The 72,089-nt window shown below is 42.8% G+C and overlaps 1 protein-coding gene across 1 annotated transcript; it reads left to right on the top strand.

Moving 5' to 3' along the window:
• Positions 1 to 47,974: 47,974 nt before the first annotated feature.
• LOC123402812 lies at positions 47,975 to 50,077 on the top strand. Its single transcript, XM_045096771.1, has 2 exons — positions 47,975 to 48,144; positions 49,843 to 50,077. Exons 1-2 carry the CDS (start codon positions 47,975 to 47,977, stop codon positions 50,075 to 50,077), a joined length of 405 nt encoding a protein of 134 aa, XP_044952706.1.
• Positions 50,078 to 72,089: the final 22,012 nt, after the last annotated feature.

The following is a 72,089-nucleotide window of genomic DNA, read 5'->3' as shown; positions in this document are numbered from 1 at the left end:
TACTCAACATTAGTCATGAAGAACTCATATACTTGTTGCAAAAGTTTTATTAGTAATCGAAAGAAAGCATTCAACGCATACTCCTAGGGGAAGGGTTGGTAGGTATAAACCATCGCGCGATCCCGACCGCCACGCAAATGATGAAAATTAATATACTAATCATGCTCAGATTTCATCACATAGCGGTTCACCATACGCGCATGCTACGGGAATCACAAACTTCAACACAAGTATTTCTAGATCCACAACACCTTACTAGCATGACTTCAATATTACCATAACCACAGCTCAAAACTTATTGAGATGAATCAAACTTCTCTAACTATTCAATGCACATGAAGGTGGAAGTTTTCGTATCCCTCTGGATAACTACCCATTTTGAGACTACTTTCAAAGCATAGATAAACTACCAAGCCACGCACCGCTGCGCTCTAAAAGATATAAGTGAAGCACATAGAGCAAAAGTATCTAGCTCAAAAGATATAAGTGAAGCACATGTGAGCTGAATTGTCTACCAAAAGATACAAGTGAAGCTCGACAAAATCATGGTGTGTGCATGTCTCTCTCTCTAGGTGTGCAGCAAGGATGATTGTGACACAACAAAAATAAAAGACTCCTACGATACAAGACGCTCCAAGCAAAAACACATAACATGTGGTGAATAAAAATATAGCCCCAAGTAACGTTACCTATGGATTGAAGACGAGAGAGGGGATGCCTTCCAGGGGCATCCCCAAGCTTAGGCTTTTACAGCATCCTTGAATCTCTTGGGGTGCCTTGGGCATCCACAAGCTTGCGCTCTTGCCACTCTTTCTCTCTTTTTCTCCATAAGAACTTCACCCAAAACTTGAAAACTTCACAACACGAAACTTAAACAGAAACTCGTGATAACATTAGTACAAGAAAGCAAACCACCACTTCTTTAGGTACTGTAGCAAACTTAAATTCTACTTGTGCTGATGTTGGGTTACTGTACTTTCAATCTTCCATGGCTAATACCCCCCGATACTATCCATAGTTTCATCAAAATAAGCTACCAACACAATAAAAAACAGAATCTGTTAACAGTAGACCAGTCTGTAGCAATCTGTATGTTTCGTATACCTTTGGTACTTCAAAAATTCTGAAAACTGACGACAGTCTGAAGAATTTTCGTAGCAATCAGCAGCAAAAAGAATCAACTCAAAAGCTCTTACAGAAAAAAAATGAAAATTCTTTTCGTGAGCAGAAAGTTTCTGTCTTTCCCAGCATGACCAAACGATCATCCTCAAGACTAATCATAACGGTTTTCTTGGCACAAACGCAAAAAGAAACACAAAAAACACAATCATAACAGAATTATGGAAGTGTGGAAAACACTAACAGAAAGAAAAAGGATATATTCGTTGGGTTGCCTCCCAACAAGCGCTTTTGTTTAACGCCCTTAGCTAGGCGTTGAATGATGCTCTCACAAAAGACAATAATTGAAGCACAACGAGAGCATCCTAAAGCATGTGAAAATCACATCTAAGTCTAACATACTTCCTATGCATAGGCATTTTTATAGGAAAACAGATTGTCAAGACAACCAATAGTTGCCATATGCAAGGAAGAAGAAAGAGACAATAGCAATCTCAACATAACGAGAGGTATTTTGGTAACATGAAAGTTTCTACCACAATATTTTTCTCTCTTATAGCAATTACATGTGGGATCATATTCAAATTCAACAATACATCTATCCCATAGGATATTCTTTTCATGATCCACATGCATGCAAAGTTGACGCTCTTAAAAAATAGTGGGATTATCATCAACCAAAGTCATGACGTCTCCAAACCCACTTCCAATATTATTGCAAATATCATATTCATCATGGGGTTTGAACAAATTTTCAAGATCATAAGAAAGATGATCACCCCAATCATGATTATTGTAACAAGTAGTGGTTATAGCAAGACCAGCATCCCCAAGCTTAGGGTTTTGCATAATTATAGCATGATTGTCACTAATAGGATTTATAGTGAAATCATTGCAATCATGCTTTTCATCCAAGGAGCCCTCGTGAATCACTTCATGAATTTCTTCCTCACAATTTTCAGATTCACGCACCTTACGCAAAACTCCAAAGAAATAGTAAATTGCCCTCAACTCACTAGCAATTTGTTCCACACAAGTGGGTCTCTTAAAGATATTAGCTAGTGGATGATGATCCATATCAATGGATTTTTAGCAAGCAAAGATGCAAGCTAAAAGAAGGCACATGGTAACACAAGCAAACAGAAAGCGAGCGGAAGAAGGGCGAACGGAAAAAGGCAAATGAAAACGGCAAATGTGAAGTGGGGGAGAGGAAAACGAGAGGCAACTGACAAGAAAATTAAATGCAAGAGAAGAGTTTTGTGAGACCTACTTGGATAGATCTTGATTTCTCCTCCCCGGCAACGGCGCCAGAAATACTTCTGCTATCTCAAAAAAATTCCCGGCAATGGTGTCGAAAATTCTTCTGATTGTTCTGCTGTGTATCCCTTGCAACGGCGCCAGGAATTAGTTGTGTCGACGGCACCAGGAATCCTTCAGCTACGGCTACGCCTTAAGGGACTTCCCAGGCAAGTATGCAAAGGATTTCCCTCGTGGCCTTGGAGCCTTGCGTTGGTGTTCCCTCGAAACGGAAAGGGTGATGTAGCACAGCGACGTAAGTATTTCCCTCAGTTGAGAACCAAGGTATCAATCCGACGGAAGAGTATCTCAGGATCCTGCACAAACACAAAAGCTTGGACCCAACGCTATGAAGGGGTTGTCAATCCCTTATAGATTGTTTGCCAAGTGAGAACTGAAAGCAACAAAGTAACAAAGCAAAGTAAAAGCGGAGATGTAAACAATGGATGTGAATAGACCCGGGGGCCGTAGTGTTTACTAGTGGCTTCTCTCATGAAAGGAAGTAGACGGTGGGTGAACAAATTACTGTCGAGCAATTGATAGAACTGTGCAGAGTCGTGACCATATCTATGCAATGATTATTTCTATAGGCATCACGTCCGAAACAAGTAGACCGATACTTTCTGCACCTACTACTATTACTCCTAACGTCGACCGCTATCTAGTATGCATCTAGTGTATTAAGTCCATAAGAACAAAGTAAGACCTTAAACAAGATGACATGATGTAGAGGGATAATCTCAAACCAATGATAAAAACCCCATCTTTTTACCCTTGATGGCAACTGCTTGATGTGTGCCTTGCTGCCCCTACAGTCACTGGGAAAGGTCACCACGTGGCAGAACCCAAAACCAACCACTTCTCCCATTGCAAGAATAATAGATCTAGTTGGCCAAACAAAACCCAAGATTCGGAGAGACTTACAAGGATATCAAATCATGCATGTAAGAAATCAGCAAAGACTCAAATATATATCATAGATAATCTGATCACAAGTCCACAATTCATCGGATCTCGACAAACACACCGCCAAAGAAGATTACATCGGGTAGATCTGCATGAAGATCATGCTGAACTTCGTATTGAAGATCCAAGAGAGAGAAGAAGCCATCTAGCTACTAACTACGGACCCGTAGGTCTGAAGTGAACTACTCACGAATCATTGGAGGGGCGATGATGATGATGAAGAAGCCCTCCACCTCCAAAGTCCCCTCCGGCAGGGTGCCGGGAAGGGTCTCCAGATGAGATCTCGCGGAAACGGAAGCTTCCGGCGGTGGAAAATAATTTTCGAGGTTCCCCTGATTTTTTGCGGAATATTTGGGAATATATGGGTGCAAGATCTAGGTCAGCGGGCGGCCAGGGTGGCCACAAGATTTCCCACCGCCGCCTCCCCCCTGGTGGCGTGGTGGGAGCTTGTGGGCTCCCTGGGGCCCACCTGGCTTGGCCCAAAGGCTCCCTGGTCTTCTTTCATTCGGGAAAAATCATTTCGGGGTTTTTATTCCGATTGGACTCCGTTCCAAAATCAGATCTGAAAAGAGTCAAAAACATGGAAAAAACAGGAACTGACACTTGGCACTGAATTAATAAGTAGTCCCAAAAAGATATGAAAAGGTACATAAAACATACAAAGAAGGCAAGATAAAAACGTGAAACCATAAAAAATTATAGATACGTTTGAGACGTATCAGTCACCACAGAAATTATTGTGTTATCATTTATCTACTCGAGGACGAGAGAAATTAAGCGTGGGGATGTTGATACGTGCCAAACGTATCTATAATTTCTTCTTGTTCCATGATCTTTTGGGTGACATTGTTATATGTTTTGCTACACTTTTATATCCTTTTACACATATTTGGACTAACCTACTAACTCAGTGCACCTAGTGCCAGTTTCTGTCTTCTGGTGTCTATTTTGCACGGGCTTTTACCCAATTTTCCAAAGCCACAAAAAATCCAGAAAAAATATATAAAAAATCAGCGAAAAAGAAGCTTCCAGATCACCGAAGGAGGGCCAGAGTGGGGCCAGGGGCCTCCCAAGAGGCATGCTGCCTCAGCCAGGCCCTAGGCCACGCCAGGAGGTCGCCTGGGTGGGTCCCACCTCCTCTGGTGCCCTCCTTTCGCCTATATTTAGAGTACCGAGAGAAAACCCTCGCATACTTTCTGGAATCACGAATTTCTCCATCGTTCTGCCGCCGCAGCGCTTCCGAGATCGGGAGCGTCATGAGACCTCTTCCCGGCACTGTGCTGGAGGGAGGATTAACCTCCGGGATCTTCTCCACCACCATGGACGCTTGCCGGACGTGCCCTGATTACTCCTCCTTGGACCATTAGTCCATGACCAGTAGCTATGTGATGTCTTCTCTCCAGTCTTGTGCTTCAATGGTTAGTCCTTGTGAGCTGCCCTACATGATCAAGGCATCTATGTAGTTCTCTTTCTATTGCTATGCTCGGTTTGTTGGGATCCGATGGATTATGAGATTAGGTTCAGATTGTTATGAGTTATATTTGATTATCCTTTTATATTATGTTCCTTAGTGATTCATGCATGTTCTCCCTTACTATTTATTGCTTTGTCCAAGTAGTAGATTGTAACTCCAAGAGGGAGCGTTATTCATGATTGTGGGTTCATGCCCCTCGATGTCTAGCTTGAGTGACAGAAACATGAGACTAGGGGATGTGCTTGTTGCCACCAGGGAGAAAAGAACAGTGCTTGTGACCATAGTTGCAAGGATTGTATACCTTATGCATAGTTCCTTAATGCAGTTGTTCGTTGCTTTGAGTTTACACTTTGGGTGGGGCTCGCAACTTAATACCGGAGAGATGTTCTGGATAGATATCTCAAGGTGGATGATTAGTAAGAAGATGCTGATGAATAAACAGTCTACTTCTCTTGGAATACTGCCCATTACTATTGAAACTCTAACTATCAATGAGCATAATTAGCATTGCGGTGCGATCATAATTTTGTCAATTTCCCAACTGTGATTTGTTTACCCAAGCATAGGTTTTTATCGTCTTTTGGGAGAGAGACATCACTAGTGAACATCATGTGACTCCGGTCCATATCACCATCATTGTTTACACCTCCATCATTTACCGCTTTCATTTACTTTTCCGTTGCAAACACTATTACCTCCCCGCTTGTGTTTTGAGCCTTTGCAAACTACAAGGCTGGAGAGACTGACAACCGCTCTGTACTCGTTGGGAGCAAAGTTATTTGTTGTGTGTGCAGCTCCACGTCCTCTGCTAGCGCAAATGTGGAAGACACCTACTTGTTGGGCCTCGGAGTCCTCTTGGTTCGATAAACCTTACAGTCTCCATGTAAGGGAAATCTGGTGCTGACTACATCTCCACCTTCCACATGGGGTAGCCAACGAGGGGCGATAAGTATATCCATCAACTCGTCATCAATTACCCAACTGACCTTGACCGTGGACACGGCTATTCGAATAGTTTTACACTTTGTCGAGGTTGTACGCTGTACCCACAAGACTTGCGGAATTTCGTGTCATCCACGACATGCGGTGTATTACATACCCGAGGTAAGCACACCAATGATGCCTTTTCCTTGGCGAGACTAAACAAAGAGTCCACTTGTTGGTACCATCCCTTATGATGTACATTATACGAGCCTCGCTCTAGATCATACCATCCTTGAGGGCACACAATAGTGTGCGCGGTGCCTGTAGAAATAGCTCATGGTCGCGCTACCAGGCCCGACCCCATCTCGAGAGGGTGACTCTGCTCTCCCGCCACTTGTATTGCAAGCTCTCTAGTACCATCGACCAAGGTAATCAATATGCGTGGTCGCACATGTAAGGCTGGGATGGTTAGCAAATCTTAAATCTCTCCTGTTTTCGAAACCACACACACACAAATTTTCTAAGTACACCACTTCTTTCTCAAGTGATCACCCATCTCAACACCATCTCCCTCGGGTATTAGTGGCACCCTACGTGGTTTTAGAAAAGCCTTTGAAATACTTTCCTCTCCATCACCATGCATATTCCCATCCCAATTTACATAGCATCTACATAGAAACCTAACTACTTCCCACCCGCACAACCCCTATAGGAAGGCAGGGTCATGCCCAAGTGCAAGTATCAATGAGGAGTTTTCCGGAGATAACCCCACCAAGGTGGTCACTGATTCAACATGATTCAACACATCAGAATGAAGTGCTATATGACATGTATAAAAGTAGTTTCTTAGACATGGTAAAAGGGATACTTGCGTGGCTCAACAAATTTCTCACGGTCTATGAATTCTTCTGGTACATGTCCCTCGCCAACAAGACAATCTATCATCACAATATTAAAGGGCAAAAATAATAGTATGACAAAAAAAAGAAAATAAAGTATTCTTAAAAATGTCACACCATTTTTGTAAGATAGTAGCATACGTATAAGCTTGGTAAGAATTATTGGATTCTGGTTTCAAAGTGCAAAAGTTTTGAAAACAATTTAAACAGATAGCTAAAATATTTAAAAACTAGGTTTTTAAATAAAACAGTGTGTAAAAGTTTCTTTGAAAATAACACAAGTTATATGATTAAATAGCTTTGGTTTTTAGAAAAAAAATAGGATTTGGAATCAATGCATTTGGACTATTATTTTATCTTGGAGGATTTTTGCAAGTTCTGTTAAACTGGGAAAAAGTAAAAGGTGTTGTACCTTATTGGCCGAAACCGGCACGAGCATAGCCGGCCCAGATGAAATCGGCCCAGGGGCGAAGGTGTGCCCGCGACAGGTTTCAAGTTAAACTTGCACATGGGCCCCTTTTGCCAGCGAGAGATAGAGTTGGGGTAAGACTAACACGCGAGGCCCACCCTGCGGTCGTCTTCTACCTCTCGACAGGGGCGTCGGGGAGCTCACCGATGGTGATCTGGGTAGTGGTTCAGGGTACCATGGGGAAGAGACTGCTCATTGCACCGTCGCCAGCCGAGAGTGGTGAGCTAGGTCGTTGAAGGTGACCAGACTGTCGATGGTGTCTAGCCCGAGCGGCGGCCAAAGTGCTCGAGGAGGACGAGCTCGGCTCCGACTGCAATCATTCCAAGGGATGAGGTGGTTAATGTTGTGGTCCATAGGGGAACACGAAGAAGGCTACGAGAGGGAGAATGGGGCTCTGTTCCTCTCGGACGGCGGCAGCCCGAAGGAGTGGCGACCGGCTCGATTTCGAGTACATAGAGGGGAAAATGGAGAGGGAATGGAACGGGGGTTTGATTTGGGCTACGAGAGGGCGATCAGAGGGGAGAGGGAACCATGGGGTAGCATTAAATACCCCGAATGCGGGTGTACCATGGATCGAAGTCCGATGGTCACTATGGCTGTCCCTAACTTTCTCGGGGTCCGTGTGGCCCGTGGCAGCGGCTCTCGTGGACATGGTCTCGGGCTAGGGAAGGAAAGAGAGGGAGGCAGTGTAGATGTGCCACGCGTGTGGGATTTTTTATTGGAGCTCTCGGCTTGCATGGAGTGCATGTGAGGGAGGGCATAAGAGGGAGAAAGAGGGGGGGGGGGGGGACATGGGCTTTGCATGTCCCTAACATCGAGGGACATTGACTGGCACGCGGGGGAAGTACGAGGTGGCTACGCGAGCGAGGTCAACTCCCAGATGCTCTATGGCGCACTCTAGAGCGCGACAGTTGCCAGCATGATTGCTCGAGTGACGTGCTCTGGCGTGTCCACTTGTGTCCTAAAGCTACATGGCGAGTAAACTACTAGGAGAGGGCCTTGGATGCGCTGGATGCTGGCCAAAAGAGAGGGGAGGCTGAGAGAGAGGAAGAGAGTGGTTGTCGGAGATGCTACAAGTGGGCTTTCACCCATGCAATAATGGAGATAGCTATTGGGGTGGCTACTCGAGATGCCTTGGGCCTCAGGGAAGTTGTGGTAAAAAGTTGGAGTGAAGGAGAATAGCTTTGGGATGCCCTAGCAGTGAATTTGTGATTCTACCAGAAGGTGTTTGATGCTGTTTTGGGCAAGATCCCTTTGCCCAATCATAGCGAAACTTAACACGATGAAACAGTTGGTAAAATAAGTAGGGATCATCAAGTTTGAGCTCATTTGGGAAAATTTGGCAATGTAAACATGAAAATCCATAAAAACAGAAAGAATTAGATTCCTGTGGTGCTAGGTGACCAAATCAACTACCACAAATGCACAACTAGGTGTAGCATCCTTATTTGAAGGCTATATCAAGTTTGCGAAATTTGGGATCAATTGGATAAACTTGGCAATGTAAAGTTGCTCAAGTTTGGTTCTGGACAAAGAGGGTTTTTGGTATTTAGGTGAAACAAATCAACTTGGATTGGGATGAAACTTTGCAGGATCAATCCATATATCATGTGTAACTTGCTAGAATGTTCCTGGGATTTATTCAGAATATTTTCTATGGAAATATTGCAAAAGCTTAAAATAGACAGAAAGGGTTTTGATAGGTTTTGTCCAATATTTTGAACAAGACCATGTGTTGAAATTCTTAAGTATGGAAAATATATGTCCACTAAGTTTCCTAAATTTTATCACATATTTTTGAAGTATTAAAATAAATTTTCCCTATGACATACCATTTCTGGCCTTAGAAAAAGGTATTTAAATAAAATAGGAAATTAATTTGTAAAATAATTATTTTGTGGTTTTAGGAAGTCATTTGAATAATAGGATTCAAATAAAATCTTTGGTGTAAAACATCCCTCCTAAATTGAGGACTTGTAGTACAAATCTTAACTAAGGGGTTTTCGAAAGCTTAAATAAATAAAATGCCTTTTTGTTGAAACAATATCTTATGAAAGTAGTTTCTCGTCCTATACACATGGCATATGATCATTGGGCAATGGTTTGGGGTCAAGGAAAGGAGTTCTTGGGGGGATATTAGTTTTTGTGATTTAAAACACAATCAATCACACACGCAAGTAGCAACGAAATAAATTATCACAAGCAGACAAAAAGTTATAATTGGTTCTAAATTTTGTAAAAACATAATGTGTCAAAGTCGTACAAACACAGGGTGTTACATACCTATCCCCCTTACAAGAATTTCATCCTCGAGATTCCTAGGCTAAGAGCTAAAGAGATAAGGGAACTTGAATCTAAGGTAGTCTTCACACTCCCATGTTTTCTGCTTCGGTGTGGTTGCTCGTGTGGACCTTAAAGTACTTGATGGTGGGGCTTCTGGTGCGGCGCTTGGCTTCATCCAAGATGCGTATTGGTCTCTCACAATAAGTGAGGTCTGCCAGAAGGTCGATGGATTGATGATCGATGTCCTTGTATAGGCTGGGCGGTTGGGAACAAGAAGTCACTTTCGGAGTTGTGACACATGGAAGAAATTGTGCACATCCGAAATCTCGGAAGGTAACTCTAGTTGGTAGTCAAATTCTTCTTGCTTCGCGGTGATCTTCAAGGAGCCAATATACCTTGGTGTGAGCTTTTCTTGACGTGGAAGCGCTTCTTTCCCTTGAGAGGTGTCACCCGTAGGTAGACATGGTCTTCGGCGCAGGAGTTTACTTCTCGACGATGCTATCGGCGTAGCTGCTCTACCTTGACTTGGCACTCTCCAAACGTTCCCTGACAAGTTGGACTTGCTCTTCTACTTCACGGAGAATATTCGTCCAAATATTAGTCCTTCTCCGATTTTCTGACAAGTTGAGGGGAGTCCGACACTTGCGTCCATACAACACCTCAAATGGTGCCATCTGAAAACTGGACTGATAGGTGTTGTTGTAAGAGAACTCGACAAAGGGCAAACGATCTTCCCATTTCGCTCCATATACCAAAAAACAGGCACGAAGCATGTCCTCGAGTATTTTATTTACCCGTTTTGTTTGTCCGCCTATCTGAGGGTCAAAAGCGGTGCTGAAGGATAGCTTGGTCCCCATGGATTCTGGGAACTGCTTTGAAAATCTCGAGGTAAACTGAGTACCTCGATCTGACACGATCTCCTTTGGAACTCCTTGGAGGATCACAATACACTCGATGTAGAGACTGGCTAGCTTGTGCTCGTCATAAGAAGTTTTGATGGGAATGAAGTGGGCTACCTTGGTCAGATGGTTGAGAATGACTCAAATGGAGTCATGTTGTGGGGACCCCGATTTGTAAGTCGTGATCACCGAATGCACGTGTGTAGTGATCCGAGAGATCAATGCTCACTAAACACACAGAAGCTGAAAAACAAGAGTCTTAGATCCATACATACTGTGTGATACAAAATAAGGGCCATTAAGGCCATGTCGTACATAGATGGGGTCTCCAAGGCCGACACACGAAACATAACTAACAACGGTAATCTTGAATGACAGCGTGAACCCGTGCCATCTTCCTTAACCTACAGGCATTTTGACTGGGAAGCATAATAGTTTGCATGTTTGTCACCGACAAAATCTTCTCCAAATTACCGCTCTTCCCCGTGTGGCCAATTAAATAACCAGTGGCAAGCCAATGAGTACTTTGAATACACTCGCAAGCAACCCATGATATGGAACAAGGCAATAACGAACATGCTATAACACTAGTAGGAAAATTTTGCGGAAGGCACATTTTTCCCTGATGCAAGAACATGATCAACTTCTCGCGCGGCATGCATCAGAAGGTAACTCATAGCTATGTGAACAGGTTACAGATGTCAACATCAAATGAGGGCCGAACAACCCATGTTCACCCGTCAGGCCAAGTCATCCGACTTAGCCCAGGTATCATATTACTCACGTACCACCTTTTCCACACACGCACAGTGTTTGTTAAACATGGACATAGCCCAAGAGCGGTCATCCAACTGTCCTTGACCCAGGATGACACGTCCATTTTGCATCATGGTTTTATAACAATATTTATTGCATTATGGGATGTTATTACAAATTATGCTACAATATTTATGCCTTTTCTCTCTTATTTTACAAGATTTCCATGAAGAGGGAGAATGCCGGCAGCTGGAATTCTGGACTGGAAAAGGCGCAAATCTGAGAGACATATTCTGCACAGCTCCAAAAGTCTTGAAAAGTTACAGAGAATTGTTTTGGCATATATAAAAATAATGGGCGAAAGATATACCGGATGGGATCCTGCAAGTTAGTGGGCCCCATAGCTGTCCTCCCGTGCCCATCATCTGCTATATAAAGGGTTTTGACCAGGAAAAAATAATATCGGAGATTTTGAGGCACAACGCCTCCTTCTCGAGACGGAATTTTGACATAACCAATCTAGAGCTCCGGCGGAACTATTCCGCCGGGGAAACTTCCCTCCCGGAGGGGTAAATCAAAGCCCTCGTCATCACCAACGATCCCCTCATCGAGAGGGGGTCAATTTCAATCAACATCTTAATCAGCACCATCTCCTATCCAAACCCTAATTCATATCTTGTATGTGATCTTTGTCTCAAAACCTCAGATTGGTACGTGTGGGTTGCTATTAGTGTTGATTACTCCGTGTAGTTGATGCTAGTTGGTTTATTTGGTGGAAGATTATATGTTCAGATCCTTAATGATAATTAATACTACTCTAATTATGAACATGAATATGCTTTGTGAGTAGTTACTTTTGTTCCTGGGGACATGGGATAAGTCTTGTTATAAGTAATCATGTGAATTTGGTATTCGTTCGATATTTTGATAAGATATGTGTTGTCTCTCCTCTAGTGGTGTCATGTGAAAGTCGACTACATGACATTTCACCATTATTTGGGCCTAGAGGAACTCATTGGTAATTAATAAATAGATGATGGGTTGCTAGAGTGACAGAAGCTGAAACCCTAGTTTATGCGTTGCTTCGTAAGGGGCTGATTTGGATCCATAGGTTTAATGCTATTGTTAGATTTATCTTAATTCTTCTTTTGTAGTTGCACATGCCTGCGAGAGAGGTTAATCATAAGTTTGATGTTTGTCACAGTAAGGGCAGCATCCAAGAACCGATCCACCCACATATCAAATTATCAAAGTAAAGAACGCGAATCATGTGAGCATGATGAAAACTAGCTTGACATAAATTTCCATGTGTCCTCGGGAGAGTTTTTCTTTATATAGGAATTTGTCCAGGCTTGTCCTTTGCTAAAAAAAGGATTGGGCCACCTTTCTACACCACTGTTACATTTTTTACTTCCTACCCATTACGAACTGCCTTATCACAAAACTATCTTTCACCGATAATTTCAGTGCTTGTAGAGAATACCTAACTGAAAACCGCTTGTCATTTCCTTCTCCTCCTCGTTGGGTTTGACGCTCTTACTTATCGAAAGTACTATGATAGATACCCTACACTTGTGGGTCATCGAGACTCTTGTCTGGCACCATTTTCGGGGAGTGAAGCGCCTTTGGTAAGTGGAACTTGGTATGGAAAAATTTATATACTGTGCTGAAATTTACTGTCACTTGTCACTATGGAAAGTAATCCTTTAAGGGGCTTGTTTGTGGTATCTTCACCCTGACCGGAAGAACAAACAGATACTCCTCATCGTTTTGCACCTACTGAAAATATTTATTATGAAATTCCTTCGGGTTTGATAGAAAAATTGCTAGCTAATCCTTATGCAGGAGATGGAACACTACATCCTGATTTGCACCTATTCTATGTAGATGAAGTTTCTGGATTATTTAAATTTGGAGGTCTGCCCGAGGATGATGTCAAGAAGAAGTTCTTTCCTTTATCTTCGAAGGAAAAGGCGTTGACATGGTATAGGCTATGTGTTGATATTGGATCATGGAACTACAACCGATTGAAATTGGAATTTCATCAGAAGTTTTATCCTATGCATCTGTTTCATTGTGATCGGAATTATATTTATAATTTTTGGCCTCGTGAAGGAGAAAGAAGTGCTCAAGCTTGGGGGAGGCTTAAATCAATGTTATATTCATGCCCCAAACATGAGCTCCTGAGAGAAATTATTATTCAGAATCTTTTTGCTCGGCACTCTCGTAATGATCAATCCATGCTCGACACTTCTTGTGTGGGTTCCTTTATGAACAAACATATTGAATTCAAATGGGACTTATTGGAAATAATTAAACGCAACTCTGAAGATTGGTAACTCGACGAAGGTAATGAGTCAGGTATAAGCCTTAAGTTTGATTATGTTAAATCCTTTATAGACACCGATGCTTTTCGTGATTTTAGCAGTAAATATGGACTTGACTCTGAGGTTGTAGCTTCATTCCATGAATCTTTTGCTACGTATGTTGACATACCCAAGGAGAAGTGGTTTAAAGATCATCCTCCCATTGAATTTAAAGTGGTAGAACCTATTAAAGTTGAATAACAAACTACTATTTAGAATGCTGATCTTGTTGTCCTACTCTTATATTGAGAAACCACCCTTTCCTGTTAGGATAAAGAAACATGCTAAAGCTTAGACTGTGGTTTGTAAGAGTTGTGCTAGAAAAGCTATACCTTCCAAAAAATTAATATTGAACCTAATATTGCTATGGCTAAAGATCTCTTGTTGATAATATTGATAGGCATGTCATTCACTTCTGTGATGAAGCCGGTAGAATTGCTAGACCTGATACTAAGGGTAAACATAGACCTATTGTTGGCGTGCCTGTTGTTTCTGTTAAAATAGGAGATCGTTGTTATAATGGCTTATGTGATGTGTGTTCTAGTGTGAGTGCAATTACCTTTAACTTATACCAACAAATTATGAATGATATTGCACCACCGAATTAGAGGAAATTGATGTTACCATCAAGCTTGCTAATAGAGATACTATTTCACCAATTGGGATTGTGAGAGATGTTGAAGTCTTGTGTGGGAAAATAAAGTATCCTACTGATTTTCTTGTTCTTAGTTCCCCACAAGATGATTTTTGTCCCATTATATTGGGTAGACCCTTCTTGAATACTGTTAATGCTAAGATTGATTATGAAAAAGAAACGATTACTGTAAGTTTTCGGGATGCATCTCATGAGTTCAATTTCACTAAATTTCGTAGACAACACCATGACAAATAATTGCCTAGTAAAGATGAAATTATTGGTCTCGCTTCCATCGCTGTGCCTCCTAACGATCCCTTAGAGCAATATTTGCTAGACCATGAAAATGATATCTATATGAATGAAAGGAATGAAATAGATAAGATTTTCTTTGATCAGAAGCCTATTCTAAAACACAACCTGCCTATTGAAATACTCGGGGATCCTCCTCCACCTAAGGGTGGTCCCTTGTTTGAGCTAAAACAATTACCTGCTACCTTTCAAAGATGTATGATGGCTATATTGTCCGACTTTTGTAAAAAGATTGTTCAGGTTTTCATGGATTATTTTTCCGTTTAGGGAACTTCTTTTGATGATTGCTTGACCAACCTTGATCGAGTTTTGGAGAGATGTGAAGAAAATAATCTTCTCTTGAATTGGGAGAAGTGCCACTTTATGGTTAATGAAGGCATCGTCTTGGGACACAAAATCTCTGAAAGAGGTATTGAAGTTGACAAAGCTAAAGTTGATGCTATTAAAAAAATGTCGTGTCCAACATATATTAAAGGTATAAGAAGTTTCCATGATTATGCTGGTTTCTATAGGAGATTTATGAAAGACTTCTCTAAAATTTCTAAGCCTCCCACTAATCTTTTGCAAAAGGATGCTCAATTCGTTCTTGATGATGATTGTGTAGAAGCATTTGAAATTCTTAGAAGAGCCCTAATCACTGCACCTGTTGTTCAACCACCTGATTGGAACCTACCTTTTCAAATTATGTGTGATGCTAGTGATTATGCGGTTGGTGCTGTTCTAGGGAAAAGAGTTGATTAAAAATTAAATGTCATCCATTGCGCTAGTAAAACTCTGTAGAATGCTCAAAGAAACTACACTACCACTTAAAAGGAATTTTTAGTAGTTGTGTTTGCTTGCGATAAGTTTAGACCTTATATTGTTGATTCCAAAGTAATTGTTCACACCGATCACGATGCTATTAAGTACCTTATGGAAAGGAAATATGCTAAACCTTGACTTATTAGATGGGTCCTTCTGCTACAAGAATTTGATTTGCATATTATTGATATAAAGGGCACTGATAACCCCGTAGCAGATAACTTGTTTAGATTAGAGAATGTTCTTGATGAACCACTACCTATTGATGATAGCTTTCCTGATGAATAATTAGCTATCATAAATGCTTCACGCAATGTTCCTTGGTATGTTGATTATGCTAATTACATCGTTGCTAAATTTATACCGCCTAGTTTCACATACCCAAAAAAGAAAAAGTTCTTCTATGATTTAAGACATTACTTTTGGGACGATCCACACGTTTATAAAGAAGGAGTAGATGGTATTATTAGATGTTGTGTACCTGAGCATGAACAGGGACAGATCCTACACAAGTGTCACTCCGAGGCCTACGGAGGACACCACGCTGGAGATAGAACTGCACACAAGGTATTACAATCTGGTTCTTATTAGCCTACTCTCTTCTAGGATGCTCGTAAGTTTGTCTTTTCTTGTGTTGAATGTCAAAGAATTGGTAATATTAGTAGACGTCAAGAAATACCTATGAATTACTCTATAGTAATTGAACCATTTGATGTTTGGCGTTTTGATTATATGGGACCTTTTCCAAAGTCCAATGTGTATACTTATATTCTAGTTGATGTTGATTATGTCACTAAGTGGGTAGAAGCTATTCCAACTAGTAGTGCTGATCATAACACTTCTATTAAAATGCTGAAAGAGATTATTTGCACTAAATTTGGAACCCCTAGATATTTAATGACTGATGGTGGTTCACACTTTATTCATGGTGCTTTCCGTAAATTGCTTAATAAGTATGATGTTAATCATATAATTGCATCTCCTTATCATCCTGAGTCTAGTGGGCAATTAGAATTGAGCAACAGAGAAATTAAATTCATCTTGCAAAAGACCGTTAATTGATCTAGAAAGAATTGGTCTAAGAAACTTGATGATGCATTATGGGCCTATAGAACCGCTTACAAAAATCCTATGGGTATGTCTCCTTATAAAATGGTTTATGGTAAAGCATGCCACTTACCTCTAGAGCTAGAACATAAAGCTTATTGCGCAATTAAAGAGATTCTCTATGATTTAAACTTGCTGGTGAAAAGAGGTTATTTGACATTAGCTCACTTGATGAATGGAGAACCCAGGCCTGTGAGAATGCGAAGTTGTTTAAAGAAAAGGTTAAGAGATGGCATGATAGAAGGATACAAAAGCGTGATTTCAATGTAGGTGATCATGTCTTGCTATACAACTCTCTTTTAAGATTTTTTGCAGGAAAACTTCTCTCTAAATGGGAAGGTCCTTACATTGTTGAGGAAGCATATCGTTCCGGTGCCATCAAGATCAACAACACCGAAGGCACAAATCCGAAGGTGGTAAATGGGCAAATAATCAAACATTATATATCATGTACTCCCATAAATGTTGAAACTAATATTATCAATACCATAAATCTAGAAGAGTACATTAGGGAGACCTATCAGAACGTCTCAGACCCCGAAAAGGAACACATAAGCGCTATGGTAAGCAAACCTACTCCATAATGTTTTCAATGACAATGTTTACTAGTTTTGGAATATTAAAAAAATTAGGAAAACTTAAAGTAGTTCGAAGCGTGCACGAGGAGGAGACAAGCCAGGGGGTGCGACCTACCCCCCTGGCCGCACCCTCTAGGCTTGTGGCACCCCGTGCACCCTGCGGACTCCGTTTTCTTGTGGAATACTCCTTCGGGTCAGCAAAAAATCATTATATAATCTCCTGAAAGTTTTGACCTTCGTATTACTACAATATCTCCTATTTTCGTTTTGAGTTGTTTTTGTAAAAGATTTAGACCAAGTTGAAGTCTTCAAGTTCTCCGAAGGACAAGTTCTTTGATAGGGTCATCAACCCCTACCTTTTGGAGGTGATGCAACACCCTCAAACCATTGAGATGCAATAGGGGGTGCTGCACATCCGTGATGTTAAGGGGCCAAAGAAGACCGGAAGCATGGAGACAAGACTCGAAGCAATGGAGCAACAAGTCTTCAACTGCCAAGGGATGGTGGAATGAGGACATAATGCCAATCACCTGATGATTGCGGAGTTTACCCATAAGCACAAGCTAGACGCCAAGAACCTTTGGGATCACATCTTCAAGATTTACGAGAAAATCGAGCACCTCCAAGCCCAGATCTATGACCTGCAAAACCAAAATTTTGAGTATGAATACAAATTTAAGAAAATGAGTTTGGCTGTAGGCTTGAGGATCCCGGAGACTAGTTCATCTTTTCATCATGGTGAACCCATGCCTTGGAAGACGGAGGATAAGCTTTCAACCTCATCCACAACTCCAACATCACCACCTCCGAAGAAAGACGACTGGACAAATGGGTATGGGAACTCCCCTTAGCTTGTGCCAAGCTTGGCGGAGGTGCCCCCGTATCATATCACCATCACACCTTTTTACTTTTTTTTCTTTGTTCGATCCTTTTAGCTATATCTTGTTCTAGTAGAATAAAGTTTTAGTGTGATCTAGTTTTGAGTTTTCTTTTTGTTCCCCCTAGGTAAGCAAGTCTAAGAGTTACATAATAAAGAGTAGTTTTGAGTCGAGGGCTTTGCTTGGTTGCTATGATCTAGAGAAAAATAAATTGAAAGAAGTATAGAATAAAATAAAATAAAATACATAATGATCTTATGGGGAGTGATGACTTCACATATAAAAAGTATGTCGATTGAAATTTGTTGTGAGTTGACAAACTAAGCTATTGGTCATTGTTGCAATAAAAAGGAAGTAATAAAGAAAGAGAGGTTCACATATAAACATATCATATTAGACATCTTTTATGATTGTGATCACTCATTAAAATATCATATGTTAAGAAGTTGTTGGACAAGGAAGACAATGTAATGAGTTATGTTTGCTTATTTCCGAATAGAAGTTATATTGTTGTACATACGTCAACATGTGTCGCTTGCTTCCACCTCATATTAACCAGAAACTCCTGCACCAAGTAGAGATACTACTTGTGCATCCAAAAACCTTTAACCCACTTTTGCCTTGAGAGTCCACCATACCTACCTATGGATTGAGTAAGAGCCTTCAAGTAAGCTGTCATCGGTGGAAGCAATAAAAATTGCTCTATAAATATGTGCGGTTTACTAGTGCGAGGAAAATTAACTTTATACGAACTTGTGATATAGAAAAAATAAAAATGACAGACTGCATAATAAAGTTCTTTATCACAAGGGGCAGTATAATGTGACGTTCTTTTGCGTTAAGAGATTGTGTATCCAACTATAAAAGCGCATGACAACCTCTGCTTGCCTCTACGAAGGGCCCATTTGTTACTTTTACTTTCTAGTACTTACCTTTATGTAAGAGTCGTGGTGATCTTCAACATTTCATTTATTTTGTCTTTATCTTATGGCAAGCGTCATGTGTTGGGGAATGATCTAGGAAAATATATCCACTCGGATGTGGGTCATCTTGAGTTATTATTGTTGACATTACCCTTGAGTTAAATAGTTGGGGGGCAAAACTATAAGCCCCTATCTTTCTCTGTGTCCGATTGAAGCTTTGACCTCATAGGTACTGCGTGAGTGTTAGTAATTATGAAAAACCATAAGATGATTGAGTATGTGGATTTGCCTTACAAATTCTTATATTGACTCTTTCCTGCGTTGCAATAAATTGGAATTGCTTCAATGACTCAAATCAAAGTTTGTTAGTTTTCAATAGAGTTCTTGATTAATATTTTTCCTTGTGAAAGAATTTTTACTCTAGAATAAGATATTCTATGTGAATTTGTGTTCTTGTTCTAAAGATAATCATGAAGCCTTCATGTCCATATTTTATTTTATCTACACCTCTATCTATAAACATGTGGGCATATTTATTGATCTCGGCTTTCGCCTGAGGACAAGCGAGGTATAAGATTGGGGGAGTTGATACGTCCATTTTGGATCATGCTTTTATATCAATATTTATTGCATTATGGGCTGTTAGTACACATTATGGTATAATAGTTATGCCTTTTCTCTCTTATTTTACAAGATTTACATGAAGAGGGAGAATGCTGGCAGCTGGAATTCTGACTGGAAAAGGAGAAAATTTGAGAGACCTATTCCGCACAGCTCGAGAAGTCCTGAAAAGTTACGGAGAGAGTATATAAAAAATAATGGGCGAAAGAAACCGGAGGGGACCCACCAGGAGGTCACATGCCAAGGGGCGCGACCTACACCCCTGGCCGCGCCCGGAAGGCTTCTGGGCCCCCTGGCTGGCCTCGAGTGCCCATCTTCTACTATATGAAGGTTTTTGACCTGGAAAAAATCATACCAGATCTTTCGGGACACATCGCCTCCGTCTCGAGGCAAACTTTGAAAAACCAATCTAGAGCTGCGCGAAGCTATTTCGCCGGGGAAACTTCCATCCCGGAGGGGGAAATCGAAGCCCTCGTCATCACCAACGATCCTCTCATTGGGAGGGGGTCAATCTCTATCAACATTTTCATCAGCACCATCTCCTCTACAAACGCTAGTTCATCTATTGTATCCGATGTTTGTCTCAAAACCTCAGATTGGTACCTCTGGGTTGCTAGTAGAGTTGATTACTCCTTGTAGTTGATGCTAGTTGGTTTATTTGGTTGAAGATTATATGTTTAGATCCTTAATGATAGTTAATACTCCTCTCATTATGAACATGAATATGTTTTGTGAGTAGTGACGTTTGTTCCTGAGGACATGGGATAAGTCTTGTTATAAGTAATCATGTGAATTTGGTATTCGTTCGATATTTTGATAAGATATATGTTGTCTCTCCTTTAGTGGTGTCATGTGAACGTCGACTACATGACACTTCACCATTATTTGGGCCTAGAGGAAGTCATTGGGAAGTAATAAGTAGATGATGGGTGCTAGAGTGACAGAAGCTTAAACCCTAGTTTATGCGTTGCTTCGTAAGGGGTTGATTTGGATCCATAGGTTTAATGCTATGGTTAGATTTATCTTAATTGTTTTCGTAGTTACGGATGCTTGCGAGAGAGCTTGATCATTAGTGGGATGTTTGTCCAAGTAAGGGCAGCACCCAAGCACCGGTCCACCCACCTATCAAATTATCAAAGTAACGAACGCGGATCTTATGAGCATGATGAAAACTAGCTTGACATAAATTCCCATGTGTCCTCAGGAGCGCTTTTCTTTATATAATAGTTTTTCAAGGCTTTTACTTTTCTACAAAAATGATTGGGCCACCTTGCTGCACCATTGTTACATTCTATACTTGCTACCCGTTACGAATTGCCTTATCACAAAACTATCTCTCACCGATAATTTCGGTGCTTGTAGAGAATACCTTACTAAAAAGCGCTAGTCATGTCCTTCTTCTCCTCGTTGGATTCGACACTCGTACTTAGCAAAAGGACTATGGTTGATCCCCTACACTTGTGGGTCATTAATGGACAGGGCTATTCGAATAATTTTACACTCTGCAGAGCTTGCACACTTTACGCACAAGACTCCGGAAATTTCATGTCATTCCATGACTCGTGGTATTTCTCATAACCTATGTAAGTATCCTAAACATTACCTTTCCCATGATGACACTATCAAGAACTCCACTCGTTGGTGCCAATCCCTTGTGATGTACATCCCGCATGTCATCCACGAGGGCACGCAACGGTGTGCCCGGTGTCTGTGAAAACAGCCCATGGTCGTCCTTTCTTGGCACGACCCCGTCTCGAGAGTGACCACTTCACTCCCGCCACTCGTAATGCCGGATCACTACTTATCACCAACTATGGTAATCAGCAAAGCCCTATCCCGTAAGGGGTATCGTGGTTGTACATGTAAGGTTGGAGTAACGGTCACAACTTAAACCAAACCGTTTTGGAAAACCACACACACTCACTAGCCTCGGTATACCACTTCTTTCTAACTGCCTACCTAGCTCACACCATCTCCCTCGCACATTACTGTCACCCCACGGGGTTTTCGTAAAACCTTTTAAATCACCTTCGTTTACCGTCCCCATGCATGTACTCAATCCCATGCGTAGCACTACTAGCACCTTAACTACACCCCACCCGCACAACCCTCTTAGGTAGATAGGGTCATGCCCATGTGCAAGTGTCAATGAGGAACTGTCAGAAACATCCCACCGAGGTAGTTACCTATTCCACATGATCCCATGCGTCGGAATAAAATGCTAAATATGACATGCGTGAAGGTATTCTCTTACACATGGTCAAGGGGCTGCTTGTCTTGCTCAGCAAAGTCTCCGGATCTTCAACGTCTTCTGGTCCAAGTCCCTCGTCAGCAATGCAATCTATTTTTGCAATATAAACGGGCAAAAATAAGCATTCAACCAAAAAAATCTACTTAGAAAAATGTCACACCATTTTTGTAAAACACGGGTGAGTGTAGGTACTGTAAAAACCATTGGGTTTTAATTTTGGACTGTAAAAAGTTGAAAAAACTATTTTAATAGTGTTCAAAATGCCTAAAACATGGTTTCAAAATAAATCACTGCATGCAACCTATTGTAAAAATTACACAAGTGGCACCCTAAAATACTACACAATATTACAAGATTTTTCGTGGAGAAATATTTAACTTTGGAAAAATGTTTGAACTTGGGGAATTTTTGAAAGATTCTGGAAAGAAACAAAAGAAAAACCTACTATTCCCCATCGTCCTAACCGGCTCGACAGAGCTGGCCTAGTGGGAAACCAGGCGGCCATGTTGAAGGCGCAAACACGTTTTATACCTTCGGCTGACACGGCGCACGTTCGACTGGCGTGTTCAAACTTGACCGCTGGGCCCCAGCGGTCAGCAAAAGAGGGAGGGGAGAGGAGGATGACAGGCGGGCCCGTGCCGGAGTCATCTTCAACCTACCGACAAGAGAGATAGCAAGCTCACCAGCGGCAAGAGGGGGCACGGCTGGGCTTGGCGATGACGGGAATGGGGCCCAGCGTTGTTCCATTGTTCGGTGGGTGGTGGAGGGAGGAGCTGAGGTGCTGCGAGTCGCCGCCGGCGAGGTCCCATGGTGAAGGTGCCTCAGGAAGGTGGTCACCGGGGCTGAATCCTACAGAAAAAGAATGGGGAAGAGGGGGAGAAATGTAAGGAAGTTGCTACATCCCAATGGGGAAGAAAAGAGATCAGGAGCGGCCTTGTACCCGGGGATTGCCGAAATTCCATTGCGGCGGATCCGGAGCTATATTTCGAGCTGGGGAGCCTCTGGCGAGGAGTGGGTGGTTTAGTAGTGCGATTAGGGGTAGCAGGCGGTCAAAGGGTGGGAGAGGGCTGCCCAAGATGGCGTTTCATAGTGGGGGCACGGTCCACCAAGAGCTCGTGCGCCGGGAGACCGTGGCGACGACCCAATGAGGTGAGGGGACCTTGGGACGCGTCTGCGGTCATTGTGGATGCGGTCTAGTGTTGGAAAGAGGATGAGGAGGAGCGAGAGCTCGCTCCTGGTGTGCCGCGGTGGCGGGAGCCATCTGATCGAGTCGGGCGGCCAATGGCACACGTCGTAAGGGGGAGGAGAAGTAGAGCGAGGAGGGGTCCGATGTGGCGCATGGTCTCTATCGTCGAGAAGACCTTGGAAGATAGTCCGAGTCGGCTAGAGCTGGTTAGGGCTAGTCGCCCACAGTGCGGGTGCACAATGTACCATGTCCAAACCGTAGTTTTGGCATGCCACAACATGCTGGCGCACTCTGGCGCGTTCCACCTTGTCTACTAGTGTCTTGGGAAGTGCAGATGCTCCTTGGATGCTTTGGAGCCGAGGAGAGAGGCTCTAGTCGAAGGGGGAGTGATCGAAAGGCTTTGTTAGGATGAATCGGGGGGTAAATTGGGGCCTTTACCCACCCCCAATGTTGAACCAGAGTTGGATCTATTTGCTGAAGATGAAGGGCAACTCTGTGGGCTCGTGGTAAAAATTTGGAGTGAAGGATAATTGTGGAAGGGGTAAAAGAAACAGCTTTACCAAATCACTAGAAGGTGTTTGATGCTAGTTTGAGCAATATAAACTGCACCACTTGCACTGAAATTTAACATGATTATATTATGAGCAAAATCAGTAGGATTCACCAAGTTTGAGCTCATTTTAGCACAGTTGACAATGTAAACATGAAAACCCCTAGAAATGGACCAATCAGATTTTTGTTGACCTAGGTTACCAAATCAATCCCCACAAATTCAAAACTTGGTGTATCATCCTTATTTGGGGTCGGATCACTCGTGTAAATTTTGGGTTCAACTAGATAAACTTGGCAAAGTAAAGTTGCTCAAGTTCGGTTGTGGACAGAAAGGGTTTTGGGGTTATTAGGCGGATCAAATCAACTTGGATTGCGATGAAACATTGCACGAACACCACATTTATCACGTGTGACTTGCTAAAAGTTTCCTGGAATTTATTGAGAATATTTCCTATGAAAATATTTCAAAAGATTGAAATAGGCAGAAAGGGTTTTGAGGGGTTATGTCCAATATTTTGAACATGACCATCTATTGAAATTCTTATGTATGGAAAATATATGTCTATTGAGTTTCCCTAAATTTTCACAAATATTTTTCAGGCAAGAAAATAATTTTTCCATATAAAATAGGAAAATAACTTTTAAAATAATTATTTTGTGGTTTTGGGAATTGTTTTGAATAATAGGATTCAAATAAAATCCTTGGGGTAAAACATGCCTCCTAAATTGGCAACTTGTAGTGCAAATCCCAATCCAGGGGTTTTGGAGGACTTAAAATAAATAAAAGCTTTTTGTTGAAATAATAATTTGCAACAATGGCTTTCTGGTCTTATTCACATGGCATGATGATTGGGCAAGAGCCTCGGGAGAAGGAGATGTATTTTAGAAAGGACAACAACTATAGTGATTCAAAACTCAATCAATCAGAAAAGCAAGTTGCAACAAAATAAACCATCGCAAACATGCAAAAAGTTTTAATTGGTTCCAATTTTCATAAAAGAATATGTAGCAAAAGAGGTACGAAACACATAGAAGATATCTCTCTCTTCATGCCATGCCACCAGAATCTTTCCTTGAGGTCTTGGTACATCTTGGTTCCACCAAGATGGATGGAATATGGAGCGTCATGTGCTTTTTGCAAGATCAGGTTCTTGAGCTCAACTTTGTTGGGCACGCAAATGCGATTCCCAAACCATACAACTCGTTGTTCATGCACTCCGAATCATGGGGCCTTCCCATTCTTGATCTTCTTCTTGATGCCTTCAATGCTCTCATGTCCCTTCTGAGCTTCATTGATATCGTCCATCAGCATGGGCTTTCTTTCGAGGTTGGATAGAAATCCTGGCATGACTAGCTCCAATCCAATGCTTTCAAGCTCCTCATAGAAGGCAACATCCTTTCCTTGATCACAACATTTAAGGAACAAACCTTTCTGCTCAAGGCATCATCTACCACATTGGCCTTTCCTGGGTGGTACTGAACATTGAGGAAATAATCTTTGATCAACTCTAACCATCTTCGCTGTCTCATGTTCAATCCCTTTTGAGTGACAATATACTTCAAACTCTTGTCATCAGTGTATATCTCACATCCTTTTCCCAGATGGTAATGTAGTGATGTCTTCATGGCATGAACTACTGCTGCCACCTCTAGATCATGAGTGGTGTAGTTCTCTTCTTGTGCGCGTAGCTATCTAAAGAGATATGCTATGACTCTGCCTTCCTGCATCACAACAGCTCCAAGCCCGGTTCTTGATGCATCACAATATATCACAAACTCCTTTTGAATATCGGGAGTGGCAAAAACTGGGCCATAGAGAGTCTCCTCTTGAGTTCCTGGAAGCTTTCCTCACACTTTGGAGTCCATTCGAACTTCTTGACCTTCTTCGGGACTTGAGTCATTGGTCGAGCGATGGTTGACAATCCTTCAATGAACTTGCGGTTGTATCCCACGAGTCCGAGGAACATTCTGACTTCCTTCACATTGGTCGGAGATTGCCACTCCGTCACAGCTTCAATCTTCACAGGATCAACTAACAATCCTTCTGATGTTAACTCATGATCGAAGAATCCAACTTCATGCAGCAAGAATTCACACTTGCTTAATTTGGCATAAAGCTGGTTCTCTCGAAGCTTGTCCAAGAGCATCCTCAAGTGTTGCTCATGTTCTTCTTCAGACTTGGAGAAAACGAGTATTCCATCAATGAAGACAACGAACTTGTCGAGATACTCCTTGAATACTTTGTTCATGAGGTACATGAAGTAAGGTGGGGCACTGGTTAATCCAAATGACATGACCTTGTACTCGTACATGCCCAACCTTGTTACAAATGCCGTCTTTGAAATATCCTCGGACCTGATCTTCAGCTAGTAGTACCTAGATGTGAGATCAATCTTGGAAAACACCTTGGCAGCATTCAGTTGATAGAACAGGTCGTCAATCTTGGGGAGTGGATACTTGTTCTTTATTATGACCTCATTGAGAGAACGAAAATCAATACAGAGTCTGATAGTTTCGTCCCTCTTTGACACAAATAGAACGGGTGATCCCCAAGGAGAGGCACTAGGGCGAATTAATCCTTTTCTGAGCTGCTCCGACAGTTGCATCTTCAGTTCAGCCAACTCTTAGGATCCCATCCTATAGGACTTCTTATAGATGGGTACTACCCCGACATCAACTCAATAATGAACTCGATGTCGTGGTGAGGACGCATTCTGGGCAGCTCATCAGGAAAGACATCAGGGTATTGACATACCGCCGGTACTTGGTCCAACTCAATTCCCGAGAGGCAATTAACTTGAGGGGCTTGAGCGGAGGTAGGGTTGGGAACAAACTTTACTTTGACTCCTTGTCTATTGGTCATAGTAACCATCCTCTTGGCAGAATCCCACAAGACTTTGTACTTGGTCAACCAATTCATACCAAGTATTACATCTAAGCCTGGTGAATCCAAAACTATGAGGTCTGCTCAAAAGTCTACCTCGTTGATATTGATCCCAACACCTTTACATCCCATCGTGGTCCTTAATATTGCACCCGGGGTTTGCACCCTCATATGGCTACCCAAAGGTCTAGGTTTCATACCACTGGCTAGTGCAAGCTTTTGGGTAACAAAAGAATGCGAGGTACCACCATCAAATAGAACTGTTGTTGGGGTTGAGTTGAGAAGGAACATACCCAGTATATTGTCCGGGTATTCCTGGGCTTCTTCAAGAGTGGTGTGATTCACACGACCTTTGCCATTGTTGGGCAGGTTGCGGGGAGCTTAATTCCTAGGTGGCGCTCCACGGCCTAGTCCTTGGTTTGGCGCATTGGGGCATGGTGCATCTGGCTTCCTGTTGGGGCACTGCTTTGAGATGTGTCCAGGCTGGCCACACCCAGAGCATGTGACTTGCACGAAGTTGTTGGTTTTGCCACCAGTGTTGTTATTGCGGTTGTTGTATGCAGGCCTAGGGTTGGCATACTGCTGAGGCTAGTAGCTGGAACATGGTGCAGGAGTCGAGGCCTGCTGAGGCTGATAGCTTGGGTTTGGTAGGGCTGGTTGCCAAGGGAGACTCTTTTGGTTGCTGGAACTACCATTGTTGATCATCTTGTGCTTGCGTGTGTCTTCCATGGTATGATGCTTATCTTCAAGCATAAGGGCCTTGTTCACTAGCTCGAAGAAAGTCCAGTAGTCACAGACAACAAATTGATACTGCAATGATTGCAGGAGTCTTCCATGAAGCGTTCTATCTTGGATGCCTTGATGCTCACATCATCAAGCACATATCTTGACAAGAGGTTGAACTTCTGTAGGAACTCCTTGAGTGAGCCACTTCCTTGCTTCAGCGGTCGAAATTCCCGCTTCTTGATGGCCTTAATCCCAGAAGGGATATGGGCAATGCGAAATCCTTGCTTGAAATCATCCCAGTTGATCACACGCTCACCTTGCATGACCTTGAATCCATCCCACCAAGCTCTGGCCGTACCTCCGAGGCAGTGAGAGGCATAAAGAACCTTCTCACAGTCCTCATTGTAGTTGACCAATGCAAGGAGGGTCTCAATGGTGCGGTTCCAGTCATCAGCATCCAAAGGTTCAACTGTCTTGGTGAAGGTCGGGGGCGAACTCCTCATCAACTTTGAAAGAGTGGAGAGGCCATTACCGTCCCTGCCTTGCTGCTGGTTGTTCACGAGGGTCTGATCCGTCTGTTGCATAGCTGCAGAGATGGCTTGACGCTCCTCCCGGAGAACTTGGAGGTGGTGGCGAGGTAATGTCGCCTCGTGGCTGCTCCTAGGGATTTCTATCTTGAGCACACCCACCGGCCTCTAGCTGCAGACTAGCATTATCGATGTTGGGGTTGCCAAAAGTACCGGTGCAGGTAGCAGTCACCATCTGTTTGGAACAACCAAGTGAATAAACTGGAATAGACAAAGGAAACAACAACAAGAGGAAAATGTGCCTAAGGGGGTTGGCACAGTGCAAGTGTAACAGTCAAAGGTCGAAAGACCCAACACGTAATATTAAGATAAGATAGGTGATGCAGTCACTTACATGTTGCCTAAGGCAAAAACATGACTCACACCGAAACACAAACAATAAAACAAACAATAAGCGCACATGGTTTCATATGAACCATTACACCGACTCGACTTCGCATGAGGGACACATGCCTTATCCTACCCTAGGGCTTCTTGGATTTAAGTGGTCGAGTGCTCGGTCTTCTACTCACGCTCCTGTGTGTCTTCCTCCTGGTCATCATCAATACGAGCATCGTCTCCCTTCGAGGGGGTCGGAGGATGAGGAGGTCCATCCCGACTATGCTTCGCAAGTGGATGAGTGAAGAGTTCACGATACTCCTTCACACTCATGTGATGATGACTATGGGTGCATCTATCGCTGGGGTTAATCCTCCTCTGTAAGCGATAGCTGGTCGTACCTCGGGGCCTCCATCCTTCTTGATCTTGTCTGGCTTCACCTTTGCTAGTTGGAGTAGCTCTCGAGTGTGGTGAAGTTCCCTACAGAGTTTCACAAACTCCTTAATCAAGTTGTGAGACAGACTGTCGGTGGAGTGGCTGGAGTAGGTCTTGAATCCGTGTGGTGTTCCATCCTATGGGCATGGGATCAACGTCAAACTTTCGCCAATGTCATCTTTCCTGAAGGGAAAGTGACGAGTAGCCGGCTCGTCAGCCATCTTTGGAATTATGTCCCGCAGGTGCATGGGTGCCTTCTATGCAGGTGTTTGAACTGCTAACACCAAGGTCTCCATCTGTGGTCCTTCAAAGAACAAGCTTGCCGGGGAGTGGTTTGCCTTCACGACCACATCAACGTGGTACTCCTTTATGGTGGCATCGACCCAGTGCTCATGTAGAGGAAAACGGGTGATCGACGGAACTCGCACTTCTCCAGGCTGTCCACAAGGAGTAGGGGAAATCCGGATGCTATGAGGTCTTCGGGTACGATGGACATCTACATGGTTTAAGGGGAGGGTGTCACTAATGCTTTTGAAGTATGGAAACTCCAAAGTGTAGGTACTAGGTATAGTTTGTGGAAGAGGGTTTATCCTATCTGACATCCATGCTAACTAAGGCTTCCTACCATATGACGGCTGTGATAAGTCGTGCTTAGTAAATGAACGTGTACAGTGATCCCAGAGATCAATGCTTATTGAACACACAGAAGCTGAATAAAACGAGTCTTATATCCATACATACCGTCTTATACAAATAGAGACCATTAATGTCAAGTCTTACATAGATAGGTCCTCTAAGGCCGACACACCAAAGATAACTCGCAACGGAATTCTTGAACGAAATCCTGAACCCATGACATCTGCCTTAACCTATAGGGATTCTGACTTGGAAGCGTCCTAGTTCGCATCTTGGTCTCCGACAAACTCTTTTCCATATTCCTCCTCTTCTATGTATCGCCAATTAAATAACGAGTGGCAAGCCATTGAGTACTTTGAATGTACTCGCAAGCAATCCATGTCGTGGAACGAAGTAATGACAAAACATGATATAACACTGAATAGGTAATTTACAGAAAGCTAATTTTAAGTGCAATGAGATGATCAATATCTTGGAGGGTATGCATCATAGGGTAGCCGATACCCATATGAACAGGTTATATATATCAATATGAACTGAGGGTTGAACATACCATGTCCAACCATCATGCCAAGTCATTTGATTTAGCTCATGAATCAAACTGTCATCTTTCTCACATAACTACCTTTCTCACACACACGCATACTTGCTTTATGCGAAACTTTTGGACGTAGTTTAAGAAGGATTATCCAACTGTCCTTGACCATGGACACGGTTTTTTGAATACTTTTACACTCTGCACAGGTTGCATGCTGTACACAGAAGACTCGGCAAACTTTCGTGTCATCCATGACCTGCGGTATATTACATACCCGAGGTAAGCACCCGAATAATGATTTTCCCATGGCAACACCAAAGGAAGAGTCCACTCGTTGGTACCGTCCCAAACGATGTAGATCATATGAGCCTCACTCTAGATCATACCATGCATGAGGGCACGCAACCGTGTGCCCAATGCTTGTAAAACCTGCTCATGGTCGCCCTACCAGGCATGACCCCGTCTCGAGAGGGTGACTCGGCCCTCCTACCACTGGTATTGCGGGCTCTCTCCTAGCATCGACGAAGGTAATAAACAAAGCCCCATCCCAAAAAGGGCTATCATGGTCGCACATGTAAGGTTGGGATGGTCCACAAATCTTAAATCTCTCGTGTTTTCGAAACCACACACACACACACACAACTTCTCTTGGTACACCACTTCTTTCTCAAGTTATCACCCAACTCAACGCCATCTCCCTCAGGTATTAGTGGCACCTGATGGTGTTTTTGAAAATCCTTTGAAATATTTCCTTTCCATCACCTAGCATATTCCCATCCCAATTTGTGTAGCATTTATATAGGAGCCTAACTACTTCCCACCCGCACAACCCTCATAGGAAGCTAGGGTCATGCCAAAGTGCAAGTGTCAACCAGGAGTTTTCCGGAGACAACCCCACCAAGGTGGTCACTTATTCAACATGATTCAATGCATCGGAATGAAATGTTATATGACATGAAAAAAAGTAGTTTCTTAGACATGGTCAAAGGGATGCTTGCCTCGCTCAACAAGGTTCTCGGGGTCTTTGAAGTCTTCTGGTCCAATTCCTCGCCAACAACGCAATCTATCATCACAATATTAAAGGGCAAAAATAAGAGCATGACGAAAACAAATAAAATAAAGTCTTGTTAAAAATGTCACACCATTTTTGTAAAATAGTAGGGTAATTATAAGCTTGATAATAATTATTGGATTTTGGTTTTTAAGTGTAAAAGTTTTGAGAACAATTTTAATAGATAGATAAAATATTTATAACTAGGTTTTTAAATAAAACAGTGTGTAAAAGTTTCTATGAAAATTACAGAATTTATACCATTAAATAGCTTAGGTTTTTATTTAAATTTATTATTTGGAATCACAACATTTGGACTATTATTTTATCCTCTCGGATTTTTGCAAGTTCCATTAAATTGGAAAAATGAAAAAGGCGTTGTGCCTAGTGGGCCGAAACCGGCGCGAGCACAGCCGGCCCAGATGAAATCAGCCCATGGGGTGAAGGGGTGCCCCTGACAGGTTTCAATTTAAACTTGCACGCGGGACCCTTCTATCAGCGAGAGAGAGAGGCATGGAGAGACTGACGCGCGGGTCCCACCCCAAAGTTGTCTTCTACCTCTCGACAGGGGAGAGGGGGAGCTCACCGGCGGTGATGTGGGCAGCGGTTCGGGGCATCGAGAGCAAGAGCCTTCTCAAGGCACCGTCGCCAGCCGAGAAATGGTGAGCTAGGTCATCAGGGGTGACGGACTATCGACAGTGTCGAGCCCGAGCGGCGGCCGAAGTTCTCGAGGAGGAGGAATTCGGCTTTGACTGCAATCCATCGAAGGGACGATGTGTTAGTTCTGTGGGCCACAAGGGAACAAGGAGAATGCGACGAGAGGGAGAATGGGCTCTGTACCTCCCAGACGGCGGTGGCCCAAACATCTAATGGTTCGATCAATGGAGTTTAAAGGTGTACATTACTGATAACGTACATAATTAATGTTATTTTTTACGACCAGCTGAACGCTCACCTGTTGGCCTCCCTGGAGTGGCTTCTGGTCTTCTACGTCGACTGGCTTTTTTCGAGTGGAAGTTGGTTGTCGAGTGAAGGGGAAAGTACTCCGAGTGATTTCTTACAGAGTGACTTAGACGATATGGCTATCCAGTCGGAATCTTCCTTGTGGCCTTCAAGTCTTTAATGAGTTACCCTTACGTAGGACATCTAGGTCAGGCGTGTGACCCTACCCTAGGTACATATCCCCATCATTATCCCTCGAATGGATCGGGGTTCGAGTGAGGAAGGGGTCGATGTAGATTTGGTCGAGGCATACCGATCTTGAACGTACTTCTGAGCTTAATAGAACTATGCGACGACTGAAGTATTCGTCATTCACCCTGATCTATTCTAGTGTGAAGCACGTCCGAGTGGATTTAAGCATTGAGGTTGATCTAATTGGCTAACGAAATATTGAGATGTGATGGATCACTTTGTGAGGTCTAGATTTCACTAGATTCAAAATTTCGGTTAGTGCGCGCTACGTGATGATGACACAACAACGAGGGCAAGTGAGACAACAAAGCCTCGATTATTGTGCCGCCCTTATCGCCACGTATCGTGCCTCCTCTGTTACCAGGATAGACAAAGATCCGACGGGTCCACCAGTCAGTGAATCACTTGGGCGGTTATAAATCGGACCGAAGGTAGGGTTGGAGCGGCACTTTTCTCTGATTCTCCCCTGCTTCCTCTCCACCTTTGCCTCGCAGGTGCTGCTTTGACCTGCCTCCGCTGCCGCTGCAATGACGAAAGGCAAGACGAGCCAGCTTGAGCGCGCTAATAAGGACAGAAAGTCGAAGAAGCCAGGTGGCCGACCTGCGCTGCCGCCAGGGTGGATCCAGGGAGATTTTCTCCCGTCAACTGTCCGGAAGGAGGATGTTCAGGAGGTTTTTTAACATGGGATGATAGGTGAGAAGTCATGGAGGCTACCTGAAGAGGAGATCGAGCCAGAGCGACGCGAAGGGTAGCGAGGTTTCTCTCTACCCCCTCATCCTTTCATCTGCGGGTTTTTCCATTGCTTTGGTGCGCAACTTCATCATCTTCCTCCCAATTCCATCGCGTATCTCGCCGCATTCGTCATGATGTGCGAATGCTTTTTGGGTTGTCCTCCTCATTGGGGACTATTTAAATACATCTTCGTGTGCACTCCCAAGCAGTGAAGAAAGCAAATCCGAGTGATAGTAGGACTCATGTCATTCAGTTGTGCGGTGGTCTGGGGATTCAAAAAAGGAGTAGGAGTACGTATCCTCAGATGACCCTTCCTGAGTCAGTCCGGAACTGGCAGTCGACTTGGTTTTACTGTAATGATATTGCATCTCCAAACATGTCGACTGGCCTTGCCCCATTCACCTTGGAGCGACCTACTGCTCCTAGGACGATACATGTGTTGGATGAGGAGAAGACTGATACGTCTCCAACGTATCTATAATTTTTGTTGGTTCCATGCTATTATCTTGTCAACTTTGGATGTTTTGTATGCATGAATACGCTATTTTATATCTTTTTTGGGACTAACCTATTAACTCAGCGCCAAGCACCAGTTTCTGTTTTTTCCGTGTTTTTGACCTTTTTCAGAGGCGAATATTAAACGGAGTCCAGACGGAATAAAACCTGCGGAATGATTTTTTTCCATAACAGAAGATACATAAGGGACTTGAGAACCAAGGAAAAGGACCTCGGGGGAGGTCATAATCCCCCTAGCCACGGCCAGGGGGCGCCTAGCAGGCTTGTGGGCCCCCCGTGGGTCCTTTTCCCTACTTCTTCCGCCTATAAATTCTCTAAAAATCCAAAACCACTGAAGAGAAACACGAAAATATTTTTCCGCCGCCGCAAGCTTCTGTCTCCACAAGATCCCATCTGGGGACCGTTCTGGTGCCCTGCCGGAGGGGGATTCGGACACGGAGGGCTTCTTCATCAACACCATTGCCTCTGCGATGATGCGTGAGTAGTTCACGACAGACCTTCGGGTCCATAGCTAGTAGCTAGATGGCTTCTTCTCTCTCTTGGATCTTCAATACAAAGTTCTCCATGATCTTCAGGGAGATCTATCCGATGTAACTTTGTTTTGCGGTGTGTTTGTTGAGTTCCAATGAATTGTGGATTTATGATGAGATTATCTATGAATATTATTTGAGTTTCTTCTGATCTCTTATATGCATGATTTCGTATCCTTGTAATTCTTTCGAGTTGTGGGTTTTGTTTGGCCAACTTGATCTATAATTCTTGCAATGGGAGAAGTGCTTGGATTTGGGTTCATACCATGCGGTGTCCTCACCTAGTGACAGAAGGGGTAGCGAGGCACGCATCGTGTGGTTTCCATCAAGGGTAAAAAGATGGGGTTTATATCATATTGCATTAATTTATCCCTCTACATCATGTCATCTTGCTTAAAGCGTTACTCTGTTTGTTATGAACTCAATACACTAGATGCATGCTGGATAGCGGTCGATGTGTGGAGTAATAGTAGTAGATGCAAAAAGTATCGGTCTACTTGTCTCGGACGTGATGCCTATATGTAGGATCATTGCCTTAGATATCATCATGACTTTGCGCGATTCTATCAATTGCTCGACAGTAATTCGTTCACCCACCGTAATACTTGCTATCATGAGAGAAGCCTCTAGTGAACATTATGGCCCCCGGGTCTACTTCACATCATATATTCAGATATACAAAATTACTTTGTTGCACTTTTCACCTTCAAATCTCACCTTGCAAATAATCGTGAAGGTATTGACAACCCCTTTATAGCGTTGGGTGCAAGTTTGTTTCTTTTTGCGCAGGTACATTGGTGCCTCATCTTGATACTCCTATTGGATTGATACCTTGGTTCTCAAAGTGAGGGAAATACTTACGCTACTGTGCTGCATCACCCTTTCCTCTTCAAGGGAAAAACCAACGCAAGCTCAAGAGGTAGCAAGAAGAATTTCTGGCGCCGTTACTGGGGAGGATCAAGTCAAGAATAGTCTCCCGTCAACGTGCCAATTTCTGGCGCTGTTGCCGGGGAGGATCAAGTCAAGAATAGTCTCCCGTCAACGTGCCAATTTGTGGCGCCGTTGCCGGGGAGTATTCAAGTGAAGCATATATACAAGTACCTATCGCAAACTCATCTCTTGCATTTACATTATTTGCCTTTCCTTTGCTTGTGTGCTATGTGCCTTCAATATTCTTGCATCTTCGCTTGCTGAAAATCTATTGATATGGATCCTCATCCACTTGCTAATCTCTTTAAGAGATCCAATTATGTTGAACCAATTGCTAGTGAGTTGAGTGCACTTGACTATCTTTATGAAGTTTTGCTTGAGATGCGTGAATCTGAAAATTGTGATGAAGAAATTTGTGAAGTGATTCACGAGGGCTCCTTGAATGAAAAGCATGATTGCAATGGTTTCACTATGAATTCTATTAATGTCAATTGTGCTAAAAATATGCAAAACCATAAGCTTGCGGATGCTAGTTTTGCTATGTCCACTACTTGTTGCAATGATCATGATTGGGGTAATGATTTTTCTTATGATCTCGAAAATTTGTTTAAGCCTCATGATGAATATGATATTTGCAATAATACTGAAAGTGGGTTTGGAGAAGTCATCACTTTAGTTGATGATAATCCCACTATTTTTGAAGAGAGTCACGAAAAGAATATCCTACGTGATAGATATATTTTTGAATTTGAATATGATCCCACATGTAATTGTTATGAGAGAGGAAAATATTGTGGTAGAAACTTTCATGTTATTAAATTACCTCTCGTTATGTTGAGATTGATATTGTCTCTTTCTTCTTCCTTGCATATGGTAGTTATTGCTTGTCTTGATAATTTGTTTTCTTATAAAATGCCTATGCATAGGAAGTATGTTAGACCTAGATGTGATTTTCACATGCTTTATGATGCTCTCGTTGTGCTTCAATTCTTGCCTTTTATGTGAGCATCATTGAATTATCAATGCCTAGCTAAGGGCGTTAAACGATAGAGCTTGTTGGGAGGCAACCCAATGAATAAATTTATTTTTTGCTTTTTACTTTCTGTTTTGTTGTGTCCATACCATAATAATTCTGTTATGATTGTGTTTTTTATGTTTTTTTTGTGTTTGTGCCAAATAGAACCTTTATGATCAGTTTTGGTGATGGTTGTTTGATCTTGCTGAAAAAGACAGAAACTTTGTGGTCACGAAATTATTTTTCATTTCTATCCAGAAAGAGATTTTGAGTTGATTATTCTTTCTTATGATTGATATGTAAATTGCCCTAATTTTCATAATGTTTCAGAATTTTGGGGATAACAGAGGTATACGAAGTTTACAGATTGCTACAGACTGGTCTGTTTTTGACAGATTCTGTTTTTGTTGTGTTGATTGCTTATTTTGATGAAACTATGGTTAGTATCGGGGGGTACTAGCCATGGAGATGTGAGAATACATTAATATAACATCAATCTAAATGGAAATCAAGTTTACTACAGTACGTAAAGAGTTGGTGGTTTGTTTTCTTATGCTAATGATATCACAAGTTTCTGTTTAAGTTTTGTGTTGTGAAGTTTTCAAGTTTTGGGTGATGTTCTCATCGACAATGGAATAAAGAGTGAAAAGAGATTAAGATTGGGGATGCCCATGTCATCCCAAGCCAAATTCAGGGACACCAAAAAGCCTAAGCTTGGGGATGCTCCGGGAAGGCATCCCCTCTTTCGTCTTCAATCCATCGGTAACGTTACTTGGAGCTATATTTTTATTCACCACATGATATGTGGTTTGCTTGGAGCGTCGTGTATTATAGGAGTCTTTGATTTTTGTTTTGTCACAATCATCCTTGCTGCACACCTTTTTGAGAGGGACATGCACTCATCGTGAATTTGCTAGAATAATCATTCAGCTTCACTTATATCTTTTGAGTTAGGCAATTTAGCTCGCATTTGCTTCACTTATATCTTTTGAGCTAGATAACTTTGCTCTAGTGCTTCACATAAATCTTTTTAGATCACGGCGGTGTCATATTTTGTAGAAATAAAAACTCTCAATCTTCACTTATATCTTTTTGAGAGTGCTCTCTCTTAGTAACTTGGTAATTGGCGTGTGCTATGAAAGTAGTCCTAAAGATGATAGGCATCCAAAGAGGATATAATAAAAACTTCCATATTCAAGTCCATTGATTAGTAAGAGAATTTTGATTCCTAACAATCAAGTTTGGAGATATGGATTTGGTAATATTAGAGTTATGTTAGTAGGGTGTTGTGAATCTAGAAGTACTTGTGTTGAAGTTAGTGATTCCCGTAGCATGCACGTATGGTGAAGCGCTATGTTAGGAACTCGGAGCATAATTGATTTATTGATTGTCATCCTTTGTGTGGCGGTCGGGAACGCGCGATGGTTAACACCTACCAACCCTTCCCCTAGGAGTATGCATTTAGCACTTTGTTTCGACTACTAATAAAACTTTCACAATAAGTATATGAGTTCTTCATGACTAATGTCAGTCCATGGTATAGATGCACTTTCACCTTCCACCATTGCTAGCCTCTCTAGTGCCGTGCAACTTTCGCTGCTGCACAAATCCACCATATACCTTTCTCAAAACAGCCACCATACCTACCTATTATGGCATTTTCATAGCCATTCCGAGATATATTGCCATGCAACTCCCACCGTTCCATCTCATGACTTGTGCCGTCACTTTCATATTGCCATTGCATGATCGTAAGATAGCTAACGAGATGTTTCAACGTCATACGCTAAGCGAGATCCTTGCACATCTCGGTACACTGCCGGAGGCATTTCCTATAGAGTTGTCCTCGTTCTAAGTATTGAGTTGTAAGTAAATAAAAGTGTGATGATCATCATTATTAGAGCATTGTCCCATGTGAGGAATAAATAAATAAAAAAGAGGCCAAAGATGCCCACCAAAAAAAGAAAAAAAGAAAAAAAAGAGGCCAAAGTTCCCAAACAAAAAAAATGTGAGAAAAAGAGAGAAGGGACAATGCTACTATCTTTTTCCACACTTGTGGTTCAAAATAGCACCATGTTTTTCATGATAGACAGTCTCTTGTTTTGACACTTCCATATACTAGTGGGAATTTTCATTTTATAACTTGGCTTGTATATTCCAATGATGGGCTTCCTCAAAATTGCCCTAGGACTTCGTGAGCAAGCAAGTTGGGTGCACACCCACTAGTTTTCCTTTTGAGCTTTCACACACTAATAGCTCTCGTGCATTCATTGCATGGCAATCTCTACTCATTCACATTGATATCTATTGATGGGCATCTGCAAAGCCCATTAATATGCCAAGTCAATGTGACCATCTCCTCCTTTTTGCCTCACAACCTCCACCACACTCTATTCCACCTATAGTGCTATATCCATGGCTCACGCTCATGTATTGCGTGAGAGTTGTAAAAGTTCGAGAAAGTAAGAGTGCGAAAACAATTACTTGGCCAATACCGGGATTGTGCATGATTTAAATTCGTTGTGTGGGGATGATGGAGCATAGCCAGACTATATAATTTTGTAGGGACAACTTTCTTTGGCCTTGTTATTTCAAAAGTTCATGATTACTTTGCTAGTTTGCTTGAAGTATTATTGTTTTCATGTCAATAGTAAACTATTGTTTTGAATCTTACAGATCTGAACATTCATGCGACAAGAAAGAAGTTACAAAGGACAAATATGTTAGGTAGCATTCCACATCAAAACTTCAATCTTTAACACTTCCCTACTCGAGGACGAGCACGAGTTAAGCTTGGGGATGCTTGATACGTCTCCAACGTATCTATAATTTTTGTTGGTTCCATGCTATTGTCTTGTCAACTTTGGATGTTTTGTATGCATGAATATGCTATTTTATATCTTTTTTGGGACTAACCTATTAACTCAGTGCCAAGCGCCAGTTTCTATTTTTTCTGTGTTTTTGACCTTTTTCAGAGGAGAATATTAAACGGAGTCCAAACGGAATAAAACCCGCGGAATGATTTTTTCCATAACAGAAGATACACAGGGGACTTGAGAACCAAGGCAAAGGACCTCGGGCGAGGTCACAAGCCCCATAGTCGCGTCCTGGGGGGCGCCTAGCAGGGTTGTGGGCCCACCATGGCTCCTATGCCCTACTTCTGCCGCCTATAAATTCTCTAAAAATCCTAAACCACCGAAGAGAGCCACGAAAATACTTTTTCGCCGCCGCAAGCTTCTGTCTCCGTAATATCCCATCTGGGGACCGTTCTGGTGCCCTGCCGAAGGGGGGATTCAGACACGGAGGGCTTCTTCATCAACACCATTGCCTCTCCGATGATGCGTGAGTAGTTCACCACAGACCTTCGGGTCCATAGCTAGTAGCTAGATGGCTTCTTCTCTCTCTTGGATCTTCAATACAAAGTTCTCCATGATATTCATGGAGATCTATCCAATGTAACTTTCTTTTGCGGTGTGTTTGTCGAGATCCGATGAATTGTGGATTTATGATCAGATTATCTATGAATATTATTTGAGTTTCCTCTGATCTCTTATATGCATGATTTCATATCCTTGTAATTCTCTTCGAGTTGTGGGTTTCGTTTGGCCAACTTGATCTATAATTCTTGCAATGGGAGAAGTGCTTGGTTTTGGGTTCATACCGTGTGGTGTCCTCACCTAGTGACAGAAGGGATAGCGAGGAACACATCGTGTTGTTGCCATCAAGGGTAAAAAGATGGGGTTTATATCATATTGCATGAATTTATCCCTCTACATCATGTCATCTTGCTTAAAGCGTTACTCTGTTTGCTATGAACTCAATACACTAGATGCATGATGGATAGTGGTCGATGTGTGGAGTAATAGTAGTAGATGCAGAAAGTATCGATCTACTTGTCTCGGACGTGATGCCTATATGTATGATTATTTCCTTAGATATCATCATGACTTTGCGCGATTCTATCAATTGCTCGACAGTAATTTGTTCATCGACCGTAATACCTGCTATCATGAGAGAAGCCTCTAGTGAACACTATGGCCCCCGGGTCTACTTCACATCATATATTCAGATCTACAAAATTACTTTGTTGCACTTTTCACCTTCACATCTCACCTTGCAAATAATCGTGAATGGATTGACAACCCCTTTATAGCGTTGGGTGCAAGTTTGTTTGTTTTTGCGCAAGTACATTGGTGCCTCATCTTGATACTCCTACTGGATTTATACCTTGGTTTGCAAACTGAGGGAAATACTTATCGCTACTGTGCTACATCACCCTTCCCTCTTCAAGGGAAAACCAGCGCAAGCTCAAGAGATAGCAAAGACTCAGGTAGGGATGTTGGTAAATGAGGTGGTTAACCTGGTCCGTGGCGGAGTGATGTGGATGGAGATGCTTGAAATGTTCCTTGGTCGGCGCATTCAGCCTCTTCAGGTGAGGGATCATGATATGTGGCACTACTCGGGCCCTGAGAATTCCACTTGGACATACCCGGAGAAGGTTTGTGCACAAACCGTGGCTCAGTGTGTTAAAAGCATCACCGGATCCCGCGACAATCCATTAGGAGCTAAGTGGGTCTTGCGTTAGTCCGTTGAAAACAAGCCACGGAACCTGGTGCATTATTTCCTTGTTGATTACTTTCATATCTTTGTCGAGTAACTGAATCTTCGGCCGACAGACTTTGCTGCTTTTACAACTTGGAGGAGTGGACAAACATGCATTCACACGTGCCCAACGGGGCTCAGATTGATGTCGGTGGTAAAGTAAAGGTGGCAGCATTGACAGCGACTATGCTGAACACAACGAGGGGAGTGAAGACGACTCGGGTGAGAGTGAGGAAGAAAATCAGTCTCCTCTGTGTCCCGAGTCTCGATCCAAGCATCGCCATGATCCAGTGGCTACCCCAAGCAAGACCTTAGTTTCCAGTGATACGTCTCAAACGTATCTATAACTTTTGATGGTTTCACGCTGTTATCTTGCCTTCTTTGTATGTTTTATGTACCTTTTTATATCTTTTTGGGACTAACTTATTAATTCAGTGCCAAGTGCCAGTTCCCGTTTTTTCCGTGTTTTTAACTCTTTTGAGATCTGATTTTGGAACGGAGTCCAAACGGAATAAAAACCCCGAAATGATTTTTTCCCGAACGAAAGAAGACCCGGGAGCCTTTGAGCCAAGCTAGGTGGGCCCCAGGGAGCCCACAAGCTCCCACCACGCCACCAGGGGGGAGGCGTTGGTGGGCAAGTTTGTGGCCACCCTGGCCGCCGCCCGATCTAGATCTTGCGCCTATATATTCCCAAATATTCCGCAAAAAATCAGGGGAGCCTCGAAAATACTTTTCCGCCGCCGCAAGCTTCCGTTTCCGCGCAATCTCATCTGGAGACCCTTCCCGGCACCCTGTCGGAGGGGACTTTGGAGGTGGAGGGCTTCTTCATCATCATCATCGCCCCTCCAATGACTAGTGAGTAGTTCACTTCATATCTACGTGTCCGTAGTTAGTAGCTACATGGCTTCTTCTCTCTCTTGGATCTTCAATACAAAGTTCTCCATGATCTTCATGGAGATCTATCCGATGTAATCTTCTTTGGCGGTGTGTTTGTTGAGATCCGATGAATTGTGGACTTGTGATCAGATTATCTATGATATATATTTCAGTCTTTGCTGATTTCTTATATGCATGATTTGATATCCTTGTAAGTCTCTCCGAGTCTTGGGTTTTGTTTGGCCAACTAGATCTATGATTCTTGCAATGGGAGAAGTGCTTGGTTTTGGGTTCTGCAATGTGGTGACCTTTCCAAGTGATCGTAGGGGCAGCAAGGCACACATCAAGCAGTTGCCATCAAGGGTAAAAAGATGGGGTTTTTATCATTGGTTTGAGATTATCCCTCTACATCATGTCATCTTGCTTAAGGCGTTACTCTGTTCTTATGGACTTAATACACTAGATGCATGCTGGATAGCGGTCGATGTGTGGAGTAATAGTAGTAGATGCAGAAAGTATCGATCTACTTGTTTCGGACGTGATGCCTATAGAAATAATCATTGCATAGATATCGTCACGACTCTGCACAGTTCTATCAATTGCTCGACAGTAATTTGTTCACCCACCGTCTAGTTGCTTTAATGAGGGAAGCCACTAGTAAACACTACGGCCCCCGGGTCTATTCACATCCATCGTTTACATCTTCGCTTTTACTTTGCTTTTTTACTTTGTTGCTTTCAGTTCTCACTTGGCAAACAATCTATAAGGGATTGACAACCCCTTCATAGCGTCGGGTGCAAGCTTTTGTGTTTGTGCAGGATCTTGAGATACTCTTCCGCCGGATTGATACATTGGTTCTCAAACTGAGGGAGATACTTACCGTCGCTGTGCTACATCACCTTTCCGCTTCGAGGGAACACCATTGCAAGGCTCCAAGGCCACGGGGGAAATCCTTTGCATACTTGCCTAGGAAGTCCCTTAAGGCGTAGCCATAGCTGAAGGATTCCTGGTGTTTGACACAACTACTTCCTTGCACAGTTGCAAGGGATACACAGCAGAACAATCAGAAGTATTTCCGGCACCGTTGCCGGGAATCTTTTTGAGATAGCATCCAACACTAGGAAAGTGAAGCGTGATGGAGCTGCCGCAACTGAATCTGCAAAAAATCCGCCAAACAACCCAAGCCTCACGCTCCTAAGCCTTAGAACGCTGTGCCACGAATGAGGATTGCCGTGCGAGTCGCTTCAACGTGAGTTTCTATCTCTTTCTTTCTTTTGTCTTTGTGAATTTTCATGCCTTTGACGCCCGAGTGGAATTTACTTGCCAGAGCTGCTACCTCGATGACGTCGCGTGCTGGAGATGAAGAAGATCCCATGGACATGGATGTTTTGGACATGCTCTGTTTTCTAGATGAAATTCGTCGATTCTGCTCTGTTTTCTAGATGAAATTCGTCGATTGAACTAACTGATATTGCCGACTGACAGCTATGGATGTCATACTCTTGGATGGTGATGAAGAACTGCAACGTTCGACTGTCGATTGGCTAAGACCCTGCCTGAAATGCTGGTGTCAACTCCTCCTCCAGCATGTTCGATTGCTGTGAATACAACTCCTCTAGTTGTTCTACTGTTGTAACTACAGTGCCAACTGCGCCTCTTCCGGTAACTCATGTTGCCTCTGCTGCAATGCCGAGTCCTAAAACGCTTGCATATACTCTGCACCGTGTCCCGGAAGACCAAACCGGAGCTGCTAAAGAGGCCATGATTCGGGCCGAACAGATGATGAAGCGTACTAGAGAGGCATATGAGGTTAGCAAGTTGGCGTACGATGCCAGTTCGGCGCTTCAAGCTAAGGTTCGAGTAAGTGCAATTGTAAGTTCGTTTCCGATTGAATCTTGTCCATCTTGACTTTGCACCCAGTGGGTGTTTTCTTGTGTCGTATGGTTGCTTGTTTCTGATCCAGTGGGGGCACGCTGACTGAACCTAGTGGGTGTAGTCCCCAAGAGTGCTATCCAGTGCTTGCATCGGCAGGGGTTTGATTGGAAGACAATATCTTTGTTTTGACTTGGCCAGGGCGGACCTGGTCGGGTGCTTTTGTATCCAGTGGGGGCATGCTGAGTGCACCCACTTGGTGTAGTCCCCGAGACCGCTGTCGAGTGCTTGCATTGGCAGGGGTCTGATTGGAAGACACACTCTTCTTTCTTTTTTCTTTCTTTTTTTGACTCGGGCAGGCCGGACCTGGTCGAGTGGTTTTGTATCCAGTGGGGGCATGCTGAGTGCACCCAATGGGTGTAGTCCCCGATACTATTGTCGATCGTTTGCGAAGGGCATTAGTCTTAAGAACTTGGATGCATTATCCTTTTTCCTACTTAGAGTACTTGCACCACTCTAACTGTCGAGTGAATATGTTTCGTTAGTATCTCCACTAGTTTGGGTGGGTGCGGCGGGCCGCCATTCGATCGATTGAACCGTACTTCTCTACTCATGAGTGGAAAAATATTAGTGTCGACTGAACTATTTCCTTGATGTTTTCAGAAAACCTGTGAGATTGGAGTCAAGTATGCCAGATTGGAATCACAGAAGAGCCAAGTTCAACTGAATCTGGAAGTGACTATGACTACCAATGACTTGAATGCCTTGAAGAAGCTCTTGGAAATCGGCCGGGTTTAAGAAGAGAACAACAGGCTGAAGAAAGAACGACTCGAATGGGGGAAAAAACTTGAGCGGATGGCGAAAAGGGGAAACACCATGGAAAATTATCTGAAGGACTTCTTGGGGAAAATGCTCGGGACACTTACTGGTATGCTTTTTTTACCGAGTGAATCTCTTCGAACTTTACCAAATGAATTGTGGCTGACTTTTCATTTTTCCTTCACATAGAATTCTGCCTAGACTTTGATAAGGAGACTGAAGATGTGGAGCCGTATCTGGACCCTATCAAGTCGCATGTTGGAGATGAGGTGTCCATGGATATGTTTCACCTAAATGCTCGTCTCTGAAAGGTCCAAGGGTACGTCACCCAACTGCGAGTCGCATTGGGGAAGATCGACAAGGAGATGTGGCCTGAAGACACCTCCAGACTAATCTGGAGTCAATAATGAGCCGCTTGGACCAGATGCCCAACAGGCTGCACGCGTGGAAGAAGTCTGCCGCATGCTGTGGAACAGACGTGACCCTTTTGTTCGTCCGAGTCCATTGCAAAGGAGCTATAGAAGATAAGTTGAAGGTGCTCCATGTGGCTACTACAAAGAAGCTCCATTTTGAGGACTTCATGGAGACCTTCATCGACGCGACGACTCGCATTGCTGATGGGATCGACCTTGACACCTTCGTTGATCCTGCGAGTCCTGGTGAGCCTTGAGAAGGATGTTTGATTACCGTCCAAACCTTAATTCGCCTCGGTATGGCGAGTGTTAATGTATCCTTTAAAACTACATTCGGGTGTTGAACCCGAGTACTTTCGTCTACATGGATGACTTTAATCCGTGCTGGATTTCTTTGAATTTATCCGCATTTGGCTGAGTTTGTTTGGTTTTTGAATGTTCTCGATATTCGGGGAAACTCCTTACTTAAGCGAAATATGTTTCGCAGTTAAGTGTCGAGTGGAATTTAAGTGAGGCGAAGACTGATTCCCTGCTAAGTTCATGAGTGAATAGGTTGATATTCACTCGAAGGGTTTTTTAACTTAGGCGAAAACATGTTCGCAGCTAAGCCTCCGAGTGAGAGGATTGCTCATCAGTCGGAGTGAGGTTTATAATGAGTCGCAGTCTGGTTCGCGACTAAGTCCCCGAGTGAATAGGTTGTTATTCACTCGGAAGGATTTTTAACTTAGGCGAAAACATGTTCGCAGCTAAGTTCCCAAGTGAGAGGATTACTCTTCACTCGAAGTATATTTTAAACACAGGCGAAGGCTGGTTCCCGGCTAAGCACCCGAGTGAATAAGTAGCTACTCACTCGGATGGGTTTTTAACTTAGGCGAAAATATCTTCACAGCTAAGCCCCCGAGTGAGAGGATTACTCTTCACTCAGAGTAGTTTTTGTACTTAGGCGAACACTGGTTTGCAGTTAAGCCCCCGAGTGCGAGGATTGCTCTTCACTCGGAGTATATTTTAAACTTGGGCGATAGCTGGTTCGTGGCTAAGCACCCGAGTGAATAGGTTGATACTCACTTGGAAGGGCTTTTAACTTAGGCGAAAACATGTTCGCAGCTAAGCCCCCGAGTGAGAGGATTTCTCTTCAATCGGAGTATATCTTAAACTTAGGCGCAGGCTGGTTCGAGTCTAAGCACCCGAGTGAATAACTTGATATTCACACGGAAGTGTTTTTAACTTAGGCGAAAATATGTTCGCAGCTAAGCCCCCGAGTGAGAGGATTGCTCTTCACTCGGAGTAGTTTTTATACTTAGGAGAAGACTGGTTTGCAACTAAGCCCCCGAGTGAGAGGATTGCTCTTCACTCGGAGTATATTTTAAACTTAGGCAAAACCCGGTTTGCGGCTAAGCACCCAAGTGAATAGGTTGCTATTCACTCGGAAGGGTTGTTCAGTTAGGTGAAAACATGTTCGCAGCTAAGCCCCCAAGTGAGAAGATTTCTCTTCACTCCGAGTATATTTTAAACTTAGGCGAAGGTTGGTTCACGGCTAAGAACCCGAGTGAATAAGTTGATATTCACCTAGAAGCGTTTTTAACTTAGGCGAAAATATGTTCGCAGCTAAGCCCCTGAGTGAGAGGATTGCTCTTCACTCGTAGTAGTTTTTATACATAGGCGAAATCTAGTTCGCAGCTAATCCCCCGAGTGAGAGGATTGCTCTTCACACAGAGTAGTTTTTATACTTAGGCGAAGATTGGTTCGCAGCTAAGCCCCCGAGTTAGAGGATTGCTCTTCACTCGGAGTATATTTTGAACTTAGGCGAAGACTGGTTCGCAGCTAAGACCCCTAGTGAATAGGTCGCTATTCACTCGGAAGGGTTTTTAACTTAGGCGAAAACATGTTCGCAGCTAAGCCCCCGAGTGAGAGGATTGCTCGTCACTCGAAGTATATTTTGAATGTGAAATTGCTCGATTGGAATCGACAAAACCTATAGGAATCATGACTTTGACATGCAACATTGTTCAGAAAAACTCTCTTATTACATCAAACTAATCGGTTGTCAAGCATAAAAACGTCAGAGTAGTTCTGCATTCCAAGCTCGGGGTTCGTTGGCTCTCTTCTTGAGGTTGTAAAGGTGGTAAGCTCCATTATTCAGTACCTTGGTGATGACTAATGGTACTTCCCAGGTAGGGGCAAGCTTGTGAGGTCGCTGTTGATCCACTCGTAGCACCAGGTCGCCTTCGTGGAACGCCCGACTCCTTACATGCGTCGCATGAAAGCGACGTAGATCCTGTTGGTATATAGTCGACCGAATTAAGGCCACTTCATGCTTTCTTCCAGGAGTTCTACTCCGTCCTATCGCGCCTGTTCAGCCTCAGCCTCTGAATATAAATCCACATGAGATCTACTCCATAATGAAATGTTATTTCCTTCATGAACTTGATGGTGGTGCGCGAGTCCAACTTCTTTATCGGCTTGGCTTCGATCCATTTAGTGAACTTGTCGACTTGAACAAGCAGGTGTGTGAATCCACTCTAGCACGTTCGGAATGGGCCGACCATATCCAAACCCCAAACAGCAAATGGCCAGGCGAGTGGGATGGTCTTCAAGGTAGATGCAGGCTTGTGAGACAAGTTAGAATAGAACTTGCAGCCTTCGAAGTGATCAACGATATCTTTGGCCATCTCATTAGCTCGCGGGCAGAAGAACCCAGCTCGGTATGCTTTGGCAACAGTGGTCCGAGAGGACGCATGATGACCATAGGTCCTCGATTGGATTTCCTCCAGGATCAGTCGGCTCTCCTCAGGTGAGATTCACTGTTGAGCAACGCCAGTAACACTTTCTCTATAAAGTTGATCGCCCATCACAGTAAAAGCCTATGATCTGCGGACAATCTAGTTAGCTTCAGCTTCGTCTTCCACGAGTTCTCGCTTCAGGATGTATGCAATGTATGGTACTGTCCAATCGGGCGTGATCACCAGAATTTTCATAACAAAATCAACGACTGCTAGAACATCAATCTCAGTTGGATTGGAGGTGCTTATCGGTTGTGGGGGCTCTCCAGTGAAAGGATCCTATTGCACCAAAGGAATATGTAAGTGTTCCAGGAACACATTGCTAGGGACAGGTTTCCGTGTGGACCCAATCTTGGCCAGTTCGTCAGCTGCTTGATTTTTCAATCGGGGAACATGGTGGAGTTCTAGACCTTCAAACTTATTTTGAAGCTTGCTTACTGCGTGACAATGTCCAGTCATGGCGGGGTTTCTGACATCACATTCCTTCATCACTTGATTGACCACCAGATCTGAGTCGCCGTACACCATCAAGCGCCAGACGCCGAGTGAGATGGACATACGCAATCGTAGAGGAGGGCTTCATATTCGGCCTCGTTGTTAGAGGAATCAAAATGAATCTGGAGAAAATAGTTGAGTTTGTCGCCTTTTGGGGACACCAGTACCACACCAGCAGCGGACCCTTTCAACATTTTGGAGCCATCAAAGAACCACTACAGGAATCACAGTGCCATCTGCTAGATCTTTGTTGTCTGCTGGCTGATGGCGAAGAAGCTATTTGCCATCAGCTGCCAAAAAATAGATGGCAAAGCATAGGCTTATGGCAAAGATGGTCCAAACAGACGGCAAAGGGTCACCTCAATTGGAGCTGTCCCCTTTGCTATCACGGGCTTCTTTGTCGTGTGCACAGACCCACTTTGTTGTCTGCCTCGGAATCTTTGTCGTTAGCTTTATAACAAGGCGGACGACAAAGAGGACAGCAACTAATGCCCCCTTGCTCCCATCTGCCCTCTCCCTTGATCTATCCCCACTCTGTCTCTCCCTAATCCGCCTCTCCTCCCCGCGCCTCCACACCACAACCACCGCGTCGCCCCCCTCCCAGCGGCTCCCCCCATCACCGGAGTAAAAAATGGCCCCGCGACAAGGTCCACCGGGCCAACCACGCATCCAACGTCCTCCAACCCCCCTCCCATCCCTCCCTGGCCCAATCCAGAGAGACCGATCCCGCCATGGCGTCGGAGTTCGAGGTCCTCAAGGACACGACAGCTGCGGCCGCGGCCGGTGGGGTGGCCGCCGCGGGGGACGCGGAGGCGGCGGGGGAGTATCTCAAGGATGGCGTCTACACGGGTGCCGCGTACGGGGACCACGAGAAGTTGTGCCACCTCGTCGAGCTGGAGGGCTGATACGTCCGAAACGTATCTATAATTTCTGCTTGTTCCATGATCTTTTGGGTGACATTGTTATATATTTTACTACACTTTTATATCTTTTACACATATTTGGACTAACCTACTAACTCAGTGCACCCAGTGCGAGTTTCTATTTGCTGATGTCTTTTTTGCAGGGACTTTTACTCAAATTTCCTGTGTCCCAAAAATCCAGAGAAAAATATATAAAAATCAGCATCACAGAAGCTTCCGGAGCACCAAAGATGGGCCAGAGGTGAGCCAGGGGCTGCCCAGACGGCCTCCCTGCGCGGCCTAGCCCCTGGCTGCACCCAGAGGTCGCCTGGGTGGGCCCCACATCCTCTGATGCCCTCCTTTGGCCTATAATTACCCCTCCGGTCGAAAACCCTTGCATCATATCCAGAATTGTGAATTTCTCCATCGTTCCGCCGCCTCAGCGCTTGCGAGATCGGTAGCGTCGGGAGACCTCTTCCCGGCACCCTGCCGGAGGGAGGATTGACCTCCGGGAGCTTCTCCACCGCCATGGACACTTCCCGGACGTGCCGTGAGTAGTCCTCCTTAGACCATGAGTCCATGACCAGTAGCTATGTGATGTCTTCTCTCTAATCTTGTGCTTCAATGATTAGCCCTTGTGAGCTGCCCTATATGATTAAGGCACCTATGTAATTTTCCTTCTATTGCTATGCTTGGTTTGTTGGGATCCGATGGATTATGATATTACGTTCAAATTGTGATGAGTTATATGTTTGATTATGCTTTTATATTATGTTCTTTAGTGATTCATGCATGTTCTTTGTTGCTCTTTATTGCTTTGGTCGAGTAGTAGATTGTAACTCCTGGAGGGTGCGTGATGCATGATTGTGGGTTCATGCCCCCTGATGTCTAGCTTGAGTGACAGAAACATGAGACTAGGGGATGTGTTGTTGCCACCAGGGAGAAAACAACGGTGCTTGTGACCGCATTTGCAAGGATTGTTTACCTTACGCAAAGTTCGTTAATGCAGTTGTCTGTTGCTTTGAGTTTACACTTTGGGTGAGGCTCGTAACTTAATACCAGCGAGATGTTCTAGATAGATTTCTCAAGGTGGATGATTAGCAAGTAGATGCTGATGAATAAATGGTCTATTTGTCTTGGCGTACTGCCCATTACTATTGAGCCTCTAACTTTCACGTAGCATAATTTGCATTGCGGTGCGTTTATAATTCTGTCAATTGCCCACCTGTAATTTGTTTACCCATGCATAATTGTTTATCGTTTTTTGGGAGAGAGCATCACTAGTGAACATCATGTGACGCAGGTCCATATTACCACCATTGCTTACGCCTCCATCATTTACTGCTTTCATTAACTTTTCTGTTGCAATCACTATCACTATTCCCGCTTGTGTTTTCATCCTTTGCAAACTACAAGGCCGGAGAGATTTTGAACCTGTTTGTACTCATTGGGAGAAAAGTTAATTGTTGTGTCAGCAGGTCCTAATCTTCTGCTAGCACCAGAGCAGCGGGCACCTACTTGTTGATCCTCGGAGTCCTCCTAGTTCGATAAACCTTACAGTCCTCGTGTAAGGGAAATCTGCTGCTAACTACATCTTCACCTTCCACTTGTGGTAACCAACGAGGGGCAAGAAGTATATCCATCAACTCATCATCATGGGCCGGTCGGTGACGGAGCCCGACGGCTTCGTCTACCACGCGCACCAGTGGGCCACCCTCAACAATCGCGTCGCCACAGCCCAGTACATTCTCGCGTGAAGAGATCTCAGCGTGCGCCATCTGTCACGGTCGGCGGTCCCGGTTGCTCTCTCAGCTTTCTTGGATTGCAGTTTCAGTGGTGGTGGGAATCGATTTGGTGGTGTGTACCTTCGTCGAATCGGTTGTTGTGCTGCTGCTTTACCTTTGTTCCTCCCCTCTCTTGTGCCCTGATTGAAATCTGAACCGCATCGGTGAGCCATTCCTTTTTGTTTTCTCCATTTATTCTATGATGTTTGTCTCCAACTTGAGCTGAATTTTCGATTCGTAAGTTGGAGTCAACATGCTATTAGGTCACCAACTGGTAAGGGCAATGAAGATGTATCAGACGAATATGGAGCCCTCGCTGTCGGCCAGTGCCTATTCGAATTCTCTCATGAGGTAAGTTCAGATTCCCCGTAATTTCAATGCTCCGCTAATGCTTTGCTACTTTCCTGCCATAATAGACTGTAGATGAGTTGTTAATATTTATGTCATGTCTCATGAGTTTGTTCACAAATGACATAATACATCCTCTATTATGGAACCATGCAGAAAACATTGTTGCATTCCCTTCGCATATTACTCTGAATATCTATTGGCTCAAGTGAATGCGCTCCCAAATTAGAACATTATTTGGACTATGCTAACACATGCACCTGAATCTAAATCCTATCTAAATATGAATCCTATCTAGATTGAAAAAAAACATGCATTTTATAAGATTCCTACACACGTAATTTGGACTTGAGGTGGCTATTTTTATTCCTACATATCTATTATTAGACTTGACGTGGCCTTTTATTCCTGCACGCCGTTGTTCGTTAATGGCACATTCTGCAACATTTCACCAAAGTGTATAGAGGTAAGTCAACTGGTTTAGTAGCCGACCAAGTCGCCTTGAAGTCTTTCCTCTGGTTAAGTAGCCTACCGAGTCGAAGGAGGCCAGAGGGTTGTATCTTCCAGGTTGAACTTTGTCTTCTTCAGGTTGGTTCACCGACCCATTTGTTCGCTGCTTCATGCACTTCTCTTTGTCAGTTAACTCAGTGTTTGTTCCAGAATTCTTTTTTTAGTCAGTTAACTCCTTGAGTTTGTGTTCTTGTCCTCGGTGCACACAACCTACTATTGCAGGTCTGTATAATTTTGGTCCATCTGCCCGTCTACTATGTGTATCACACATGGTCTTAGAAAAATGTATATGTATTTGACTAAATAGTTTTGTGTTTTTATTGGTTTATCATTATTCTAATCATGAAGTTTGGTAGGTGGTGGTTGTTTTATATATATTAGTTGGGTATATGGATAATAAAATTTATCATAAATTTTGTATAAATGCAATGCCTATTTTTATTTCTAAAGTGAATTAATAACCTGAGAATACTATGATGGAGTTAATCTGAATATGGCAATCCATGATGTGTTCTCGTGCCCAGTTTTACTGATTTTAGAAACAGAGAGAATACTTTGGTGTAGCATATCTGCAGTGTTCATGTATTCCTAAAAGTGATTAAAAACTTTTTTCACTCGCCAACTTCATTCGTTATAGCTCACATTTTATCTGAGCCAATTCAGATATTAACCCATGTTTTGTTCCACAATCTCTACGTCAGATCATGTAAAAAACTAAACTTTCTTATCCAAATATTAATCTTCGTTGTTCAGAATTTCATTATGTAAGTGTGTGGATGTGCTGCGGCAGTGGGGCATTAGACTATATCTTCCGCGGTTGCCACATCCTAACATAAGTTATGGATTTTTTCAAGAGAATAGTTGATATGTTGTTTCATACTAATATCATGATTGTTTCATACTAATGCCATTAAAAGTACAACTATATTTTATTCTTGAGAGAGCCATCTTATAGGGAATAAAATGTTCTGTTTGTGCATCCTCATTTGGCAAGAATTCATAGTACTATTTGTCTCCATATTATAGCACTCTCGTTAGTTCATGCGAAATATATCTATACTTATACTAAGGACACTAGTAGAAAAAGGCCAATTTTTTCCGGTTCCAACAGCCCATTAGCCCCGGTTCTTGAACCGGGACTAAAGGGTTGGGACTAAAGGCCCAAACCTTTAGTCCTGGTTGGATTATGAACCGGGCCTAAAGGAGCTCCACGCGACCACTGCGGGGAGCCTGGGCAGGAGGAACTTTAGTCCCGGTTGGTCACACCAACCGGGACCAAATGGTATCCACGCGTCAGCATCTGGTCAGAGCTAGGGTTTTTTTTGAATGGAGGGGAGGGGGGTTGTGTTTTTTGGAGGGTTAATTTAGTGGTTTCATATTGTGTTAGCTAGCTAATAGAGAGAAGTGTCCTCTCTTTCTCCGTGCTTGGTCGAACAACAAGTTTTTGTATATATATTCCACACTATTACATATATACAACATAACATCTTTTACAATTAATCCAAAACATCATCTATTTAAGATCCAATGACAAATCCACATGGCATTCTCCGTCTTTTTGTATGACGTGGTCAAGAAAGAATCCCGCCAATTTCTCTTGAATTGCTCGTGTGCAATCATATAGTAGAAGTTCATCCTGCATCTGCGAGATCTAATTTAAAGAAGGGGGTCAATACATGCATATATATGAATAAAACTCAACACAATTGAGAATATTATTTACGTACTTGCAATTGTTTCTTAGGGAAGACCCGCTCAGAGGTTGAGTGGCGAATGAACTCGCATACGTAGTATGCACATAAAACAGTACCTTCTTTCTAGTACATAGACTTTACGATAATAAAGTTCAATCAAAGTGATAAGCAAGCATGATAATGATATATTGATGAAAATTTGAATCAATTAAAGATGCCAGAACTAGCTAGTACTACTTACTTTGGGGTGCGTAAATCGCAACTCTTTGTTTAAACCGGGAACCTTATTGGCGAACTTCGTCCAAGCCCTACCAGGCAAAGGAAATGATTACTTGATATCAGGAAATTAACGAAAGTTGCATGCCGATATGGTCTCGGTATATTGACTGAACTTACTTCTTGAGCATTGAAGTAATGTCCTCATAATCCTCTTTGGCTTTACGTCTCGATTCTAAGACATTTACTAATGCCCTGCCAATGTCAATGGATAGCTGAATAAAGTGTTCTCTGCGCACGCATATATAACTCATCAATTACATTACTTAATTTACCTCGATTAAGCGAAACCGAGTTTATAGAGAAGACAACAACACTCACTTGAAGTTGTAAGGAAAGATTATTCCCCTTTTTTGATGTATAAGGAATGAGTTTAGCAAGTTCTCCTCGGTCTCTTTGATTGAGTTTTGTATCGTCAATTCATTTACGGCATCTGGGCTAATGAACCCAACATCGACGATTCCTGTTTTTTTTAATTCAACGATCTTCAATCTGCATAATATATATAGTCATGATAATTATATATCCATGCAATGAACGAGCTAAGCTAGAGACTTAACTGTGGAAGTAATACTTACAGACAGTAGGAAGCCATGAGTTGTTTGTCGAGGGCTAGTTGATTGTATAAATGAAATAACTCCTCAAATTGAATAGTAATCACTGGAAGGCCAATGAATTCGTGCTCTGGTTTCACTGCCACATATATAGCATTTTTCCCAGACTCCCTGCACGTTTTCATGTACCACTCATGCAATCTGTGCATCATCGTTGTTAGAGCAGGATGACCAGGTTTGAGGAGAGGCTTCCCGTGCACGTATTTATATTGTTCTTTTGATACATCATCCCCCAAGTAATCATCAGGATTGGTACCGGGCACTATCTCCGGATGATTAGCGACGACGATATCGAGCCCGGGAATTGTTTTCCCACTTCTTCGTTCTGCTAACCTTGCATCACTAGAAGTAGTTCCCGACCGCACTGCTTGTGCATATGTCTTTTTAAGAATGCGGTCATAGTTGGAATCCGACGGAGGCACTGGTGGTCACTGCAGTTGATTGATAGTGCACTCCACTTTCACCGGATCTAGCTTCTCCTTTGGAGGTGGAGTTTTCTTTGCAAAATGGGCCCTCAATTCTGTACGACTTATGTCCTGGTTTTCCTCCTTGGTCCTCTCATATGGTAACTTTTCCAGAGGCTTGAGAAATGGACCATATTTCCCACCTCTCCTTGTACTGCTAGCCACTAGAGAGAAGGAGGCATATCTCTTCCGCTTGAGAGAAGGAGGTGGACTGCTTTGACGCACCGAGGAGCCGGAGCGGCAGCGTATGTCTTCTGACATTTCCGACGAGGCGATGGAGGAGGCAGACTGCTCTGATGCGCCAGAGTAGGTGAAGGAGGAGGCGAAGTGCCCTCACGCGTCGGAGGAGCTGGAGAAGGAGGCGGAGTGCCCTGATCACTCGCCGGAGGAGGAGGAGGAGGAGGGGGAGGAGGCGGAGTGCCCTGACTCGTCGTCGGAGGAGGAGGAGGCGGAGGCGTCTAGCTTGGAAGCTTGATGAACTCCTTCTGCCATACACATGTACTCCCAGAGCACAAACCAGCTGAATCTCCCCTTCACCTGTAGGGTCATCAATCTCGAGTTGCTCAAATTCCTCCATTACTTGATCCACCATAACAACAGCATAGCCATGTGGAATCGGAAGGCAGTGAAAAGTTCTGTTGGGTTGCGGAGGTTCAACAGAGCCTACATCCGCCTTGAAAGTGAGGTTTGGACATTTCATCCTTAGTTCGCAACGTTGATCCTTCGTGATAGTATCCACGGGGTAGCTAGGAGCCGTGAAGTCATGCTGAACGGGCTCCGTGGAAGCCATGCTGCTTCTCCGCTGAGATGGCGGGGTACCTTCTAGGGTAGCTTCGTGCCGCTGAGATGGTTGGTCGGCAACTCGCTGGCTCTCAAGTTCCTCAAGCTTTTACAGTCTTGCCTTGATATGCTACGTGTCGCTCAGCTCCGCTTTCCTCTTTTTATCCCGGCTCCTGTAACCACTTGCGTTAGGAAATCCAAACTTCCATGGAACGGAGCCTGGTGTGCCTCGTGTTCATCTAGGGTGTCAACATTCCCTAGGGCCTCAGTCAGCTCATCCGTCTCTTTGTCTGGAATGAAGGTCCCTTCCTGCGCTGCGGCGATACACTTCTGAAGCTTGATCAAGGGTATTGCAAGTTCCTCGTCCGTCCAATGGCACTTCCCTGTTTGAGGGTCTAAAGTTGCCCCAACCACGAAGAACCAAGTCCTTTAACAGTCTGGCCAGTTCAATGTGTGTGGTTAGACCCCTTTAGCAATCAGATCTTTCTCAGCTTTGTCCCAAAACGGCCAGGCTTTGAGGTAGCCACTAGATCCCGTGTGATGGTGATATTATTTCTTTGAGGCATTGTTCTTGTTTGTCTCTGACATTTTCTTACTCTTCTCTGTTGACTTGTAGGCCACAAATGTGGGCCAGTGATCTCTTATCTTCTAAAATCGGCCGACGAATTCTGGAATCTTCCCTTTGTCGACAAACATTGATTTCAAATCATTCTTCCACTTCCCGAATAGATGTGCCATCTTCTTAAAAGCACACGCCTTGACCAGTGGCTCTATAACTGGCTTATTCGGATCATCCTTTGCCGGTAGGGTGAAATTTGCCTTTAGCATGGTCCAAAGATCATCTTTCTTCCTATAGGTGACATAATGACCTTCAGGGACGTCATCGCCCTTAGGCTTTTTCCATTTATAGGTGACATAGTGACTGAGCAGAAAATGCGTCCTTGCTCAGCTTGGGTTTAATCGGTAGGCCATCGTCCGCAGGTGCTGTGATCATGAACTTTTCATCCATGCGCGACATTCTCTTCGGGCCTCATCTCTTTACCGAGGCTTGGCTCGATCCGAAGGGCTATAAAAGAAGAAAGAAGAGTTAATATATGTACATACCTTCGGTATTAATTAATATATATACCTCGCCGGACTTTGCAACATCTCCCTCCTCCATTTGGTCATCGGAGCCGTCATCATGGTCTCCTTCTTCCTCCAGCCTTCGGTCAACGGAGCATTCATGATCATGTCCTTCCTCCTCCATTGTTTGATCATCCGAGCCATCATCCTCTCCTTCCGGACCATCTGTGCCATTGAGATATGACAAATAATCACCGAGCATTATCTCCCCCAACAACTGTTCTCTTTGATCCATATAGTTTCTGCAAATATTTCAGCTCCTTGTATGAATAACCGAATTATGCGAACTTCTATGTTTTAAACATGCAGAAACTTTTTTATATTTCATTTCCAAATGTTGAATAGTTCATAGATGTATGTTATGATATATAATGAATTAGATCTCAAGAGGAAAAAAGGTTTTATTTCAGTGAGAACCAATAATCAACTAAATACATCTCGAATTTAATCTCGAATACATCTCTAGTATAATCTCTTCCACTCGTGGTCCATCATCAAACTGATCACCCAAAGAGCTGTCGTTGTACTGAGTCACGGGGGGTGCAAACACACAGAGAAGGAACCATAACAGGATCATAGCTCGGGTGAGATCCCTGAAGAACCTGCCAGGTGTTGGAGAACCTGGCGTCCAACAGCGAAGTACCTCCTCCTCGGGGGCCGGCTGCCTCCGCACCGGAAGTGGCCCACGCGACCGCCACCAAAGAAGCTCCGAGTCTACGACGGGAGCCTGATTCCTCGCCAAGATGCGCGCCCCAGAAGGTAGCACCTCCCAGTGCCAGCCCGGCGGAGCCCAGTCCCGCACATGATGGCGCCTATCAAGCAGGTGGTCGCCACCGAGTCGACGACGAGGATGCGTGATGGGCATCGTCGACGTTGAGAACAATTTCTACAACTATTTAAAGCCCTGCTATTTAAAGAACAAATATGGAATTAATATATGTCGTTGATGATTTGTTTGCAAATTTGAATTTAATTAGGTAGCAATGGGTTTGAATAGAGAAACAAATATTCATTCATTTTTCAAAATAAAATAAAAGAGATTCAAAAGCACGATCCATCACATATGAATGACAGTTTTTATACCGCATGCCCTTATATATCTCACTAATCTACCTTTTATGTACATGATTTCTATGAACACAAATTGTATGAACACAAATTTTATCTACTGGAATTAATATATACTGCTAAGGCATTATATCTACGTGTACTTTATACGAACAAATTTCTATGAACACAAATTTTATCTAATGGAATTAATATATACTGCTAAGGCGTAATATCTACACATACGTTATATGAACAAAAATTCCTATGAACAACAATATGCAGGGCGGCGGCGGCGACAAGCAGAGCACGTAGAGGAGGAGCTCACCGGGGCCGACGGGCCTAGGGCCGCGACGACGACAGGCTCGGGGGCGGCGACGGCGACGTGCTCGGGGCGTCGACGGTGGCGAGGAGGACATGATCGGGGGCGGCGGCAACAATGACGTGCTCGGGGCGATGGTGATGGACTCGGGGACGGCAACGACGGGCTCGAGGACGGCGGCGACGACGAGGAGGACTGGATCGGGGGCGACGACAACAAGACTGGCTCGGGGGGCGGCGGCGAGCAATGGGAGAGTTTTGGGGGAAATTTTGACAACTCCCGCCTATATGCGAAAACTAGTGGTCCCAGTTCGAGGCACAAACAGGTACCAATGCACCCCTTTAGTCCCAGTTGGTGCCTCAAACCGGGACTAAAGGCCAATTTCCAGCAGCCCAAAGGGCGGGAAGAAGAGACCTCTATTCCCGGTTGGTGCCGATAACCGACGCGAAAGGGTGTCTTTCGTGTCGCCTGGTGGCACAAACCGGGCCTAATGGCCTGTGCCTGCCACAGACGTGGTGCGGTTGAATGTTTAGTCCCACCTCGCTAGCCGAGGGAGCCCAGGAATGGCTTATAAGCGCTGGTGCGCATACCCTCTCTAGCTCCTCTCAACTGCAGGCTTCTCGGCCTTCTGTGGGCCTGAATCCTGGCCCAACTCTATGGTTGGGTTTCTAGTCGTATTCAGGCCGTGGTGGCCTAGTAGGTGGCATTTTTTTTAATCTAGTTTTTTTGTTTCGTTTTTTTACTTTATTTATTTTATTTTGTGACTAATCTTACTAAAAAAATAGATTTTTGAGTGATTCTTTTTGCTGGTATTTAATATTATTGTGTTTTTATCATTAAATTCAATTTGGTAGGTTTAGGTTATTTTAAATGACTATTTTAATCAAAAACACATCTGTTACAAAAGGGATATCATTTTTTTGAACTTATTTGAACTCAAGACTTTTTTTGTGTTCAAAATGCACCATTCAAGGCCACATCATCAATTTTCAACACTTTCTAAGTTCATTTGGTATTTTTCATGCATTTACTGATTTTTTGAGCTAAATGGCCTAGAAATTAAAAAGCACTACAAATGAACTCTGAAATAGGTCGAAAGTTGGCATGGTATCATGATTTCACCCACATAGCATGTGCTAAAAAGTTGTGAAGGTTGCGGCAAAAACTGGATGCACTTCGTGTACAAATTGGACAAACTCTTTCGAAGTATTAGGGTTTCTTACCTAAACTCATCTGTTACAAAAGGGATTTCATTTTTTTGAACTTATTTGAACTCAAGACATTTTGTGTGTTCAAAATGCACCATTCAAGGCCACATCATCAATTTTCATTAGTTTCTGAGTTCATTTGGTATTTTTCATGCATTTACTGATTTTTTTTGAGCTAAATGGCCCAGAAATTGAAAAGCACTACAAATGATCTCTGAATAGGTTGAAAGTTGGCATGGTATCACCATTTCACCCATATAGCATGTGCTAAAAAGTTCAGAGGGTTGCGGGAAAAACTGGATGCACTTCGTGTACAAATCGGACAATCTCTTTCGAAGTATCAGGGTTTCTTACGAAAACTCATCTGTTACAAAAAGGATTTCATTTTTTGAACTTATTTGAACTCACGATTTTTTGTGTGTTTAAAATGCACCATTCAAGGCCACATCATCAATTTATAACACTTTCCGAGTCCATTAGGTATTTTTCATGCATTTACTCATTTTTTAGCTAAATGTCCCTGAAATTGGAAAGCACTATAAATTAACTCTGAATAGGTTGAAAGTTGGCATGGTATCATCATTTCACCCACATAGCATGTGGTAAAAAGTTGAGAGGGTTGCGGTAAAAACTGGATGCACTTCACGTACAAATCGGACAATCTCTTTCGAAGCATCACGGTTTCTTAAGAAAACTCATCTGTTACACAGGGGATTTCATTTTTAAACTTATTTGAACTCAAGACTTTTTGTGTGTTCAAAATGCACCATTCAAGGCCACATCATCAATTTTCAACACTTTCCTAGTTCATTTTGTATTTTTCATGAATTTACTGATTTTTTGAGCTAAATGGCCCAAAAATTGAAAAGCACTACAAATGAACTCTGAATAGGTTGAAAGTTGGCATGGTATCATCATTTCACCGACATAGCCTGTGCTAAAAATTTAGAGTGTTGCGGCAAAAACTGGATGCACTTCGTGTACAAATCGGACAATCTCTTTCGAAGTATGAGGGTTTCTTACGAAAATTCATCTCTACAAAAGGGATTTCATTTTTTTGAATATATTTGAACTCAAAACTTTTTGTGTGTTCAAAATGCACCATTCAAGGCCACATCATCAATTTTCACACTTTCCGAATTCATTTGGTGTTTTTCATGCATTTACTGATTTTTTTGAGCTAAATGGCCCAGAAATTGAAAAACACTACACATGAACTCTGAATAGGTTGAAAGTTGGCATGGTATCACCATTTCACCCACATCCCATGTGCTAAAGAGGTGAGAGGGTTGCGGGAAAAACTGGATGCACTTCGTGTACAAATCAGACAATCTCTTTCGAAGTATGAGGGTTTCTTACGAAAACTCATGTGTTACAAAAGGGATTTCATTTTTTTGAACTTATTCAAACTCAAGACTTTTTGTGTGTTCAAAATGCACCATTCAAGGCCACATCATCAATTTTCAACACTTTCCGAGTTCGTTTGTTAATTTTGATGCATTTACTGATTTTTTTTTGAGCTAAATGGCCCAGAAATTGAAAAGCACTACAAATGAACTCTGAATAGGTTGCAAGTTGGCATGGTATCATCATTTCACCCACATAGCATGTGCTAAAATGTTGAGAGGGTTGCGGAAAAACCTGGATGCATTTCGCGTACAAATCGGACAATCTCTTTCGAAGTATTAGGGTTTCTTAAGAAAACTAATCTGTTACAAAAGGGATTTCATTTTTTGAACTTATTTCAACTCAAGACTTTTTGTGTGTTCAAAATGCACCATTCAAGGCCACATCATTAATTTTCAACACTTTCTGAGTTTATTTGGTATTTTTCATGCATTTACTGATTTTTTTGAGCTAAATGGCCCAGAAAAACACTACAAATTAACTCTGAATAGGTTGAAAGTTGGCAAACTATCACCATTTCACCCACATAGCATGTGCTAAAAAGTTGAGAGGGTTGTGGGAAAAACCGGATGCACTTCGTCTATAAATCGGACAATCTCTTTCGAAGTATCACGATTTCTTATGAAAACTCATTTGTTACAAAATCGATTTCATTTTTTTGAGCTTATTTGAACTCAAGACTTTTTGTGTGTTCAAAATGCACCATTTAAGGCCACATCATCAATTTTCAACACTTACCGAGTTCGTTTGGATATTTTCATGCATTTACTGATTATTTTTAGCTAAATGGCCTAGAAATTGAAAAGCACTACAAATGAACTCTGAATAGGTTAAAGTTGGCATGGTATCATCATTTCACCGACATAGCATGTGCTAAAAAGTTGAAAGGGTTGCGGCAAAATTTGGATGCACTTCGCGTACAAATCGCACAACCTCTTTCGAAGTATCAGGGTTTCTTACGGAACTCATCTGTTACAAAAGGGATTTCATTTTTTTGAACTTATTTGAATTCAAGACTTTTTGTGTGTTCAAAATGCACCATTGAAGGGCACATCATCAATTTTCAACACTTGCCGAGTTCATTTGGTATTTTTCATGCATTTACTGAATTTTTTGATCTAAATGGCCTAGAAATTTATAAGCACTACAAATGAACTCTAAATAGGTTGAAATTTGGCATGGTATCATCATTTCACCCACATAGCATGTGCTAAAAAGTTGAGAGGGTTGCAGCAAAAACTGTATGCACTTCGTGTACAAATTGGACAATCTCTTTCGAAGTGTCAGGGTTTCTTACGTAAACTGATCTGTTACAAAAGGAATTTCATTTTTTTCAACTTATTTGAACACAAGACTTTTTGTGTGTTCAAAATGCACCATTCAAGGCCACATCATCAATTTTCAACACTTTCCGAGTTCATTTGGTACTTTTCATGCATTTACTCTTTTTTTTGAGCTAAATGGCCTAGAAATTGGAAAGCACTATAAATGAACTCTGGATAGGTTGAAAGTTGGCATGGTATCATCATTTCACCCACATAGCATGTGGTAAAAAGTTGAGAGGGTTGCGGCAAAAACTGGATGCACTTCATGTACAAATCGGACAATCTCTTTCGAAGCATGAGGGTTTCTTACGAAAACTCATCTAGTACAAAAGGGATATCATTTTTGAAAACTTATTTGAACTCAAGACTTTTTGTGTGTTCAAAATGCACCATTCAAGGCCACACTATCAATTTTCAAGACTTTCCGAGTTCATTTGGTATTTTTCATGCATTTACTGTTTTTTTTGAGCTAAATGGCCTGGAAATTGAAAAGCACTATAAGGATAGGTTGAAAGTCGGCATGGTATCATCATTTCACCGACATAGCATGTGCTAAAAAGTTTAGAGTGTTGCGGTAAAAACTGGATGCACTTCGTGTACACATCGGACAATCTCTTTCGAAGTATCAAGGTTTCTTACGAAAACTCATCTGTTACAAAAGGGATTTCATTTTTTTGAATTTATTTGAACTTAATACTTTTTGTGTGTTCGAAATGCACCATTCAAGGCCACATCATCAATTTTCACACTTTCCGAGTTCATTTGGTATTTTTCATGCATTTACTGATTTTTCTGCGCTAAATGGCCCAAAAATTAAAAAGCACTACAAATGAACTCTGAAGAGGATGAAAGTTGGCATGGTATCACCATTTCACCCACATAGCATGTCCTAAAAAGTTGAGAGGTATGTGGGAAAAACTGGATGCACTTCGTGTACAAATCGGACAATCTCTTTCGAAGTATGAGCGTTTCTTACGAAAACTCATCTGTTACAAAAGGGATTTCATTTTTTGAACTTATTTGAACTCAAGACTGTTTGTGTGTTCAAAATTTACGATTCAAGGCCACATAATCAATTTTCAGCACTTTCCGAGTTCATTTGGTATTTTTCATGGATTTACTGATTTTTTTGAGCTAAATGGCCCAGAAATTGAAAAGCACCACAAATGAATTCTGAATAAGTTGAAAGTTGGCATGGTATCATCATTTCACCCATATAGCAAGTGCTAACAAGTTGAGAGTGTTGCGGCAAAAACTGGATGCACTTATGTACAAATCGGACAATCTCTTTCGAGGTATGCGGGTTTCTTACGAAAGCTCTTCTTTTACAAAAGGGATTTCATTTTTTTTGAACTTATTTGAACTCAAGAATTTTTGTGTTTTCAAAATGCACCATTCAAGGCCATATCATCAGTTTTCAACACTTTCTGAGTTCGTTTGGTATTTTTCATGCATTTACTGATTTTTTTGAGCTAAGTGGCCTAGAAAATGAAAAGCACTACAAATGAACTCTGAATAGGTTGAAAGTTGGCACGGTATCATCATTTCACCCACATAGAATGTGCTAAAAAGTTGAGAGGGTTATAACAAAAACTGAATGCACTTCATGTATAAATCGGACTATCTCTTTCGAAGTATCAGGGTTTCTTACCAAAACTCATTTGTTACAAAAGGGATTTCATTTGTTTGAACTTATTTGAACTCAAGACTTTTTTTGTGTTTAAAATGCACCATTCAAGGCCACATCATCAATTTTCAACACTTTCTGAGTCATTTGGAATTTTTCATGCATTTACTGATTTTTGTTTGAGCTAAATGGCCAAGAAATTGAAAAGCACTACAAATGAACTCTGAATACGTTGAAAGTTGGCATGGTATCATCATTTCACCCACATAGCAAGTGCTAAAAATTTGACAGGGTTGCGGCAAAAACTGGATGCAGTTTGTGTACAAATCGGACAATCTCTTTCGAAGTATCAAGGTTTCTTACCAAAACTCATCTGTTACAAAAGGGATTTCATTTTTTTGAACTGGATGTTTCGCTTTTCACTTTATTTATTTAATTTTGTCAATACATTTACTAAAAATATAAATTGTTGAGCGATTCTTTTTCCTTCTATTTAATATTAGTGTGTTTTATCGTTATATTCTATTTGCTAGGTTTTTAGGTTATTTTAAATGACCGTTTTAATCAAAAACAGATCTGTTACAAAAGGGATTTCATTTTTATGAACTTATTTGAATTGAACACTTTTTGTATATACATGTGGTCGAAATGCAAGATATCATGAAGTTAGAAAGGGCTAAACAATTAAAATGTAGCAAATGAAGTTAGAAAGGGCTAAACCATTCAAATTTGGAAACTATAATGGCACAAACAGAGACTAGACATAAATAAATTGGTCCAAGCAGTACATAATGATACTAGTCCAAACAGTACATAATAATAGCTAGCATAGATATATATACAAGTGTTCGCCGTTGTGAACACTACTCATCTGAATCGTCTGAACCGGAATGTCCACCTTGTCTAAGGTGACGCCGGCCACAGTTGGCGACTCGAATCTTGTGTTACAACTCGTATGAAACATATGCATCTTTTGCTGCATACTCAATGTTGATAGGGTGAAGTGGGGTCCTCTCCCAAAGTCTGTGCTGAGACTTTGGGAATTTGGTCTTCATATCACCATACTCCTCGTCGTTCAGGGCGACTGCCATATGAGCCATCGAAGTCCTGGCATGTCGGAGCCTGAATTCCTGTTGGAGATCAATGAGGCAATAAGTTGGTTTCTGAAAACCGAAGTTGTGCCTCATCTTCACTTGTCGTTTGTTAGGTAAACGGTAGCAAAAGTGATGCCGCTGCGAAGGAAGTCCATGAGTTCTGGACAATGCTTGTCACTACTACAACAATATCAAATTAAAATGGAACAAATGTTACATACTGCTGCAACAAGGAAAAATGTTTCACTACAACTAAAGAGAAAATTATCTTTAGGATTCAAATGGAACATATTGCTATCCTATGCAATTTTCATATCCTATGAATTGATCAAGAAACCGTAAATTAACTATGACAAATATATATATATATATATATATATATATATATATATATATATATATATATATATATATATATATATATATATATATATATATATATATATATATATATATATATTCTTCCACGGTTCTGCAAATATGCAACAAGCTAGACATATTGCATATTGCTATCCAATGGAATCTAGAGTGATCAATATAGCTATCCAATGGAACCTAGAGAGATCACCAGCTATATGCAATTTTCATAACTATGACATATCATATTGCTATACAATGGAACCTAGGGAGATCATTAGCTATATGCAATTTTCATAACCTTGGATCAAAGAACGCCGCATAAAATTGTTTCACTACAACTAAAGAGAAATTGATCCTTATATGATTCCAAAATGTAACATATAGTTGTAGATCCTATGCAATTTTCATATCGTATGAATTCATCAAGAAACCCTCAATTAACTATCCAATGGAACATATATAGAAACTGCATATTGCTATCCAATGGAACCTAAAGAAATCACTATATATATGCAATTTTCATAACCTTGGATCAAAGAAAGCCTCAAAACATACCTCGCCCATTGGAAGATCAAGACATGGTGTTTGAAACATAGTTGGATGACGGCAACATCTCGTTGATCGGCCGTGTACACCAGATCAAGCCCCAAGAACTTCTCATGATCCACCGCGGCATCAACTACCGTTCCTTCAACTGTCGAGCTTGTTGTTGCCATGTGCAAGTACCTATCTGAAGCGAGTTGGCATGGTGGAAGAAGGGAAGGGAAGAAGAGAGCGAGAGAGGAGAAGAACAGAGAACTTGTGAGACTCTGCTTCGGTTGTGCTTTTGTGAAGCGGGATGCAAACCATTTGAGCCTTTACTCCCGGGTTGAGCGAACAACGGGGACTAAAGTGTGATACGAACGGTTACCACCACAACTTCGTCCCGGTTTGCTCTACTAACCGGGACTAAAGGGGACAGGAACGGTCCACCTGGTCCCTGTTTTACCCACCAACGGGACTAAAGGGGAATACGAACGGTCCCTGCCTATTGGTCCCTGTTTGTGTGTGGAACCGGGACCAAAGGGTTGACACGAACCGGGACCAATGGCCCATGATGCCCGCCTGGCGCCCTGGCCTCACGAACCGGGAAAAATGACACCATAGGTCCCGGTTCATGGGTGAACCGGGACTAATGGGATTTCTTCAAGTGGTCCAAAGCCCTGTTTTCTATTAGTGGGACTTCAAATGATGTTTTTTTAAAACTACGCATTTAGCGTATATGTGATTTCTTAAATACAATGATTTTCCGCATCTGTTTCCAAGACAAACTGTCACTTTTTCTGCTATACCAATGAATTTTAATTTCTGTTATGCAATATTCATCTTCACGCGGTCCAAATGATATACATACATTAGTAGTCTATTGGTTTAGTGAAGTCACTTACATGAGAAGAATCAGAAGTCAGTAGTAATAATATAATTACTCTTCATCCTCCTTCTCAGGGTTCTTCTCACTCGATGGCGTATCTTTGAACTCTTGGATCAAGAGCCTATACACTGATGAGTGGTGTGCTTGGGCAATATCAGATTGCCATCCTCATCTTTCGTTGTGTGGATTGCACACGGTAGATCCAAAACATCTGACTGATTCTTAGACTTCTTTGGGGGAAATTGCCCTTTGGGTTTTCCCTTGGTTTTTCCTTGTGCCTCCAGGGCGGCTGCTTCTGCTGAAGTAGAACCATCAGCCTTGCGCTTCTGTTTTTGAGTGGAATTGCCGCCAGCATCGTTGTCGACTAATTTTCATTTACCGTTGCGGATGCGGTCTTCTTCTTCACCATTGGCATATCGGGCAGAAATCTCCATCATCTTGCTCATGGACATGTCGCCTGTATGACCAAACTTCAAATATAGCTCTCTGTACCTCACACCAGCCTGGTGTGAGTAAACGTTCTCCACCGTGCGATGAATGGTGGTCCAACGCTAGATATAATCTCTCAAAGATTCATTCGGCTTATGCACGCAAAGCTGCAACTCGGACAAACTAGCAGGACGCTTGCACGTGCACTCGAATGTTTAACTGAACACTTGAGCAAGATCCTCCCAGCAGTAGATGCTAGAAGGAGCCAACTTATTCAGCCACGCCCTTTCTAAACCATCCAACATCAGAGGCAAATGCTTCATGGCGACGCTATCGTTGCCTCCACCAATCTGCATTGCCCCTTGGTAGTCATCAAGCCATGTTTCAGGCTTAGATTCTCCTATGAACTTACTTATTCCAACCGCCATCCTGAAGTTGGGGGAATATCAGCTGAACGGATTGCTCTATCGAAGCACTCGGGGCCAAAAACTGCAGTTCCGCTCCCACTCGGACAATTTCTGTCAAAACCATCTCTGTGAGCTCTGCCCCTGTCAATCCTCCTCTGCGCGAATACATTTCTCGCATCAAATCCAGGACTCCGCTCATCAACGAACGAGCGCATGTCGTCGTAGTATCGGGATACATACTTACCACTCCTCGGAGGAGAATGCACCCGACGGAAGTCATCACGGTGGTATCGGGGAGCGAACTGATTCTGCCCCTTATCTTTGTGTCGATTCTCTCGGTAACCTCCGTCTCCGTGATGCTGAGGTGATCTTGGACTGAAAACTGAATGATCTGCTCTGGGTGAATTACTGTGCAACCTATTGAGCAATTCTCACACAGCTGAGTTTAGTTGTTGCGCTGCTTGAAGCAAACTACAAATCTGCTCTAAGCCTCTACCAGCCTTTGAGTTTGACGGCTGAATGGAATCTACTATCTTAGCAGCAGCTGCAACATTAAGTACCGGAGTACAAAATACCTCGATGTTGTTTTAAGGTCCACTCGAAAAGAGTTGTCGCTGATGCCGACTGGAAACTGGAGGACGACGGCGGGCATGTCCACTTGATGGTTCTCCAACTTCGTGTTCGCCGCGAACGAACCTAGGAGGGCTCTCCATGGAACCCGCCATGAAGACCTCCGCCGCAGGATTGCATCTCTCGCACTAGGAAGGAACATCGGACGGATCTGAGACCGAGTGGATCGCGCCTCGAAGAGGTTCAGTAGGCTCGATTGCAGCAATCTGCGGAGAGGACGGAGGTGACGCCTGGCGAGCCTCTACGTGTTTCACCCATCGCTGAAGTCGTGAGCGACCAGATCGCTTGTGATGTCGAGCAATGGAGCAAACAGTCGACAGCGGAGTCGACGGCTGACAAAGGAGTACATTGCAGGAGCTTGCACGGAAATGCGTCGCCCCGCGGATCGGGAGCGCCTCGATGTCGAGAAGCGCCTCCTGAAACCATGCCGAGTCATTGACAACCAAGACGAGCGCGCCAAAATGGATCTCGCCACCCAAGAACGAATCGCAGCTAGAAGACATGACGGAGAATGAAAATCGCAAACTTGTAGGAAGTCGTTTAGAAGCCTGCCCCATGGTGGGAGCCAACTTTGGTGGGAATGAACCTGACAGTAAAGGTGTAGGGTACAAAAGGAGAGGGCAGAGTCCTAGCTATAGCAAGCTTGTACGCGAGATGTATGAGTTCAGGCCCCTCTCGTAGAGGTAACAACCCTAAGTCTCAGTGCTCGGGAGCTCTTGTAGTGTCGAATGCGTGTTACAGGGGATGCGAACCCCTGTTCCAGAGGGGAGGGTGGATTATATAGAGTGCGCTACCCCTCATCAAGGCCCATGATCTAAGGGTTCGATAAATGGATTTTAAAGGTGTACGTTACTGATAATGTACGTGATTAATGTTATTTATCACGACCAGCCGAACGCTCGCCTGTTAGCCTCCCTAGAGTGGCTTCTGGTCTTCTGCGTCGACTGGCTTCTTCCGAGTGGAAATTGGTTGTCGAGTGAAGGGGAAAATAGTCCGACTGATTTCTTACCGAGTGACATAGACGCTATGGCTATCCAGTCGGTATCTTCCTTGTGGCCTTCAAGTCTTTAATGAGGTACCCTTAGGTAGGACATCTAGGTTAGGCCTCTGACCCTACCCTAGGTACATATGCCCATGAGCGACCGGCTTGATTTCGAGCACATAGAGGGGACAATGGAGGGGGAGTGGAATGGGAATTCGATTGGGGCTACGAGAGGGCGATCAGAGAGGAGAGGGAACCACGCAGCATCCTTAAATAGCCCGGATGCGGGTGCACCATGGACCAAAGTCTAGCGGTCGCCTGGCTGTCCCTACCAAGGTGGGGGGCCCTCTGACACATGGTTGCGTCTCTCGTGGACTTGGTCTTGGGCTAGGGAAGGAAAGAGAGGGAGAGGGGAGAGCAGACGTGCCACACGTGTGGGATTTTTTATTGGAGCTCTCGGCTTGCATGAAGCGGGTGTGAGGGAGGGCATGAGAGGGAGAGAGAGGAGAGGGACATGGGCTTTGTGTCTCCCTAAAGTCTAGGGACATCGGCTCGGATGCGGGGGAAGTACAAGGTGACCGCACACGCGATGTCACCTCTCGGATGCTCTATAGGGTGCTCCAGAGCACGACTTTGGCCGACATGATTGCGCCACTAATGCGCACTGGCATGTTCACTTGTGTCCTAAAGCCACAGGGGGAGTAAACTACTTGGAGTTGGCCTTGGATACCGTGGATGCTTGCCAAAAGAGAGGGGAGGCTGAGAGAGAGGAAGTATGTGGCTATGCAGGAAGCTGCATGTGGTTTTCACCCATGTAATCATGGAGATAGGCGTTGGGGTGCTGACTGGAGATGCCTCGGGCCTCAGGAAAGTTGTTGTAAAAAGTTGTAGTGAAGGAGAATAGCTTTGGATGCCATAGCAGAGATTTTGGGATTCTGGTAGAAGGTGTACGATGCTATTTTGGGCAAGACCCGTTTCCCAATCATAGTGAAACTTAGCAGGATGGAATGGTGGGTAAAATAAGTAGGGATCACCAAGTTCGAGCTCATTTGAGCAAAGTTGGCAATGTAAAGATGAAAATCCCTAAAATTAGATAGAATCGAATTCTCGTGGTCCTAGGTGATCAAATCAACCCCCACAAATGCACAAATTGATATAGTATCCTTATTTGGGGGCTAGATCACCTTTGTAATATTTGAGATCAATTGGATAAACTTGGCAATGTAAAGTTGCTCAAATTTGGTTCTGGATGGAGAGGGGTTTGGGGTATTTAGGTTAACCAAATCAACTTGGATTGAGATGAAAATTTGAAGGATCACCACATATATCATGTTTGACTTGCCGGAATTTTCCTCGGATGTTTTGAGAATATTTCCTATAGAAATATTAAAAAATCTTGAATTAGGCAGAAAGGGTTTTGAGGGGTTTTGTCCAATATTTTGAACATGACCATGTGTTAAAACTCTTATGTATGGAAAATATATGTCTACTGAGTTTCCCTAAAGTTTCTCAAATATTTTTGAAGTAATAAAATAGTTTTTCCCTATGAAATACCATTTTGGACTTACAAAAAGTTATTTAAATAAAATACGAAAGTAACTTCTAAAATAATTATTTCATAGTTTTGGGAAGTCTTTTGAAAAATAGGATCCAAATAAAATCTTTGGGGTAAAACATCCCTCTTAAATTGAGGACTTGTAGTACAAATATCAACTCACTCGCTTTTGAAAGTTTGAAGAAATAAATTGCCTATTTGTTGAAACAATATCTTATAAAAGTAGTTTGTGGTCCTATACACATGGCATGATCATCGGGCAAGGGTTTGGGGGTCAAGGAAATGAGTTCTTGAGAGAAGATTAATTTTTGTTATGTAAAACACAATCAATGACACACGCAAGTAGAAACAAAATCAATCATCACAAGCACACAAAAAGTTTTAATTGGTTCTAAATTTTGTAAAAACCTATGGTGGCAAAGTGTTACAAACATAGGGTGTGACAAAAGGGCATGGTCACATTTCTTCTCAACGTCGAGACAAGAGAGTTATATTTATCAATGAACAAGGTGAATGGGAGTCTGAGAGTGAACATGAAGATAGTGGAGTACCGGATGTTCATGACGATGACGAGGGCCAGAAGAGTGGTTGTGATATTCAGGCCGACATGGGAGATTGCTTTGCTTCTCATCGTGTGCTTAGTGTCAATGTAGCTAGAGAAGAGAAAGGGCAGCGGCATAATATTTTTCACACTCGTGGCACCATCAAGGACAAGGTTTGCAGAATTATTGTTGACAATGGCAGCTGCAACAACATTGCAAGTTCTGATTTAGTAGAGAGACTGGGACTGAAACAAAGAAGCCACCCAAGTCCATATAAGATGCAATGGCTCAATGATTGTGGTACACTTTGAGTAAGCAACAAAATCACCACTCAGTTTTACATTGGGAAGTATTGAGATTAAGTGGAATGTGATGTCGTGCCAATGCAAGCATGCAAATTGATGTTGGGAAGACCTTTGTTTTATGATTGTGATGTTCAAATCAGCAGCCGTGCTAATCGTCTCTCATTCCAATATGAGTGACACCCACCAACATTGTGAGCGAGAGAATCCAAAGCCAAATAAAACCCCACAACTTAAATTGACCAAGGCATGAGAAAACATGGCTTAGTTATCATGGCTAGGAAAATGGACATGAGAGAGTTGAGAGAACTCAATTTCGTGTTCTTTGTACTTATGTACAAGGACAACTTTGTTTCTACTAAAGAATTACCCTCTACTACTCCTAGTGTTTTTGTTGAAATTTTGCAGGGATATGCAGATGTGTTCCCCGAGGTGATACCACCAGGACTGCCACCATAAATAGGAATTGATCACCAAATTGATTTGGTCCCAAGAGCCCCGTTATCGAATCGACCACCATACCGCACAAACCCGGATGAAACCAAGCAGATTCAGCAACAATTTGAAGGCCTACTAAACAAAGGTTATGTAAGGGAAAGTCTCTCTCCTTGTGTTGTACCTATTCTTTTAGTACCCAAAAAATGGATCTTCTAGAATGTGTTGTGATTGTAGACCTATTGACAACATCACCTTGAGGTATAGGCACCCCATTCCTAGGCTTGATGAACTTAGTGGCGCCACCATCTTTTCAAAAATTGACTTGCAAAGTGGATACCACCAAATTAGAATGAGAGAGGGTGATGAATGGAAATCCGCTTCAAAACAACACATGGTTTGTATGAGTGGTTAGTTATGCCATTTGGATTAACAAATGCACCTAGTACCTTCATGAGATTAATAAATCGTGTGCTTAGAATGTTCATTGGCAAGTTTTTGGTTGTTTACTTTGATGGCACCGTGATTTATAGCAAAACTCTAGATGATCATGATAAACACATCCGGTGTGTGCTTGCTGTCCTAAGAGAGGAGACAATATATGCTAACAAGGAAAAGTACATGTTTTACACAGACAAACTTGTGTTTATTGGCTTTGTTGTGTCAGTTAAAAGTGTGGATGTAGATGATGAGAAGGTCAAAGCCATCCGTGAGTGGATGCCTCCCCAAAATGGAATCCAAATAATAAGCTTTCGTGGTCTTGCTAGTTTCTACCGCCGGTTCGTGAAGGACTTGAGCACCATTGCTGCTCCCATGAATGAGCTAACCAAGAAGGATGTTCCTTTCATGTGGGAGAAAGCACAAGAGAAGGCTTTCCAAGAGTTGGAAGATAAGTTGGCATACGCACCATAGCTTGCACTACCCAACTTTGGTAAGACTTTTGAAATTGAATGTGATGCAAGTGGTGTTGGTATTGGAGGCGTACTAATGCAAGAAGGTAGGCCTATTGCATATTTTAGTGAGAAGCTAAGTGGCCCACCACTAAATTACCCAGTTTATGACAAATAATTATATGCACTTTTGAGATTTTTGGAAGCATGGCAACATTATTTGTGGCCTAAATAATTTGTGATACATTACGACCATGAATCTTTAAAGCACCTTAGCGGTTAACTGAAATTGAACCGTATGCATGCAAAATGGAGTGAATTCATAAAATATTTTTCCTATATTGTCAAGTACAAGAAATGAAGATAATGTTGTTGT

Source organism: Hordeum vulgare, chromosome 6H (genome assembly GCF_904849725.1).
Source record: "Hordeum vulgare subsp. vulgare chromosome 6H, MorexV3_pseudomolecules_assembly, whole genome shotgun sequence".
NCBI classification, from domain to species: Eukaryota; Viridiplantae; Streptophyta; class Magnoliopsida; order Poales; family Poaceae; genus Hordeum; species Hordeum vulgare.
The sequence above is the reverse complement of the archived record's forward strand: the minus strand, read 5'-3'. Positions and strand labels throughout refer to the sequence as shown.

Coding starts and splice junctions, on each gene's coding strand:
- LOC123402812 (XM_045096771.1), top strand. CDS start 47,975: ATGGCGTCGGAGTTCGAGGTCCTCAAGGACACGACAGCTGCGGCCGCG. Junction 48,145..49,842: donor CACCTCGTCGAGCTGGAGGG/CTGATACGTCCG, acceptor TTCGTCTACCAC/GCGCACCAGTGGGCCACCCT.